At 41.2% G+C, this 72089-nt stretch overlaps 1 protein-coding gene across 1 annotated transcript; it reads right to left on the bottom strand.

Moving 5' to 3' along the window:
* Positions 11656–68116, bottom strand: NDC1 (NDC1 transmembrane nucleoporin). Its single transcript, XM_003356460.4, has 18 exons — positions 67781–68116; positions 66601–66721; positions 63288–63389; positions 59749–59923; positions 57912–58050; positions 55664–55772; positions 54009–54060; positions 51841–51976; positions 50249–50341; positions 48014–48095; positions 44008–44166; positions 41437–41682; positions 41226–41341; positions 37844–37894; positions 35344–35407; positions 34370–34470; positions 18920–19080; positions 11656–15120 (listed from the first exon to the last, which is right to left on the bottom strand). The coding sequence occupies exons 1-18, from the start codon at positions 67928–67930 to the stop codon at positions 15057–15059; spliced, it is 2121 nt and encodes a 706-aa protein (XP_003356508.3). The 5' UTR covers positions 67931–68116; the 3' UTR covers positions 11656–15056.

Here is a 72089-nt window from a genome sequence, read left to right as displayed (position 1 = left end):
TTAGAAGGGAACTTAGGAGTTCCCGTCGTGGCCCAGCAGAAATGAAATCGACTAGGAACGATGAGGTTGTGGGTTCGATCCCTGGCCTCGCTCATGGGTTAAGAATCCGGCATTGCCATGAGCTGTGGTGTAAGTAAAAGACGCAGCTCGGATCTGACATTGCTGTGGCTGTGTTCCCAGGCCAGCGGCTACAGCTCCGATTCTACTCCTAGCCAGGGAAACTTCATATGCCATGGGTGTGGCCCTGAAAAGCCAAAAAGAAAAAAAAAGAAAAAAAAGAAAGAAAGAGAAGGAAACTTAAAAATCATTCAGTCAGATTCTTTTATTTTTGCAGTTGAAATAGAAGTTGAGTGATGAAATCTTAGCTCAAAGTCACACAACTAGATGCCAGACTAGAACGCATTTCTTCCACAAACTCTGAACTCCGGAGGAGAGATTGCTGGCAGCCTATGTTAATATTAATTCGGAGCCCCAGTAACAGAACCCCAATTTTATTTACGGGTTACACACAACCTCTAAAAGATACTTCCCGGACTCCCTTGCCGCCAGATGTGGTCTTGTGACTATGCTTCAGCCAGTGAAATGCAAGGGTAAGTGTGTAGACTTTTAGGAAATCTCCTTAAAAGGCAGGGGATACACCATTCTCATTTCTCTTCTTCCTTCTTGTTGCCTGGAACACAGGCACAATGGCTGTAGTTCTAGCAGCCATGGGGGACCATGAGGACAGGGGGCATACCTTGGGGCTAGCTAAGCAGAGAGCTACAATGAGTCTGAATCCGGGATAACCTCAGAGGTCACCTCGAGACAGCCTATCTCTAGATCTGCTTTTATGCGGAAAAAAAAATAAACGGGTACATTTCTACATTATTTCAGAACCACTATTTTGTGTTTTTCAGTTATATGCAGCCAAACTTAACTAACACATCTAACTTGCCCCCCACCCCCCATAAACCCATTCCTCTCCCTTCTCAGGACATGGCAATTTCAATATACCAACTGCTTAGGCCAAAAGCCTTGGCGTCAGTACTAGTGACTTTGTTTCTTTCATACCCCACAACCATCCCACCAGCAAGTCTCATCAACTCTTTCTTTGTAATAGACTCGGACCTGTCCGATTCTCATTGCTCTCACTGCTATTCCTCTGGGCCGTCGCTACAGTTGACCCTTGACCAACACAGGGCTCAGGGGTGCCAACCTCTGCATGGCAGGGAAATCTGCATGAAACTTTACAGTCAGCCTCTGTATCCTCCGTTCCACGCCCACAGAATCAACCAACCACTGATTGTGCAGACCGAGTGAAAAAAATCTACGCAGAAGAGAAACCATGCAAGTTCAAACCCGTGATGTTCACGAGTTAACTCTATCCTCCACTGGTTTACAGCTGTGGCCTCCTAACTAGTCTCCCTGCTTTTATTCTTACCTGCCACCCCCTCGTCCCAGTCTGTTTTCCGCATAAGTGGGCTCCTGCTATTCCTTTGCTCAGAACTCGGCAACGGCTGCCCCTGACTCCAAGTGAGAGCAAAGGGCTCACTGTGGCCTCCCCTCCCCCGCTGCTGGCCTCAGCTACCATGCCTCCCCTCCCCCACTGGACCCGGCACCCTCTCTCCTGGCCACCCTTGAACTTATTGCTATCAGGTATGTCCCGGTCTCCAGGTGCACTGCTTTGAGGAACCCTTCCCCGGAGAGCCATGTATTATCGCTCTTACCTCCTTCAGGCCTCTTGCCAAACATCACTTCATCAGGAAGGTGGTCCCTGACCACCCCATCTAAAGTGGCACCCCACCCTGCTATCTACTTTCAACTCGTTCCCCAGCCAACTGGCCACCACATGACATTTGTTCATGTTCATTGTCTCTCTCTCCCCACTGGACCCTCAGTGTTGCCACACAGAGCAACTTGCTCTCCCCCTGAAAACGGATTAACTATTTGCTGACAACAAAAAGAAGCTGGCCTCACCCTATTAGCTAATGAAGAAGCTCTATAAGGGTAATATGATTTTCTGTTCTAATAAAAATATTCTTCTTATAGTTAACAGCAACCACAAAACATTCCAAAAAAAAAAAAAAAGGAGTAAGAATGATGGGCCAATTTGTAAGACAGGCTCCAGAACCAAATGTCCTTTCAAAGCAGCCCCAAAAGATACAAAGCCTTTTCTTACTGTTCTTGTATGACCTCTTTGGAGAGAACAGGGGGGTCGAACTGACCACTCATTATCTGGTGATGAACACAGCTGTCCTCACATAATTCTCCAGCTTGATGGAAAATCCTGATGATTTATTAATGTTTTTAAAAGCATGAAGAAATAAATGTCCACTAAAACAGATTTATCTTTTCATTTACAAACAGCTTATTCCTTGTCAAAGTTAGGAAGTTTTCCGTTGGACTTGCAACTTGAAATGAGAAATCTTCTTGGTAAACTACTCACTAAATAAACATTTTTGGAGACAATGTATCACTAATATTTGTTTTCCTGTGGAGAAGGAGCAATGCCTGACAAAACATCACAGTTCCATCTCCAAAGACCAAGAAGCCAAATCTAGTCTGTCTGTCTGTCTGTCTGTCTTTCTTTCTCTTTCCTTCCTTCCTTTCTTTTTTGCTTTTTAGGGCTGCACCCACAGCATATATGTAAGTTCCCAGGCTAGGGGCAGAAATGGAGCTGCAGCTGCCAGCCTACGCCACAGCCATGCTGGATCCTTAACCCACTGAGCAGAGCCAGGGCTCAAACCCACGTCCTCATGGATACTAATCGGGCTCTTTACCACTGAGCCACAACAGGAACTAGTTTCTTTAAGAACATTTGCAAGGAAGAACAGCAAGCTATTTCTGAGGTTTTGCTTCAAAAATACAAACTCTTCTCATACATTCTTGATGATTGATGCTTCCAGCTGCTAAAATATTCCTTCTTTGAAAATATTCCTTCTTTGGAAAAAAAAAGAATATAGCTCCCAAGAAAATTAAGAGCCTAGCTTTGAAGACAGAGCTCCCTGCATCTGAATTCCATCTCCGCTAGCTCTGTGTCATCAGAAAAATCATCTCACTTCTCGCCTCAGGCTCCCCTTCCAGAAAACCAAGGTGAGCTTCACAACCATCCTGGAAAATAGATGGCTATTAAAGATAAAAAAGTGTAGGGAGTTCTCTTCGTGGCTCAGGGGAAATAAACCCGACTAGTATCCATGAGGATGAGGGTTCAACCCCTGGCCTCGCTCAGTGGGTTAAGGATCCGGCATTGCAATGGGCTGTGGTGTAGATCGCAGTCGCAGCTCGGCTGCCGCGTTGTGGCGTCGGCCAGCAGCTACAGCTCTGATTCAACCCCTAGCTTGGGAACCTCCATATACCGGGGCAAAAGAAAAAGAAAAACGAAAAAAAAAAAGAAAACCCATCACCAGTACTACATGGATAAAAACCTCCCCCAAACAAAAGAGAAGCGGCTGGGGGCCGAGGATCTTTTTCCCTCTAACAACTTTGAAATAGTGACCTCTGCTGGCCAGTGGAAAACATGAGCTTTTCAACCACCAAGGGAGCAAGGATGGAGTCAGCCCGGCTTGGTCCCTGGCTCTGGAACAAAATCCAGGTGTTGCGCTACAAGGGACAGAAAATTGTCACAAGGGTTACCACGATGTAATTGGGATGTTAACAAAATTAAAGGCCGGCCTTTCCATTTGCTCATCTGCCCAGAAGATTTTTTTTTTCCCCAAATGCCGTGGTCTCCTATTTTTAAAATGTCATAATTGCATGCAAATGTTACAGCCGAAAAACAACGCAAGGGGCATTAAAAATCAATCTTCCATGTAAGCCTCAGATTTTCCAGCATGATGATCCCAAAGCAGAAGTGGTGACAAATGTGTAGAAAACAGAGTGAAAAAGTCAGAAGGCATCATTAAGAATACTCCAACAAAAGGAGGAAAAAAATCTTTGGGAACACATGTCTGATTCAGCTGGGGTAAACAGCCAACTACAAAGAAGGCTTTAAAAAAAAACAACCCTGCAGAACTCTTAGAGATACGACCCAGAAATCCAATTAGGGAGCAGTCATGGCCCTTTTCTTCAAGCAGAAATATGCTTGATGGAAGACGCTGCCCAAGAGTCTATTGGCTGGGATATTTTGACATGAAACACATTTCCAACCTCTTAAGGTATGAAATAAAACAGAAGCTGCAAACTAGCAGCCACAGAGCTGTGTGGTTTGATTTGGCACTTACTGTATCTTTCTTTAATTTCCAACACTTTAAAAGTGGAGTGTTCAGAGTTCCCACCCAGGCACAGTGGGTTAAGAATCCAACTGCAGTGGTCAGGGTCACTGTGGAGGTGCAGGTTTGATCCATAACCTGCTGCAGTGGGTTAAAAGATCCGGCGTTACTGCAGCTGTGACTTGGATTTGCCCGGGAACTTCCATATGCCACGGGTACAGTCACAAATTTAAAAATTTTAAAAAGGGGGAGAGATTTCACAGCAAAATCTGAATTTCTTCCTTCTTAAAAACTAATGGGGAGATCTAGACACACCAGGCAAGCATTCTCCCATAGCAACAACCAACCAGGGCCAAGCAGCAGTCGGCCCTTAAGATGGGGCATGTGGGCTCCCTTTGCTGTGTTCCTTAGCCTGACGGCTTAGTCATCACACCACCTTCTGGCATTTGTAAGCTCCAGTCTGAGACTCTGGGTTTTTGTTTGTTTGTTTTTTCTCTTTTGGCTGTTCCGTGACACATGGAGTTCCTGGGGCAGGGATCAGATGTGAGCTACAATTTTGACCTGCTCTACAAACTGGAGCAACGCAGGATCAAACCCACGTCCCAGCACTCCAGAGAAGCTGCAGATCCTGTTGCACCACAGTGGGAACTCGACTGTGGGTTTTTAACCACCCTGAGGCACTGATAAGGAACTGAATTCAGTTAAAACAATTATCAACCATGTGCAAGGTAATTCAATAGGCACCCTTGATATAAATGATGACATGATCCTTGAACCCAAAGAACTCATATAGCACCACTTCCAGTGAGACCACATAAACTGGTTAATTATAATAAGACATGTTCGGAGTTCCCACCGTGGCGCAGTGGTTGACAATTCTGCCTAGGAACCATGAGGTTGCAGGTTCAATCCCTGGCCTTGCTCAGTGGGTTAAGGATCCGCCGTTGCCATGACCTGTGGTGTAGGTTGCAGATGCGGCTCGGATCCCGCGTTGCTGTGGCTCTGGGTGGCTATAGCTCCAATTGTACCCCTAGCCTGGGAATCTCCATGTGCCTTGGGTGTGGCCCTAGAAAAGACAAAAAATAATAATAATAACAATAAGACAGGTTCATTGAAAAGACACAGAGGTGGTAAAGACAAAAGTAATTAAATTCAATTTCTAGCTATTTGAGATGCCACCTAGCCCACTGATGTTCAGCCTTTCTTCTTTCATAATAATATGCATTTAAGGGTATAAATTTCCCTTGAAGCATGGCATTAGCTATAGATCACAAGTTTCAACATGTATTATCATTCCTTTAAAATCATTTTTTAATTCCCACTTCTGTGATTTTCTGTGGGTGATTCTGACATGTATTTCTTCATTTCCAAATATATGGACTATTCTAAGTATCATTTTAAAATGATCTCTGCCTTAACTGCATCACGAATATACTCTAAATCATTTTAAACTTTTTTTTTTGGTCTTTTTTTGTCTTTTTGCCTTTTCTAGGGCTGCACCCGCGGCATATGGAGGTTCCTAGGCTAGGGGTCTAATTGGAGCTATAGCCGCCGGCCTACACCAGAGCCACAGCAACGCGGGATCCGAGCCGCATCTGCAACCTACACCACAGCTCACGGCAACGCCGGATCCTTAACCCACTGAGCAAGGGCAGGGATGGAACCCGCAACCTCATGGTTCCTAGTCAGATTCGTTAACCACTGAGACACGACGGGAACTCCAAAATCATTTTAAACCTTTGAAATTTGTTGAGACTTGCTTTACAGATCAGCGTATTGTCAGTATTTCAGTTTTTCAACGTATTTTCAGTTGTCAGGGGCAGGGTTGCATATACGTCCTTTCGGTCAAGCTTGCTCATTGTCATTCAAATATTCTGCACCCTTACTGACTGGTCCAATCCGCTTGTTCTATCATCTATGAGAGAGGTGTGTGAGACTCTTGTTAAAATTGTGGATATATCTACTTCTTGTAAGCGGTTGTTTTTGTTTTGTGTTTTTAAGTTATAACATACATAACGCACATCAATCTTCCGTATCCAGTTCACTGACCCTTCCTGTGAACACACCCACATAATCCAAAGCAAGATACAGAGCATTTCCAGCGCCTTGGGTTTCTCCAGGCCCTTCTACGTCAGTCTTGTGCTCCTCTCTCCAGCACTCCTCTGAGGGTGGTACCACGAAGGCAAACTGTTTTTGAAATGCACACACATGCAGTCACACAGTACGTATTCCTTTGTGTCTAGCTTCTTTTGCTCAGGTTTAGGAGTTTCATTCGTGTTGTAATTGCAGTAGTCCCTCCTTTAACCTCGGATGTAAAACTGCATTGTGAAATCGTAGCACATGTATTTATCCAGGCTACTACTGAGAGTCACTGGAATTGTCTCCAGTCTGGGGCGACTGTGAAAAATCCTTCCAGAAGATACACATGACTTTGGTGACCATGTGTCCTCAATTCTCTGGAGCATGTGCCAGTTATTGGAAAGGATATAGTCTAAGGTAGGCATGCTTGGCTTTAGTTGGATGGCACCCCAATACTGTCCCTATGTTGTAAACTTTACTTATCTTTAAAACCTCATCAGACACTACTGGTTTCTTAAGGCAATATCCATATTTACTTTTGTTTCTCATTATGGCTATTACAGGATATGGGATGCAGTTCCCTGTGTAAGACCTTGTTGTTGATTCATTTTTTGTTGCTGTTCTTAATTCCTACTTGCTTCTCTATGCTCTCTCCCTGAAGAAAAAAAAAAAAAAAAAAAGAAAACCTACCTTTATAAATTAAGTTCCTTTCAGTGTGACCTGGTGATGAGCTTTCTTAGCTTTTGTCTGGAGATGTGTTGAATTTCCCCCCTATTCTTGTAGATTTGATGCTGGATGTGGAATTTTAGGTTAGTAAATTTCTTCTCAGCACTTTAAAACTTCCATTCCATTCTCTTTGTTTTTGTTGAAATGTTAGCTGTCCAGTCATTGCTCATTTGAATGTGGTCTTTTTTTCACTTCCGGTTACCCTGAACCCCTTGGTTTTTAGCACTTTTACTATTATGTACTCAGGGTTCATTCTTTCCATTCATCTGTTTAGGGGTCATAGAGCTTCCTCAATCTGTGGCTGGACGTTTTATAAAGTTCTCTGCTGTAAGTCTTCAAAAGTGTTTCTGTTCCATCAGATCTCCATCTCCTGCCAGGATTCCAATTACATTCACAAACTTTCTCATTATACCATCTCTGCCCTAATCTGTGTTCTGTATTTTGATTTTCTTTTTACTTTCCATACTTTCTGAAATTCTTCCAACCTATCGTTTGAGTCAGTTTTTGTTTTTTCCAGCTATATCTATCTGCAGGTAAACCTATCTTTGACCTCTCAATTTTAGTTACTGTATTTTTCTGTTCTAGAATTTCTCTGTGGTGCTTTTTCAGATTATGTGTGTGTGCGTACGCGTACAGTTTCTACTACATATATATGTAGTCTCTAGTTCTCAAATGAATTAAAATTTCATTTTTTAATCTTCTGGAACACAGTAATCCTAATTTTAAAAATCTCAGATAACACTAGTATCTGGAGTCCCTAGGGGTTTATTCTACTATCGGTTGCTTTTGTTATTCTCATTCATGTTGTTTCTTCCTGTGCCTGGTTATTTTCAATTGTGTGCAGACACTGTATTGAAACTTGTTTGCAGAAATAATTGAGACCCAGGTTGTTGTTTTCCTCCAGAGAGGATTTATGATAGCTTCTCCCTGGAGCTAGAAACACTGGCAAACAGAGATTCCTGCAATTCAATTTAATGAGGACTCTAACTCCACTACAGTACAGGCAATTTATCCCTCTTCACCCTCCCTTCTAGACTGCAGTCCTTTGGGGGTTCCAACTCAAAGCAAAGAGGATTTACCAGGCCCTCTTTGTAGGTCCTGAACCCCAAATTCTGTCCCCTATGTTAGGAAGCTCTGGAAACTACCCCCACCTGCCATTCTATCCTGATCAAAAAGTAAGTTTTCAGAAGGCAAGACCTTGTCCCTGAAGCCTAATTAGACCCTTGGATACTTGGTCCATTTAGGCTAATTTCTTTCAAACAGGAATCTGATTTGCCTTCAGAAAGTTATCAGTCTGTGTCTCAGGAATGAGATGGCAGATGAGAATATTAAAAAGACACTAGGCAGGAAAAAAGAATAAACCTTTGATGCACAAAGAAGCAGAGAAGAGCCATTTAGAGATCCTGAGAGCTTCCCAGGTTCTTCAAGGGGCCCAGAAGCAAGGCCATACCTGTGCTCACCGAGGCTGTCCTGTACCCTCCGGGTCAACTCCCCTTCTTATGCTTAAGCTAAACTGAAGTGGGGACTGTGTCCTTGCAACAAAGAATCACAATATAGTTAGAGGGTCTTTTCAAGACTGTAGACCACTGTTACTGATGAGTTGGAAGGTAGGAGAATCAATCAATCGAGTCAATGTATCTTTAAAAGACTATCAAGTAAAAGGCCTGTGATTTAGGTCATCTTCCAATATTTCTCTGCCACAGACATCCCATAGGTCTTCCAGAACTACTTTACCATCAGGATCCCTTGCAAGGCATTTTCTACAATATCTGGTAAGGCTATATGTGTGCAGGGAGAACATGGACAATTAAAGAAAAGGCAGAGCCACAGAGCTCCTGGAAATTAATGCAAGTGACAATATGGGCTAGTACCAAGACACCTAAGGAGATGCTATTTTGGGTGGGTTAGGAACAGAACAGATGCTCAACCAGAGAGACAGCAAATAGCAAGACACATCAATTCTGTACATAAGAAAAAAGGTCTTTGCCAACAAAGGTTGCCTCTGTTTTTTTCTCCCAGACAGGGAGTGAGCTCTTTGAGAGCAAGGTCTATGATTTTGTAATATCAGTGCCTATCACAGGGCCTGGTATACAGCAGGCAGTTAGCAAATGCTGGATAAGTAAATGGGAGAATTATCAGCATTTTACAAAAACTGGCTTACAATTCCTTGTCTTAAACTCCTGAGGCCAGATGTTTGAGAATACATTTTTCAGATTTTATTAAAGTAATAATGATACATATTACATAACACCCCATGGGGTCTGGAACAGCATCTCATATAATAAAACATACTACAGTGAATGTAAACATAGCCCTATTACATGGAATAAATTAAGTCTACAAATAGTCTCACATCAGTTAAGGTCAGGTTTAACTGCCAAAGATATTCTGTCACCAAATTTACCAGTTAAAAAAGCATTCTGGGGAGCTCCCATCGTGGTGCAGCGGAAACAAATCCAACTAGGAACCATGAGGTTGTGGGTTCAATCCCTGGCCTCGATCAGTGGGTTAAGGATCTGGCAGCTCAGATCCCGAGTTGCTGTAGCTCTGGCGTAGGCCGGTGGCTACAGCTCCGATCAGACCCCTAGCCTGGCAACCTCCATATGTCGTGGGTATGGCCCTAAAAAGACCGAAAAAAAAAAAAAAAAAAAAAAGGACAAAGAAAAAAAAGCCTTCTGGATTTCAGAATTATAGATTAAGTTCTGCTAAAGATAAAAACTAGGGAGTTCCCATCGTGGCTCAGGGGAAATGAATCTGCCTAGTATCCATGAGTATTCAGGTTTAATCCCTGGTCTTGCTCATTGGGTTAAGGATCTGGCATTGCTGTGAGCTATGGTGTAGGTCACAGATGCGGCTCAGATCTGTGGCTGCTGTAGCGTAGGCTGGTGGCTGCAGCTCTGATTTGACCCCTAGCCTGGGACCTTCCATGTGCCTCGGGTGCCGCCCTAGAAAAGACCAAAAAAACACCCAAAACCTAAAAGTAATCATAAAAAAGACTACTTTTCATGTATGTATTGGGAAACTCATTAGTGTAATAGATAAGTTTACTGATTAGACACAGTTGAAGAAAATGACTTGTAAGACAGGTCAGAAAAAACTATCCAGAATAAAGCATGGAAAGACAACAATATTAAATGAAGACACAGGTGATACTCTGAGAACGTGTGACTGGAATCCTGGAAGGAGATGGAGCGCATCATCTGCCAGGGGAAGCAGATGTGTGGTCAGTTAGGTGACTTCAATGTCATGAGCTCCCAAAAAGCAAGAATGACAATGCCCTGAAAATACACACTGAAATCTGGAAGTATGTGGGAAGGCTAAACATGCTGTGAAAATGGGAGGAAAGTCTGCCAGGACAGAAATTCTGGCAAAGGGAACGCTATGGACATGAACACATAATGGTGTGAGAGTAACTCATGTCAGCGCGCCTGCTGCAACTTCAAGATCAGCATCCAGTTTCTCAGCACTCCTGCATTACCTATGGGATCTCGCCATACCCTTCAAGCTTTCCAACAAATGCACCAGATGGAAGAACTCTACCTTACAGCAAATCAGAGTTCATATGCTTCAGACACTCATCTGAGAGAACAGCACATACGTGAAAAATCACTAGGACAGTGATTCTCCAAGTGTGGTTTCCCGGCTGGCAGCACCCCAATCATCTGAACACTTGTTACAAATACAAATTCTTGGGCCCCACCCGACTTCCTGCATCTGAAATTCTGGAGTAGGGGCCCAGTAATCTGTGTTTAACAAGCTTTCCAAGTCATCCTGATGCATGCTAAAGTGTGCAACTCTTGATCTAAGATAAACCTTTCTCACAATATGATTCTCAGACCACTGCTCAGAATTGGTTGCAAACGACATCTCCTGAAGGGAAATGAATCTGCTCTGAGGTGGAGCCCAGACCCTGCCCCTCTAATAATCAGCACTCCTCGTGAGTCTGAAGGTTCCGATTCCAAGTTTTAAATGTCACTGCATTAGATTATAAACTCTTGGAGGGCAAGGACTGTCTTGTTCACAGATCAATTTGCTTCTAATAGCTGGGCCATAGCAGACACTTGGCGGGCATTTTTAGATGATTAGTTAGCGCCACATCAACATGCACATACATCACTACGGCAACTGCCGAGGCTGCTCAGGGCATGACTGAGAACTGTAAGACTTGAAGGGAGTATGTGCTTGTCTAGCCCCCTTCTTATCCCCCTCCAAACAACAATTTTGTTTTTTTGGTTTTCAGCCCACGCCAGGGATCAAATCAGAGCCACAGCTGTGACCCACACCACAACTGCAACACCACCAGATCCTTAACCTACTGCACCGGGCCAGGGATCAAACCTGCACCACCACAGAGATAACACTTGATCCTTAACCCATGGTGCCACAGTGGGAACATCCGGTTTTGCTTATTTTTTTCAATGGTGGTCAGCATCGTAAGGATAGCTGGATTATTACCTGATAAATTCAAGTCATCTTCGTTTTAAACTGGTCTTAAAGATGACTCTGGATTCAGAGAGCAAAGAGTAAGCTGAGTAAAGTACCTCAACTACCTTGAGGGGAAGTTCAGACTAAGACAAATCAGCAGACTGTTAGCCTGGAGGAGTATGATCTGATTTAGAAACATTCAGGCAAGAAAAGAAATGTCTATTAAGAAATGGCTTTCAGCAACTGCATCCTTTGTTTAATTTTACAAGAAAGGCAGCCAGGACAATGAAGAAACACTTTTAGAATTCAGGCTCCTTAGAGTTACCATTAAACACAGATGACCCACTAGATCAGTCCAGCTAGGGGCAAAAGCTGATTTCTCAACAAGTAAAACCTTTTCAGGTTTTATAAGCAATGACTCTGAGACTGCATTGAAATGGCTAAGGAAACACACATGCACCAGAAATTAAATAACTGACCTCAAAGATATACATAGTTCAATTAATAGTCCCATTTAAAAAAATGTAAATTTATTCTTCTGCCCAATATCAGTGATATACAAAAGGATATAAACAGATTACCATATTTACGGGAATATACACAAAATAATTACCAAGGAATAAATCCGGCAAAGTGACAAAGTGTTGCATATCCATGTCCACTCAACTATACAAGTTTTTTTTTTTTAATTCTAGGACAGTTTTCCATTTCTCTAGGAAGAGAAGTTCTGTAGATTTGTACATTCCATAAAGATCAAGAAAACATTACAAGTGAGTTCCACGGTGGCTCAGCGAGTTAAGGATCCAGTGTTGTTACTGCTGTGGCTCAGGTAGCTGCTATGACATGGGTTCAATCCCTGGGCCTGGAACTTCCACATGCTGCAGCCAAAAAAACCCAGAACACACACACACACACACACACACACCCCATTACAAGAACAGATACAATCATGTTTTGTACTGACAGGCAAAGAAAAGCTTTTAAAGAACACCCTCTAGGAGTTCCCACTGTGGCTCTGCTGGTTAAGGACCCAACGTAGTCTCCATGTGGATGTGGGTTCAATCCCTAGCCTCACTCAGTGGGCTAAGGATCCAGTGTAGGTAGCTGTGGTGCAGCTCGCAGACGTGGCTCAGGTCCCATGTTGCTGTGGCTGTGGTGTCGGCCTGCAGCTGCAACTCCTATTTGAACCCTAGCCTGGGAACTTCCATATGCTGCAGGTGTGGCTGTAAAAAGGAAAAAAAAAAGAGAGAGAAACCCCCCCTCATTTTCAGGCCAATGTTGTATCAGTGGGTTCACAGGTGGGCCGTGTCTTCACCCAGAGAAGCGCTCCTCTCCTCCTGCTGGTCTTCCTAAGGGCCCCCTCCCGGTACTCAGGGGGCGCTTTCTTTACTGGCAGGTGATTGAGCCATAACCTGCTCCAACAGACGGTGTGTGGACTATCAATACGCAGCGAGGAAAAGGAACTGACTGCTTTATCTACTAAATATAATCCAGATTTGGGGAGGCAGTTTCCAGATTTCCACCAGGCAGCCGTTATGTGAACTGCATCGGGTACACAAGCACATTCTCTTGAGCAAAAATAGGGATGAACACCTCAGAAAATTTCACATTGCTCAACAAAGAGACACCTTCCCAAAGTATGTGGGAAATGACAAAAACATACGCCTAGCCAGACGTTTTATCCAAGTCAGTCAAAGTTTAAAGAAATCACCCCACTGTCAGTCTCAGGAATCCAATGGGTTAAACGCCACACTTCTTCTTTAAAGGAACAGAAGGTAGAGCATCCTCTTCTCCCAGAGTGGCCCAGTCAGGCAGCACAGAGAATGGACTACAAAGAGCGGGAAGGCTTTAAAATATAGAATGCAACACTGCTCAGTCAACACAGCCACAGTTTTCTGGCCATCTGTAACTTTCACGTTCAAAAATCCAGCTTTTACATTAAAAAAAAAAAAAAATCAACTTCACTTCAGATGTAAAACAAACAAACAAACAAAAGGCAATGGCCTAAATACTCCAAACACTTGGACAATTGAGAAACTGTCTCATAAAGACACTTTAAGGCCAGCGGGATTCATTTTTAATTTGTCGTGTGCTGGCTGAAGGAGTAAAAAATAAATCAAGATATAATACATCAAGTAATCAGACAGTTGGTTGAAATATATACCACATTAAAGATTCATATATAGGAGTTCCCATCATGGCTCAGTGGTTAACAAATTCGACTAGGAACCATGAGGGTGCGGGTTCCATCCCTGGCCTCAGTGGGTCAAGGATCCGGCGTTGCCGTGAGCTGTGGTGTAGGTCGAAGACGCGGCTCGGATCCTGAGTTGCAGTGGCTGTGGTGTAGGCCTGCCGCTACAGCTCCGATTAGACCTCTAGCCCGGGAACCTCCATATGCCTTGAGTGCGGCCCTAAAAAGACAAAAAAAAAAAAAAAAAAAAAAAAAAAAAAGATTCATATATAGTATTGTGCTGACTTTGAGGAAAAAGATAATATGAAAAGAATTACAAGGGAGCATTTCAGTTCAAAGCTAGTCCAGGGAATATCTACCAGCAGAATTTTTAATCTTTCCTCTTCAAAGAAGTTGATCTAATAAATTATACGATTACCTTTTGGGACATACAACATACTCCTGAGGACAGTAACCCCTCTGACGTTTCGGTTTCACTTGCTATTTGATGGCTAAATTGCTTCTGGCTGTGAAGATTTTCCTCATATATCTCAGCTATCTAGTTTACACTGCAAAGGTTGCTGGCTTCTGTGAGATCAATTAAGCTTCAGAAAATAATTTGATATAATGAAGATGAGGGTAGGGGAAAAAAAGGGTGCTTACTGGTTTTCCTTGCAAAACTTTTTCTCTCACTTGAAAAACTTGGCAATTGCTTAATGTTTTGTTCCAGAAAAAGAAAGCAAAACTCGTTGAGAAAATACCCATACACTTATTATTTACTAGCAGGATATAAAATAAATTCATAGACATTAGTCAACTGTCTTTTGAAAACCAAATGCGAATGTTTAACCTTGTAACTTAAGAACCGAATTTTTCCACATTCCTTTATACAGAGTTAGCATCTGTAAATTGAGACCTTTTTGGACCATCATGCAAATTTAATTTGTCCCTGGAAACAAAAACACAACCTAACAGATTAACAAAATATGTCCTTTGGACAATACTTTCTGTGACTTTTCCTCCACTGTTACCTTTTTTATTCTTCAGTAAACAGAAACTACCCCCCAAAAGTTTACGTATTTCCAGGAAGGACTGGATCAAGTCAATCCATTTCACTTTCTGAACTGGCTTTACTGCTCTCCAACGTAAATCCTAAAAGTGTCCTAGTTATTATTACGAAGCTATATAAGCTACAAACATTTCTACTGCCATAGATGCTTCTGTAAAATTGAATAAAGATTTTATTATACCACACAGACAAAAAGCAATCGGTACAGAAAAGGCAGCTTTTGGTTATTCTGCTGAGAATTTCCATGATTTCTCCCATTAAAGTATAGTTTTCAAAGCAACCACCACGACAAAGGAAGCATCTAATTAGTCCATTTTCTTCTGATCCAAGAATGCTGAACATTTACTGTCCCATCTGTAGTTGTATCAGCAGTGTAATGAACACAGTTTATATTACTTAACTATTCTTTGAACTCCAAGAACTGTTGAAGTCTTTTCTGATGTTCTGCAGATGCTTGCACAGCACTAAATGAAACATAAATTCAAAGCATAAGCTTTATTTTACATTAAGCATATTAAGTGAACCACAGAACACAGAGTCAATATTTTTCAAAACAATTAAAAACGAATAGAAATCTTCACTTATTTAGTACTTCTGAAAAAGTTGGAAGAAAACCCTCCTTAATCTAATGAGGAGGAGGGTGTGCATTCAGTAACGGCATGCTTCTACCTTCTAAAAGAGCAAAGCAAATTAAGACTGACAAGTGAAGGCAACGATTTTAACCTGCTTTGCTGTGGAACCTGCTGTGCAGAGTTCCAGGCCTTGCAGTAGATTTTCTGGATTTTATTATTTTATTTAAACCAGATTCCAACATTATCTTTGAGTTGTGGAGTATTTCAATTGCCTTTAATATAAAAATCCTTTAAACTAAAATGTTTGCTTAAAATACAATAGACTCCACTAATCGTTTTCAAAGGTAACAGCTTGGTGGTTTAGATTTACTTTTCCCTTTGAACATAAGTTCTGTCTTGGATGGGGAAATTGAGTTCACTCCATACCCTCACCCCCACAAAAATACATTACCTTGAAAAAACTGGGGTAAATATATACTGAAACAAGTATAAATTAAACTTCTGAGCAGAAATTGAATACAATGAAAGATTTTGGTCTTCTAGCTGTTAAGAGTAATACATCACTCCTGTGATAAAATTCCAGGTAACTGAAGGCTACCACTTTAAAAAGTGTCAAAAGTCTTAATACAGTAATTTTGCTACAAGCCATCCTCAAATGCCTTATATTATACATATCTCTACTTTCTTAAACCATGTCGCTGCCATTTACTGAACCATCCCAAGTGTATTTTTCTGTTCAGACTCCCTCTAGGTGCCAGTGTGGCTGTCATCTCTAACTAAATGGCCCTGAACTTTATAAAACACAGAGCCTGAGACTGTTCTCATGACTCGTCTCTCTGGTAGCAGGCACTGTACTGTATCTTACTAATAGCAGTCTTCCCTTCAAATTTTAATGTTAGAGGCTAGAAAAAATCAAATTTGCCCAAATTAAAAGCAAACATGGGGTTAAGTATCCAGCGCTGCCGTGAGCTGTTGGTGTAAGTCAAAGACGCGGCTTGGATCCCACGTTGCTGTGGCTGTGGTGTAGGCTGGCGGCGACAGCTCCAATTGGACCCTTAGCCTGGGAACCTCCATATGCCACGGGTACGGCCCTAAAAAGACAAAAAAAAAAAAAAAAAGTAAACATGTCTCAAGAGTTGACTTCATTTACACCTCGTTCTCAGAGGAAGAGATCTGAGGAATGATAAACCAGGATATTAGTAATAGGTATTGTCCCAACAATATATAAAGTAGTGTGGGCTTTACAAAGGTATGATCCCATTTTATCTCTATTAACAGCAAACGGAACATAGTGGGATGGATAACATACCCCTGTCATGGGAGGGTAAGCAGTGTAAGAATGGTTCAGAGGTGAGGGGAGACAACAGTCTCCTGGTTAAGAGGACAGACAATTCAGATAGGCCCCCGGGATCAGAAATTTGAGTCTAAATTCTGGTTCTACAACGAGATGCTGCTGTGTGGCACTGGGAACTATGTCTAGTCACTGATGATGGGGCATGATAATGTGCAAAAACAGAAGGTGTACATGTATGTGTAACTGGGTCACCATGCTGTACAGCAGGAAAAAAAACTGTATTGGGGAAATAACTATTTAAAAAAAAAAGTAAAAATAAATAAATAAATAAATAAATTCTGGTTCTAAAATTTACTACCTACGTAATCTCAGGCAAGTTACTTAAATCATGAGGTAACTTGCCCACAAACTGCAGAGTCAATGGTGTAACCAGACATAATACATCCAAATGTCTTAATTTCAAACCTAATATTTCCACGGTACTATTCTGTTCTATATTTGTACAAAACAGTCTCCAGTGACCTCATCAATTTTGGTACATATATAAAATATGGCTCTTCTCAGAGAAAAGAAACTAAGGCAGAGTTTCATTCGCAAAATTTTTTTAACAGTCACCTATCTCCCTTTCTCATCTAAGAAATTAATTTTCCCCTTTTCTTCCTGTTTTGCTTTATCATCAATATACATCACATCTATTTCATTAGCTAAATTCATTGAGTGTTTTTTGAGAGTACCTGACATGGCAGTTTACATCTTAGAAGTACCCTAGCGTTACACAGGGTAAGAAGGTGGAATTTTAAGAGCAAGAAAGACCTGATTTCAGGTTCATGTTCTAACAATGACTAGACTGTGAGGAGTTCCTGTCGTGGCTCAGTGGTTAATGAATCCAACTAGAAACCATGAGGTCGCGGGTTCGATCCCTGGCCTTGCTCAGTGGGTAGGGATCTGGTGTTGCCATGAGCTGTGGTGTAGGTTGCAGACGCAGCTCCGATCCTGTGTTGCTGTGCCTCTGGTGTAGGCCAGTGGCTACAGCTCCGATTGGACCCCTAGCCTGGGAACTTCCATATGCCGCAGGAGCGGCCGAAGAAATGGCAAAAAGACAAAACAAAACAAAAAAAAACAAAAAAAAAAACAATGACTAGACTGTGCTATGAGCAAGTTTTTAACCTCTTTGAGTCTTAAGTTTCCATATCTGTACAATTATGATAATCTCTATACCTCACAGGCTCTTTGAGAAGAGTAAATTTAAAAAAACATATATAGTGGATAAGTATATTGTCTAGAACAGCACTGCCCAATAGAACTTTCTGTAATGATGGAAATGTTTTATTTTTGTTTTATTTTAATGAATGATGGAAATGTTTTCGACTTAAGCTGTCCAATATAGAAGCCACTAGCCATATATAGTACTGAGGACATGAAATGTGGCTGCTGTAACAGACAAACTGGATTTTTAATTTTATTTAACTTTAATTAATTTAAATAGCAACACAGGGCTATACGTATTTGGAGTGCAGATCTAGAGGGCGCTCAATAAACTGATTTTTTGGTTTGGTTTAAACATGTGAATAAGTGTCTTGAGGACAGAGGATCATCTATAGCTCTTGTTCCCCACACAGAACCGAAGCATTCCAGAAACCTTGCTGCTGCCTCCTTACAGGAGAATGCCTCGTACAACTGACCATGGACGTAAAAGGAAATACACTGTCATTTCTGAAAACACATTGGAAGAAGCCCTAAACTACATACAGAAGAAGCAGAGCAATCCCTTGTATCTTGTAATGTTCATTTATAATTACAATAAACATAATTTAGTCAATAACCTAAGTATCCCTTACCCTGCCTAGCTAGATTAGGGTAGGCAAGCAGTAAACATCAATGAAACTAAATATACACAGGTGTGGCATTTGCGGTTTTCTTTCTGGTTCCATTTCTGAAGGTGTTGTGATCCGTCATTGTTTTTCTAGCATGATTCACAAAGCGCCAAGGACTCATTTATGGAATAGTCTGCTCACCCCAAGTCTTAGCTTGTTGACCAAGGGATAATACTTGAATTATTTTTAATATGCTTTTCTGGAGAGGTATTCATTTTGCCTTTTTTTCTCCCTTAAGTATGTTTTAGTAATCTAAAAACACGATACATAATTATATTCGCTGCTTTCATAACCTTCTATCCTCTTTTTTATTTTATCCATGTGAATGAAGGCCCCAAAGCTTACAGGCCAACATTTTAAAATGTACATATTAAATCTAAATCTAAACTGTTCATTCCCAACAGAAATCATGAAGGTCCCAAAAGAATGCTTTCAACTTGTGAGCCTTTATAATTCTTCTACCTGTTTCTCTTACTAATTTCCCAAAAGTAAATTATCATGGAACAAAAACAGGTAAACTTACTTTAGATGTTCACCGAATGTCGTAGTTATTCGATAGATAGCAGTTTTTAGTGATGCTCTAAAGGCAAACCTTAATGTTTTATAGGAAGTGTCCACCAGGCTTCCTGAAATCCGCGGTGGTTTACTGGAAGCATGAGGAAGCTTGAAGTACTTGTCAACTGCCTAAATCAAGAAGGAAAGAAAAGAAATTATTAGTTCAGACTATCAGAAAAGTCAACTTACACCAGAGTATTAAGGAGATCTCATTTCAGACAGACAGATACAGAGGCACACACACACACAAACATGTAATAAAATATTTATTTTGGGTCACAGTCCACTGCAGTGCAGTAGAAAAACAGTGCAGTAGAGGTCCAGTCACTTCAGCAGTTACCAGAAAAACATCCAGACTTGTCCTCTAAAAAGAAGTTAGAAAAACGTCCAGACTTGTCCTCTAAAACAGCCTTTTGAAAATGCAAAATGGAGACGTGAAACACAGATGCCCTACTGCTTATGTTGTATGACAGATTTATTATAAATCTCAGCTCCCAAAAGACCAAAACTTTATGCTTTACATAAATAAGCTTATTTACTAAACTAGTTTATCTTCCTTTTCGATTCTAGATGATAAAGCATCTATGAGCAAGAACAGGCAGGCGAGAGAGAATTCACAAGTGAAAAATTTATTTACACCTGAAAATATTAAGAGACTTAAGGTTAACTTTTAAAGGCCAAAGATAAATATTATATTTTTAAATGATATAACTATATTAAGAGGAGGGAGAAGAAAAGTGAGAAGTGTGTTAATCTACCCCAGCAAGGCTAATGTCTAAAATGCAAAGAAGTAAGCCTATTATTTGTAGCTACGGATGTAACTACCAAAAGTACTTAAAACTGAAGTTAAAATTTTAAAAAAGTTAGAATCATTTCTGCTATCATGTTTTTAATTTCAAGAGCTCTTTAATGTCATTTGAGTGATCCTTTTTACTTTATTTTTTTTTTGGGGGGGGGGTCTCTTTTTATTGTCCTTTTTTAGGGTCATAGTTGTGGCACATGGAGGTTCCCAGGCCAGGGGTCTAATGCGAGCTGTAGCTGCCGGCCTGCTCCACAGCCACAGCAACGCCAGATCTGAGCAGCGTCCTCGACCTACTCCACAGCTCACGGCAACGTGGGATCCTTAACACACTGAGCGAGACCCCGGATCAAACCCGCAACCTCATGGTTCCTAGTCAGGTTAGTTTCTGCTGTGCCACAACGGGAACTCCCCCTTTTTACTTTTTATTTCAGCATCCTATTTTTGTTTCAAGAATGTAATACCCTCTTTCTTCTCAGGATTTTGATGATTTCTGCTGTTTTGCAATTTTTGTTTGTTTTATAGTTTCTTCTGAGCTACTACTTCTCCCCACTTTGGTTCTTTGGTCTCTATCTTCTGTACTGGAGACTTTTCTCAAAAATCTAGTGATTCCCTGGCTCCTTACTAAGAGTGGACCTCCTAAAGAGCTCCGTGTACACAACTGGAGGTAACTGACAACGGCTCTGGGGACGTGACTGGAGATGACCGACAACAGGATTCACGATAGGTGATCTGCGTGGACCTTCCTGGGTGAGCACTGAACTCGGTAACTTTAGGTCTTTCTTCTTGATCTGATCAGAGTCATTCAAGAAGATTCTTCCAGTAGCCTCTCTGCAGGGCCTGGTCCCCAGTGCTCCGGGGAGCCAAGTGGGGAACAGATCTATCAAGCACATCACTATGCTTTTAGCAGAGCACCCAAAACTGTCAGCCTCCCTGTCCAAGGACCCCACGTTCTACTCACTCTAGAAGATAAAGCTCGACTTCTGCTGGAATGAGGGAGAAGCACCACCTCGAAGAATCTAGGGATCTAATTGGTTTTCAAACAACTCTCACACAAATCTTGTTTTGACACCTGTCCCTGCACCTTTGGTCCTAGAGTCATTGGTGCTTGCCCCTTACCAACTTCAGACTGGCCTCTGGAATCTGCCTCGTTATCTCAACCATCTGCTCTCCAGCTCTGAACACTTTGTTGCTGTTGTCTCCTTTCCTACTTATGGATTTATGTCTTTTTAAAAGTCCTTTTACTGTAGTTTAGCAGAGTTTAGGGGAAGGAACAAGACATGATACATGCGTTCAGTGTGCCATCCTAACTGCAAGTCCAATCATTTCTTCTTTCAACAAGTAACTTGTAAGCGTGTTTACCAGGACTGAGATATACTTGAGAAAATTTCAGGCAGTATGGGAGATGGAATTTAGTGACATACTTAAGCAATATTAAATAACACTGAATCATAACAGAAAAGTTTCTTCTTTTTCAATTTTCTTGCAAACCTTCTAATAAACCCTCAGTATATCAGGAAAAATCGCCATCATCATTTACACCTGGGTCCAATGGACCCTTTTTCTATAGTTCAGTCTTTTTACAAAAAATTTACAGAAGAATGACATAATAATGTAAAATAACTGTATAGAAATTTTAAAAAGATTATAAGCATATTTTCCAGATTCTGAAATACGTCTTTTGACTGCAACTAGCTGCTTGTCAGTTATCATGAATAAATCTGGAACATATCCATCTTACAGTTTTGATTTCATATTGAAAATACATCTCCAACAGGTTCTAGCTTATCATTACTTCTGGTTCCTTCTCATACATCTGTGCCATCAAAAATACATTTTTTAAAACTTTTGACAGTTCTTAATTTTGTTGAAGAGTTCAGCCATTTTCTTTGGACCCCAACTGTGCAAAACATTTTCATTCTTAGGTTTATAAAGATGAAGTGAAATGATCAAATACAGCAACTTTTTATTGTATGTGACTTTTTTCGTTTCAACATCATTTCCTTCCACTCGCCTTTGAATACTCATTTGTACGCCATCAGCACGTGTCCACTTACGAACCATATAAAGTCAACTTCGGTGTACAAATAGCATAGAAGGTGAAAGAATATTGTTATGTGTACTGTTAGCAAAATGGGATGATTTAGTTTCTTAGTATACAATATTGTGGGACAGAGCCCTTCCTGTTGAATGACTTAGTAGATGAGAATATCTCATACATTGCCTTTTTCTCCTTAAAAATTCATTGTTCTGTCAATTCTTGCATCTGAGAGAGTATATCTAGAATACTGTTATCTGAAGAATCACAGTCTGAAATTCCTCTCATATGACCAATTTCACCATCATCATTAAAGTCTAGAGCTGTGGTGCAGTGTACAATACGGTATAAGACATATGTAGCCATTGGCAGTTGAAATGTTGCACATCTGAACTGAGATATATACTGTACGTGAAAAATACACAGCAGATTTTGAAGACTTAGTATAAAAAATATAAAATATATCATTAATAATTTTATCAATTAAATACATGATAAAACCATACTACTTTAGATATACTGAGTTAAAATAAAAACTATCTTTAAAATTTACCTGACTTGGTTGGTTGCTTGGTTTTGTTTTGTTTTTCTTTTTAGGGCTGCACTCCCGGCATATGGAAGTTCCCAGGCTAGGGGCTGAGTCAGAGCTGCAGCAGTTGGGACTCAGCAACATGGGATTCAAGCCACGTCTGCGACCTACACCACAGCTCACAGCAGTGCCGGATCCTTAAGACAGATCCTTAACCTACGGAGTGAGACCAGGGATAGAACCCGCATCCTCATGGATACTAGCCAGGTTTGTCACCGCTGAGCCACAATGGGAACTCCACTTGGTTTGTTTTTCTAATGTAACTACTAGAAAATGTAAAATCACACATGTGGATGGTATTATTTTCCCACAGAACAGGGCTGGTCTAGAGTCCTGCCTCTTTGCATTTATCTTCTGATTTATCTAATATAATTATTTAACATATTGGCAATTTTCTTCCTTTCACAATCATGGGGTGGACATTTTTTAATATATGAATTAACAACTGCATTTAAGGAAAGCTTTATAAAATTATAAAAGCTGGGCATTCCCGTTGTGGTGCAGCAGAAATGAATCCGACTAGTATCCCTGAGGATGCGGGTTTGATCCCTGGCCTCATTCAGTGGGTCAGGATCCATCTTTGCTGTGAGCTGTGGTGTAGATCACAGACACAGCTCAGATCCCACGTTGGTGTGGCTGTGGCCTAGGCCAATAGCTGTGGCTCCAATTTGAGCCCTAGCCTGGGAGCTTTTATATGCCGTGAGTATGGCCCTAAAAACCAAATAATGTGTGTTCAGACTACTTACATACCTTTTCTTGAAAGATAATGTAATACTATATGATTTCATCATTCTTCTATTTTCTTATTGGTCTTTTACCACAACTGGAATAACTGATGTTATTATAGCTGAAATAATTCCTAGGACGATCAAATAGCAAATTGTTTCAAGATACTAGAAATGTAAAATCACGACTCCATAATACATCTTGGATTTTAGTCTCTTTTTTTAGGGCTGCACTCGAGGCATATGGAGTTTCCCAGGCTAGGGGTCCAATTGAAGCTACAGCCACTGGCCTGTACTGCAGCCACAGCAAAGCCAGATCCGAGCCGCATCTGCGATCTACACCACAGCTCACTGCAATACCAGATGCTTAACCCACTGAGCAAGGCCAGGAATTGAACCTGAATCCTCATGGCTGATAGTCGGGTTCGATAACCGCTGAGCCACGACGGGAATTCCAACATCTTGGATTTTAAAACAGTCTAAAAGTTAATTGCAAAATAATGAATTTTTGGGGGGGAGGCGGTGAGCAGTCACGGCATACAGAAGTTCCCGGGCCAGGAACTTCTGACTCAAGCCACAGCAGTGACAATGCCAGATATGCACTAGGTCACCAGGGAACTCCTAAAAGAATGAATTTTGTTTGACCATTTTCTCTTCATTCTTTGAAAGACCTCTAAGAAAGAATAAAAGCCATAAAATATTTATCCTTACAAACAACTGGAATAGCTCAAAAAACAAATGCAAAAATTAAATTGGACCCAAAAGACTCTAATGGCATAAAAACTACACTGGGGAAAAAAAAATCTCAGTTTGGAGCTAATGTGTCCTTAACATATCTCTAATCCTCTCTAACCTCCTTTCATAACAACTGTAAGCAGACTTGAGGTTCAGGGACTTCAACAAACAATGCACAGCTAGAGTGTAACCCTATTGTCTTTTCTAATTTTCACTGTCTTATTCTCAGTACTGAAATCCAAAAAGCCCTGATCTGGCGGTAAAACTTGACCTGGGCTAACATAGGCTATTTATAATCTTTATCCCACTTAATAAGAATATTTATATATTTCATTGGAGAAAAGTATTAATATATCTGATTAAGGAGATGCCACCTTGAATAGCAATAGGAATATTACATAATGTGTGATATGAATACCACATTACATTTTGAAAAATCCAAAAAACCCAAAGTTTTGAAATATATCCTAGGGTTTGAGATAAGGGGCCTATATTCTACTTCTAGCAAATCAAACTAGTTTTCCTTTTATAATAGTGACACAGTTTCCTTTTAAATAAATTTAACTTAAAACACAAAGTTTCCTTTTAAATAAATATTAACTTAAAACACTAAGTAAATAATGGTTCATTTAGATGGCATATAAATACCACTAAAATTATAACAAGCGTATGATAATGAACAGTTATGCAAAAACTAGGAGGGTAGTATATGATAACTGAAATCGAGGAAATACTGGTTTACAACATTTAATGATGTGCCCCCTGGTTAGGAGAACTAAGTATGTACTTAATCAGCTGTGAGATTAAACCCGTATCTATTGAGCACTCATTTTACGTGCTACCCAGGGTTCCTGCCCAGCCCTGAAGACTCAGATCATACAACTGGGATCTTGCCTATCTCGTTAAGAGTCATCCCAGACAATGAAAAGAGCAGGAGTGAGTACTACACACCACTGAACAACACTCTTCAGGGAAAATAAAAAATTCCATGAAGGCCTCACCTTGGCCCTAACAGAAGACCAAACCGAAGCTGTACCAAAGACTGGGCGCTTTTTGCCCATTTATATTTATAAGCAGTAGTATATGCACAAAAGCCATAGAAAGAGAAAATGTCAGGTGCTTTTCCCCTAATATTTACCTAAAGGTCCACTGTGCAGAGCTTTGAGAATCCCTGGTCTCAGGGATCCTACTTATAACCTAGTTTAAAAAAGAAAAAAGGTTTACTCCACTAAAGCCAGAATCGCAAACAAATGCTAAGGCTAAGAGCAGATTTTGTTACGGAAATCATGATGACTATAGAGCGGTTTTCCAATCTGAGTGCCACTGTCACTCCAGACTGGAGAGCTAAATTTACTGACTTCAGTTACTGCGTGCCAATAACTCAGTTAACCGGGTTACAGATATCATCATCTCATTTAAATAATAAACTAATTCACCTACCAAGCCATACATGATAACCACTTGTTTCATTTCGTTTAACTAAAAGTTTTAATAATAACAGCACCTGCTATTTACTGCACCTCTAACACCTGTCATTTAAGATTCGACAGATGTCATCTCTAACCCTCATACTATCACTTTAAAGATAGTAATTCCACTTTAAAGATGAAAACACTGATCTCAGAAGACTTTAATAAACTGCCCTCAGTTCCTCAGAATGTAGCGGAGCCTGGGCATCTGTCTGATAGTCACCTAGACTACTTGCTTACTATTGACAGCAATACTCTTTTTTTAATCTTTAAAGCTCTTTTCTCCTGAACAATGTAGTAATTCTGTCATACAACATGGTAATACTGACAACAAAGTAATAAGAGCTAACATTTGCCGAGCACTTAACATGGGCTTGGCGCCCCAAGTGCTTTACAGAGATGATCTCATTCATTCTTCACCACCCTATGAGGTAAGTACTATTATCATTACCCCCATTTTCCATTTACAGAAACTGTTTAGAGATTACCATATTTACTGGTTATATATGGCACTCCCCCGCCCCCATTTCATAATTCCTGCAGTGGAGATGTATCTTCTAATTGACAGCATCTTAAATTCAATGAAATATGGTAAATTTCTCTCCCAAAGCTGCACAGCTAAGAAGTAATAAGAGCTGGGACTTCGACACAGGTAGACCTGGCTCTAGATCTCACACTGCGGCCCTTCTGACATGCTGCCGTTCTACATGGAGGAGGATAAGAAATGCATGCCCCTGCCAAGCCCTCACAGAGGTAATCTGATGTGGTGGAAAGCAAAGGACTTGAAGTCTGAAAACCTGGTTTTCAAATTCACTCAACCATTTATAGGGCATAATCTTTTCCTTTTTTTTTTTTTTTTTTCTTTTTAGGGCCACACTTGCAGCAGATAGAAGTTCCCAGACTAGAGGGAGAACTGGAGGTGCAGCTGCCGGCCTACACCACAGCCACAGCAATGTGGGATCCAAACTGCATTTGCAACCTACACCACAGCTCATGGCAACACTGGATCCTTAACCCACTGAGCGAGGCCATGGACTGCACCCACATCCTCATAGATACCAGTCGGATTCATTACCACTGAGCCACCGCAGGAAATCCCATATGGCATAATCTTAAATAAGTCATACCTATAGATATAGCATGTCTTTTCGAGAAAGACTCAATTATGAAAAATAAACCTTATTCTAACTTTATAAGATTGCTACAAAATTAAACAAAGAGTTTATCTTTTGGAGAACTCCTCTCTTCCTTCTGACTTCATTACTTCCTCAGGGAAGTCTAGAGCCTTCACACCCTTCCTTTCAATCACCTATTCACAAGACCAGCTTAGATTCACCCATTTTATCTTCTCCGATCATACTGCACTTTTGTACACTATGGCATTTATGACAATTGTAGTTTCTTATTTGTGTGATTTTGTTTTATCGTCTGTAAGCTCCTGGAGGACAGGAATCATGTCTGTCTTTTCTCTGTATCTTAGCACATGGTTAACAGTTTGATAATTAACCTCTACTGGATGAATCAACTGTGAATGGCATAAAGGTCAACTTCGATATTCCAGGTATATCAACATTTCACCTTCAGGTGATAAGGCAGAAAATATAATAGAGTTGATACCGTGCATCAAGGCGACACTGACTTTTCAAGGACCAGAAGGCTTTCTGAGAATTTTAAAACATATTTTTAAAAATGAAAATGTTCTGGAGGAGTTCCCATTGTGGCTCAGTGGTTAACGAATCTGACTAGCATCCGTGAGGATGCAGGTTCAATCCCTGGCATTGCCGTGAGCTGTGGTATAGGTCACAGAGGCAGCTCGGATCCTGCATTGCTGTGGCTGTGGTGCAGGCCGGCAGCCACAGCTCTGATTCAACCCTTAGCCTGTGAACCTCCATATGCCGCAGGGGCGGCCCTAAAGAGAAAAAAAAAAGAGAGAAAAGAAAATGTTCTGGAGCTGGATGGCGGTTGGTGGTTATAGAACCACTGTGCCTGTACTTGATGACGCAGAACTGTACACTGAAAGACGGCTAAAATGGTAACTTTTATGTTATGTATATTTTGCCACAATTAAAAACATTTTTTTGATTTAAAAAAAAAAAATCACTCTACCATTTTAGTCCCCATCCTCTGGCACTTTAAGGACCCTTTTAAAGACCTACACACACACACACACACACTCACATCCCAAAGGATAGCTGGCACGTAAGGACCCTTTTAAAGACCTACACACACACACACACACTCACATCCCAAAGGATAGCTGGCACGTAAGGACCCTTTTAAAGACCTCCCCCGCCTCCCCCAAAGGATAGTAGTTGTTCTCCATCCACTAATGGAGAAGTAATCACCACGAATTCAGTCACGTTTCAAATGAACCTATATTTTAATGAACCAAATTAGCATGCAGAAATCTTTGAAAAGTAGCTACAAATGTCAAACATTCACTATTCGGATGACAGCAGTGTACGTGCGGACCAGTGAAGTGGCTGCACTCGCTGCGCTGGCTTGGGGCTCCTGAGAACATCCACGCTCCGCTCCTCGCCCCTTGAGGAATTTGGAGAGAGAAGGACTCCCCCCCTTTCCTTTCATACTTTGTCTTTAATGATTCACAGTGAAATGGCTGATGTTACTGACTGAAAAGTAAAACAAAAGAATGGAACCGTTCCATACGATTGTTCCTCAGTAACATCCAAAAGCCTGTATTTTATAACTTGCCTTAAATTACGGAGATACTCAGAACTCACTCTCCTCATTAAGAGAGCAAGTGTCCCTCCGACATCAAAGAACGTAAAACCAAAAACACACTCCAGGGCTCCTATGAGTCACCTCACGTCCCACCTCTCAAAATGAAAAGCTTTGGGCCTATTATAATTAATCCATTACATCAAAATTGTCACTCAATTTAGGCCTCGGAACAGAATCCTTCATGCACTAAACCAATCAAGAAGCAATCTAGGAGTTCCCGTCGTGGCGCAGTGGTTAACGAATCCGACTAGGAACCATGAGGTTGCGGGTTCGGTCCCTGCCCTTGCTCAGTGGGTTAACGATCCGGCGTTGCCATGAGCTGTGGTGTAGGTTGCAGACGCAGCTCGGCTCGGATCCCGCGTTGCTGTGGCTCTGGCATAGGCCGGTGGCTACAGCTCCGATTTGACCCCTGGCCTGGGAAGCGTTGCTGTGGCTCTGGCGTAGGCCGGTGGCTACAGCTCCGATTCGACCCCTGGCCTGGGAACCTCCATATGCCGCGGGAGCGGCCCAAGAAATAGCAACAACAACAACAACAACAAAAAAGACAAAAAGACAAAAAGACAAAAAAAAAAAAAAAAAAAAAAGAAGCAATCTAGCAGTCATCCAATAAGCACTTAATAAGTGCCTGTCATCTGCCAGGGAGCATATCAGATGCTGGGAATATGGAGATGAGACACAGTCCTTGCCTCTAATAGGGACAACAAAAGTAAGCAATTACAACGCAGTGTAATAAAGTGATGAAATGGGGATGACAAGGCCGAGGAGAGAAAAGGTGAAAAATGCGTTCTAGGCAAAGAAGGAAAGAAGAGGCACCACGGACACAGAGTTAGGTTAAGAAAATAAAATATATTTGAAGGGAAAAGGGAAGAGTCCACGGTGATTATTAGCGTAGAGGGCTCATGGAAACAACAGGAGAGTGGCAGAAGTCAGAAAGAAGGAGCCCCGTTAAGAGTTAGCAGGGGCAGGAGTTCCTGTGGTGGCAGAGCGGAAACCAATCTGACTAGGAACCATGAGGGTGCGGGTTCGATCCCTGGCCTCGCTCAGTGGGTTGAGGATCCGGCGCTGCCGTGAGCTGTGGTGTAGGTGTAGGTCACAGACGTGGCTCGGATCTGGTGTTGCTGTGGCTCTGGCATAGGCTGGCAGCTACAGCTCCAATTAGACCCCTAGCCTGGGAACCTCCATATGGCACAGAAGAGAAAAGACAAAAAAAAGAGTCAGCAGGGGCAGAAGGCCACACAGTAGTAATTCAAGTCAAGAATGTCAAGGGCCTGAAGTAAGGCTGAAGCAGGAGGGATGGATGGGTTGTTGATAAGGGATTGACCCCTTAGAGTTTTGCCACATAGGTGCAAGTGAGGATGGGGTGAAAAGGCGTGGAAGGAATTATTGCTAAGATGGTTGAGCTGACTGATGATGAGAAGGTCTAAGCCAGACCGGGAAAGACACGTATGTAGCTGGGAGGGAGGTGAAAGACAAAGGAAGTCAAAATATTGGCAAGGACAGAAAGTGCACAGAGGAACCAAGAGCCCAAGAGGCTGTGTCTGGAGGGGTCTTTAATGGGCCTTCAGATGTACCAGAGGAATTCAGAGAGCAGGAACTTTGGAATAAAAATTACATGTTTATCTTCACTACGCTGTAATTAAAATTTAGCATTTCTTTAAAATACAAGGCAGTAAATCACAACAGCATTAGCAGTTTCCATGACTTTGTCAGCAACGGGAACCGCCAGTATTTTCTTATCACATTACTAGTGCAGTTAACTTAAAACACCATTTATCTTATCACTTTAAAATCAGGCGTTATTAAACTCCCCGATAAATCCTGTTATATTTTCCCCTCACCCAGAGGTTTCTCACATCCTCTGTCTACATCTTGTTATTTAACGCATTAATTTAAAAGCACATATTACTCATGATATTACTTATATGTGGAATCTAATAAAAAGTGAAACACTTATTTATAAAACAGAAACAAGCTCACAGATTTTGAAATCACACTTACCAAAGAGGAAACTGTGGGGGGGTGGGAATAAATCAGGAAAATGAGATTAACACAAACACATTACTATTTATGAAATAGAAAACTAACAAGGACCTACGGTATAGACAGGGAGGGCTACTCAATCATCTGTAAAATCCTCTATGGGAAAAAGGAATGATATACGTATCTATATAACTGATTGCTTTTGCTGTATACCTGAAACTAATACAATAATGTAAATCAACTACAGTCCGATAAAATTAAAAAGCAAATAAAACACACATATTACTATGCCACAAATTCAATACTTTCATAATTATATTCTAACCTGATTTCCTCTCTAATCCTAAGGACTTTATGTTAACATATTGAGAACATTATTCTGGGAAAAAGTCCATGAGCTTCATCAAACTGCCAAAGGAATCTTTGGTACATGAACATTTAAGGTCCAGCTTAGGTGGCAGAACCCTGGAGTTTTAAAGGTGGGCATTCATGGGATGGTGAGGCCTGGATGACAGTCACAGGTTGAGACCGAGGGGTATGCAAAAGAGGAGCAGAGAGGAGGAAGCCAAAGAACTGTGCAGCCAAGGTGTGGGACAAATATTCACGTGGACACTGGGTCACTCATCACAACCAACCTCTGGTTATGGGGTGGGGAAGACCACCAGGCAGTTTGCAAAATCTGACGACTGCAGAGAGTGACCGAAAGGCCGACTGTGATGTAGCCTAGGAGAACAGATGCCACAAGTCTCACACAAGAAGGGATTTTCATACTCGGAAGCTAAGCAACAAGTCACTGGTCTTGTTATCTGTTGTTCCATTTACCTCTTCCCAACTCTCAAAAATACGCCTCTGCCTCTTCGGTACTCTGCCTCCCAGTACTCTCCAACTAACTCCTCAGTTTCAAAATAAATTATAATTCTTACCTCCCTCATCAAAGGTAGGAATGACACTAAGCAAATAAACAGATTGCTTTCTTTCTCAAACCTACTCATAATCAACTATGAAGGATTAGGAATTTTGATGATGGAAAGGTCAAAAGAAAGTAATTTGGGTACAGAATACCTGTAGACCAGTGTTATCTTTATGAAATCATCAATTCAGTTTCAGCCAACAATTTGAGAAAATGAAACATAATGAAAAAACATTAGACTGCATAGCAATAATAAAAGGTAAGCACTGTTCTATCATTTTTCTAAGTTCTGCCTATGGGAAAGGGGTGAACCAGCAGCAGGGAAAAGAATAGGAGCTGGACCTATCTGCAAATACCTTATTTTGCAGGTTTTCCCTTAGAAGGATGTAAATATTTTGCATTTTTATAAAACAAAATAAAATATTAAGAAGCAAACCCTAAAAATCATGATAAAAGAAGTCAATCTCACTGTATACGGAGTTAACAAAACTGTATCAAGAGGACTCCTTTCACACGACTCTGGAACACAACCAGCTTGACTTTACATTCTAATGGGATGTTTTCAAGGGAATAAAACAGTCCAAAAAAATCTTGAACTGTTTTCAGTAAACAAAATACTGATGGTGGTGTTAGTAATACAATCACTGAGGCTATCACGTATCTTGCAGAATTAAAGACAGTAACACCCGAGATGTCTATCTGCAGAGGACTGGATAAAGAAGATGTCACACATATATACCACAGATTATTATTCAGCCATTAAAAAGAACAAAATAACGCCATCTGCAGTAACCTGGATGGAACCAGAGACTCTCACATTAAGTGAAGAAAGCCAAAGACAAATATATTATATCACTTGTATGTGGAATCCAATAAAAATTATTCAAAAGAACGTATTTATAAAACAGAAAAAAACTCACAAGACTTCAAAATCAAACTTAGGGTTACCAAAGGGGAAACTGGTTGAGGAGGAACAAATGGGAGGATGGGATTAACACACACACACACTGCTGTGTATCCAACAGAGAACAAGCACCTACTTTAGTGCACAGGGAACATGACTCAATTTCTGTAATAACCTATATGGGAAAAAATAACTCATGTTCCTAAATGTACAAATTATTCACTTTGCTGTTAACCCGAAGCTAATACAACATTTATTGTAAATCAACTCTACTCCACTAAAACACAATTTTAAAAAATTTTAAAAGAAAGGCATAAGCTGTTGTAAGACTCTTTCGGTTCTGTACACACACACACACATCTCTATATTCCAAGTCTAATGTAAATGTACTTACTACAGGTCATGGTCTAAAAAGTCTGAAAGCCATAGCACTAAGGGTAGAGACATTCTCTCTGTAGAGAACCTTATGTCAAAATTAAAACCCAGGGAGGGTGGCTCCGTGGGTTAAGGATCCAGAACTGTCACTGCAGCAACTCAGGTGGATGCTGTGGCAAAGATTCGATCCCCGGCCCAGGAACTTCCACATGCCACAGGTGTGGCCAAAAAACAAACAAACAAACCAACCCAGTAGGAGATGGTAGATAAACAGAAGAAATAAGAGATGTGGATCTGCAGCTTTCCCTGGGGTCTACTACAATCAGCTCAGGTTCAAGTTCCAACTCCGCTACTTACAGACTTCTATGTGAAACCTGAAGTAAATCACTGTCCCACCAAGCCTCTGGCACAGGTGAGACAGGACCAACACACTTCCATCTTATTTCACAAGATAGTTCTGAGGTTCAAAAATAATGATATGAAATCGCTCTGTAGACTATGGAGCATCGTACTATTGTTTTCTTTCAAACCACACAGCCAGAGTGGTGAAAAACAAACTATGCTATGAGTACCAAAGATACGCCCCAATCATGGTTACCCTATTGTGCAGTTAGACAAGTCAAATATAAGAAGTTTGTGGGGAAAGAGTAGGAAATTATTTTTTTCTTTTTTCTTCTCTTTTTTTTTTTTTTTTGCTCTTTAGGGCTGCACCCGTGGCTTATGGAGGCTCCCAGGCTAGGGGCTAATCTGAGATACAGCTGCTGGCCTATGCCACAGCAACACAGGACCCAAGCTACATCTGCGACCTACACCACAGCTCACGGCAACGCTGGATCCTTAACCCACTGAGCGAGACCAGGGATTGAACCGCAAGCTCATGGTTCCTAGTCGGATTCATTTCCGCTAAGCCTCAATGGGAATTCTGGAAATTATTTCTTTAGAAAAAGGTAGCCGGAACACAAATAATTAAACTATCCAAGTGCATATACACATCTTAAATAATAGACATGAGAAAGTGAGCACAAAGAGGTCTCAAAGTGGGGAAAAAAAAAATCCCTGCTTTTGATGGGTAAGGCTTTCTAAGAGCTAAAATGAACTGGGATTTGAAGAAAGTAAGCATGAAGCCTATTCGCTGCTTATCTTAAATTGCTTCCTAAGACCAAAAGATGTATCAATTGCTATCCTTCAAGCCTAGTTCAATAACTTTTTTCCTCCAGAAAACCTACTCTACACCCAAGCCCCCACCTCTAAATGCTTCTAGCCCTCAGTGTTTATACTCCTCATCTGACACACAACGATTACAAGGTAGCATAAAATATATCACCCAACATGAAGTTGGAAAAGGCAGCCTATCGGAAAACAAGAAGCATATGTTTTATTTTTCTTCAAGTCTAGAACTAAAAACACCTGTTAGCTTAAAACTAGGCACCTAGTCTGGCAGCAGGAATCCACTGGCCCCAGCTCTATCTTCTTAAGCCTCTGGCCAATAGGTAATTTCTTATCTGCATGGGTAATTTAATTATAGGTCATTTTCTGTAGGTACAGGCTGTGTAAGGATGCAAACTTACACCACCGAACAGAATTCAACTATCCAAAATAATCTAATTAACATCAGAGGTACATTCTACAGGTTTAAATATCCTTTCTTTTTATTATTATTATTTTTTTTTTTTTTTTTTTGTCTTTTTGCCTTTTCTAGGGCCACTCCTGCGGCATATGGAGGTTCCCAGGTAGGGGTCTAATCGGAGCTGTAGCTGCCAGGCCTACGCCAGAGCCACAGCAACATGGGATCTAAGCTGCGTCTGCAACCTACACCACCGCTCACAGTAACGCCAGACCCTTAACCCACTGAGCAAGGCCAGAGATTGAACCTGAAACCTCATGGTTCCTAGTCGGATTCGTTAACCACTGAGCCACAACGGGAACTCCTATCCTTCCTTTTTATTACAATAAAAATATTATTTATAAATGAACTAAAAGTTTATCATCCTAGTCTCTCTTACATGACATTTTCCAAGAGTGAGAACAGCACCATTATTTTGACTTCCACATAGGTTTTGTTATTCAGTGTGACATAGGAGAAATACACAGAAAGGCTGAGGAGGGGGAGGGGACACGACCTCCACCTCCACCCAACCCACACGTTGCCTACCTCTTGCAGCGTCAACAAAGTATTGAGAATGGCTGGTAGTGTCGTCTGGACAACTCCAAATCTATCTTCTGTAAATGATGCTGCTACTAAGTGAGACAGACCTCAAAGGGAAAAGAAGAAAAAAGTTAAAAGTCAATCAAAATTAGGAAAATCTACTGGCAATACATCCATCTGAAAAAGGATTAATATTCTGAATATGTTAAAAAAGCTTAGAAATAAAAGCGGGAATGATACAATAGAAAAATAGGCAAAAGACTGGAAGTGGCGTTGAAAAGGTGCTCAACTACAGAGGTCTTAAATAAGACGACGGCCTCTGCCTTGTGTTCTAGTAGGAAAAAGAATTTTCAAATATTATTGTTTGATGGCGTTCTCTTGTGGTGCAGTGGGTTAAGGATCTGGCATGGTCACTCCAACAACTTTGATTGCTGCTGTGGCATGGGTTCGATCCCTGGCCCAGTAACTTCCACATGCCGCTAGCTCAGCCAAAAAAACAACTGTGTTTGGTAGTGGTAAGTGCTAAGAAAACAAAGCCTGACAAGGCGACAGAAGGACAGGTGTGAGGATACTTTTCACAGAGTGGTCAGCCAAGGCCTCTATGAGGAAGTTACATTTGAGCCTTGAGAAGGCAGTATCTGTAAGATGAAAAAATATGGTTCTTTAACAACTAGGTTTTCATATTTAAGCTAAACTAAATATATTTAAATATATTCAATATGACATGGCAACATAAAATGATAGTTAAAAAACAACCTATTAATTGGAGGTTTTTTTGAAAGATATGCAAGAATCCCAGGCTCAGTTTTTCCACTTATATTACCACAAGGAAAACTTCGGCCCAAATTAAAATATACCTAAGTACCTAAGAAAAAGGACCTACACAAAACAAAGAAATAAAAATGCATCTGAAAATTCAAGGATTAAGATCAAAGTTCAGGACTGATAAATCACAGTTGCAGTTCATTGAGACTGCTTACCTTCTAATGCCCAAATGTGCATTTGGGCATCTGAAAAAACAGCCTGAATGGAGGCTTCCGGGTGCTACAAATACAACAAAAAAAGATTTAAATAAGTTCTCCTGAAATGATAATTTCGTCTAATCAATTATGTAAACTAAAACAACAAAAAATTCACAGCTGCCTCTCAAGAATTAAAACCTGGAGTTTAATTCTTTAACTCACTCCTGGCACAGCGAGTTAAAGATCTGGTGGTGTTGCTGCAATGGCTTGAGTTACTGCTACTGTGCAGGTTTGATCCTTGGCCACGGAACTTCCACAAGCCACAGACATGGCAAAACAAACAAAAAAAAGAATCAAAACTTGAAGTTCTGGAGTTCCCCTCGTGGCTCAGTAATTAACGAATACACCCAGGTTGCAAATTCGATCCCTGGCCTTGCTCAGTGGGTTGAGGATCTGGAGTTGCCATGAGCTGTGGTGTAGGTCGCAGATGCGGCTTGGATCCCACATTGCTGTGGCTGTGGCGTAGGCCAGCGGCTATAGCTCCGATTAGACCCCCAGCCTGGGAACCTCCATATGCCTCAGATGCGGCCCTAGAAAAGACAAAACAAACAAACAAACAAAAACAAACCTGAAATTCTTATATAATATGACTTAACTGCAATAAACCATTCTGCTACCAACTTACTGAGTGACCCCTGCCAAGTCTCTAACTCTCTGTGTGCCTCAGTTTCTCATGTAAATTAAGAGTTATATATGTTCAACCCACCTCAGAGGATTAGTATAGATATCACTGAAGAGAATGGTTACAAATGCTTTTTTTTAAAAAAAACAAAAGAACTGCCTAAGAATATGTATTATCTCTCTTAAACTATCTACCCTCAACCATACTGCAAAGAAAACACACCCAAAGTTCTTTAACACAGCAAGTGAGTGTGGCGTGGAGCAGTAATGGGCCCATGTAAGGCCAGGTTTGATAATGCACCCAATGAAGCCTAGAAGTACAACATGTGACATTTCCCAACATTAAACAGCAGGGTCTACAACTCCTTATCACCCAACAGATCCACTTGCAAAATCAGAATCAAAAGTAGGGGTTCACTTCCAAGGAAAAGGGAGGTCTTGTTCAGTGTCTGCTCCGCTGCCTACCGGCTACGTGCCCTTAGGCTAGCTACCTGCCGCCTCTGAGACTCAGGTGTCCTTACCTGCAAAATGAGGACAAAAAGAAAACTCACAGGAATGCTTTCAAAATTAAATGAGGGAACTTAAGTGAAAAGAGCATTGCATACATAAGACAAAAGGATGAGTTTTCTTCCTATCCTTCCGAAACACAGCTCTGAAACAAAACTTCAGACAATTCCTCTTCCTCTCTGAGGAAGACGAGACACTTTCCTTAAGGATCTGATCGTTGTGCCAGAGCTCTAATGGACAGCTTTGGGTAAATTTTTTTTCCTTAGATGGATCTTCCTTGCCACCACAGTGAAAAGAACAATTTCAAGAACTTGAAAGGATTCTTTGTTACATGTATCTACATTCTATCAGTTACTCAGATCCTTCCTCCCACCGGCGTCTGACTCCCAGAGAATACAACGAGGGATGTAGGCCAACGCACTTTCACTTGAAGGCACTGAGTGCTCTATTAGTTGATACTGCAATATCTGCAGCAGAGAAGATAAATTAAAATAATTAGGACAAAAAATTTTTCCCCCTACCCAGGGGCAAAGGTTTTCCTTATGAAGGGATTAACACACGACAGCTGTAGTAGAGAAAACGGGAATGAATCTTCCGCTTCTACCACTGAGATTTACTCTCCTACAGCAGCTGGAGCAGCAGATCGACAAGTTGGAAAGTCACTCGGTGTATGGACTGAATTACAACTTGTATCTGACACAAGTTTCGCAACTATAATTTAACCCAATCATCTCTCTTCAGAACACCAAACTGGCAACAAAGATGTTAGCAAGACAATGAGTCGTGAAGGATCACCATGGATTTGTTCATTTTGCAGCAAAAGGCTGCATATCAGCACAAAGTTGCCTGCAACCAAGAGACTCTGGAGGCTAAGTGCAAGAAGGCAGTGAGGTAAGATGTGTGTCTAGGGCAGCTGTTGTTAAAATGCATATTCAGGAGTTCCCACTGCAGCTCAGCAGGTTACGAATTTGACTAGTATCCATGAGGATGCAGGTTTGATCCTTAGCCTCACACAGTGGGTTAAGGATCTGGGGCTGCCATGAGCTGTGATGTAGGTTGCAGACGTGACTCAGATCCCAAGTTGCTGTGCCTGTGGCATAGGCTGGCAGCTACAGCTCCAATTCAACCCTTAGCCTGGGAATTCCATAAACTGCAGGTTCAACCCTAAAAAACAAACAAACAAAAAGACATTCAGTGAAGCATGATGCAAAGCTGTTTGGCTTGCCAGGATCAAACTAAATATTTAGAAGTTAAATCCTATCTGCTATTTCATTTCTTATTTTGTTTCCTCTCTCCCCCCATTTCCAATGCTCTAATTACATATCCTTACCTTACTGAAAAAATACATGATCAGCACCCGTTTTGATAAGAAATTCTTGATCTGAGTTGGAAAAAAAAAAAAGGAAGAATTAACACTTGCACAGTTTTCAATTCTACTCAAATATAATATTACATATTTCCAGGTTCTTCCTGACATTACCTTAAACGAATTTCACACAGAAGGAACAGTATTTATAGTACACCACGTAATAATACACTGGATAACCAAGACAGGTCATCTAAGCTACATGTCTAACCTTCAAATTAAGAGTTCTGTCATAATAAAAAAGGAACTCTTAGTAGTTCTGGCGATATTTTCTAAGACCGTACTCTTTCTCAATTCTCTACAACTGTTTGACCTTTTAACTTCTTGCTACCAAAAAGCATGTTTCCCCCACCTGCCAAGAAAGATCTTAAGACATGAAGTGGTCTACCACTAGTTGACATTTATAGTGAAAATTATTTTCTTTTTCTTTTTTTCTTTTATTTATCTTTTCAGGGCTGCACCCGAGGCATATGGAGGTTGCCAGGCTCGGGGTCAAATCCAACCTGTAGCCATCAGCCTACATCACAGCCACAGCCATGCTGGATCCTTAACCCACTCAGTGAGGCCAGGGATCAAACCTGCATCCTCGTGGATACTAGTCAGATTCATTTCTGATGAGCCATGATGGGAACTCCCTGATTCTCTTAATACTAAGCCAAAAGCTACATATTCCCAATTGACTTGAAAGTAAATTCATGATATAGCAGTACTTACTGGAATATAGAGCCATATGGGACCCGGAAGTTCTGTAAAATGTCTTCAGTTCTTTCCTCTCTTACTAACTGATCATTCTCTCAACAAACATGTTACTATTTCTCCCACCTTAAAAAATAAACCTTTCCTTAACCCCTCAATTCCCCCTACCTATTACCCCATTTCTCTGTTCCCTTTATAGCAAAACTCCTGGAAAGAAGAGCCAGCTTTTCTTGTGGCTTCCAATCCCTCTCCTGATCTCTCCTAAACCCATGCCAGTCAGAGGTTCATCCCCAACACTCCACCCAACAGCTCCCGTCAAGGACTCAATGACCTCCTCAGGGCATTCTGAGCTTGAATCTCATGCCAACTACCAACAGCATCTGACACTCCTTCTCTCTGAAACACTCTTTCCTTGGTTCTTTCTCAACAGTAACCTGGGCTCCTATGCTATTTCTCCTCATCTCTCAGACCTTTAGTCATTAAAGGGTCCCAGGTTTTGCATCTCTTTTCTTCTATACCCCCCAAGAGTTTTCATGAAGTCTCACGGCTTTAAATACTTGCCTCTACTTTAATGAGTGCCAAAATTCCATTTCTAGGATCTTTCCCCTAGACTCCCAGCATATGTCTAATTACTTATTCACTATTTTCACTTGGTTGTCTAGTAGGCATCTCAAAATTGACATGTTTAAAATCAAACTCATGATTTCCAAACCTCACCTCTATCAAATCCCCTCTTCCAGAATCATCAGTAAGCTGCAACCCAATAAACTGCAACTACATTATTTCAGTTCCTTGGGCCAAAAATTTTTAGAATCAACATGGACTCTTTCACACCACAGTCAAACCAAAGGCAAATCCTAATACATCTAACTTCAAAAGACACCCAGACCTTGATCACAGTTTGGTCTCCGCACAACCACTCTGATCACAGATTCCATCATCGCTCACTCGATTACTTCCATAGCTTGTTTACTGTCCCTCTCCCTCCACTCCTGTCCTCTGAGGATCTAGTCTCAATTCTGCAGCACTTTTAAAATGTAAGTTTGCCTCATGTCATTCTGGTGGGTGAGACTGTGCAACAGCTACACACCTGCATCCAGAGAAAACGTCGGTCTTTACAACGGCTGATGGGCCTGATATGCTCTGGGTGCCACTACCTCTCCATCTCACCATCCACCTATCCCTGTCCCTTGGCTCTGTCCTGCCACACTAGTGCCTGTGCTGTTTCCCACAAGCCAAGCATACTCCCACCTGAAAGCCTTTGCACTTTGCTATTCCCTGCCCTCCCTCCAGGTCTCTGATCAAGGATCACCCTGTGTGAGAATTTCTGTTGTGGTGCAGCAGAAACGAATCTGACGAATATCCATGAGAACTCGGGTTTCATCTCTGGCCTCACTCAGTGGGTTGGGGATCCGGCATTGCCTTGAGCTGTGGTGTAGGCCGCAGACACGGCTTGGATCTGGCTTGGCTGTGGCTGTGATGTAGGCCGGCATCTATAGTTCTGATTCGACCCCTAGCCTGGGTACTTCAATACGCACTGGGTGTGGCACTAAAAAGCAAAAAAAAAGAATCACCCTGTCAACAAAACTTCCTCTGATCACCCCACGTAAAGCAGTATTTTCTTCCCCAAGGTACTGATTCTTTTACCTGCTCTATGTTTCTATAGAGCACTGAAGATATCAAATTTCTTCCAAGACATATTTTGAACATAGCATGTGCATCTTATAGTCAATAGCATGTCATGGTTTAAATGGTAATTTTTTTTTCTTAATAGTACATAAAATAAGACTTAACAGGAGTTCCCGTCGTGGCGCAGTGGTTAACGAATCCGACTAGGAACCATGAGGTTGCGGGTTCGGTCCCTGCCCTTGCTCAGTGGGTTAACCATCCGGCGTTGCCATGAGCTGTGGTGTAGGTTGCAGACGCGGCTCGGATCCCAAGTTGCTGTGGCTCTGGCGTAGGCTGGTGGCTGCAGCTCCGATTCAACTCCTAGCCTGTGGAACCTCCATATGCCGCGGGAGCGGCCCAAGAAATAGCTAAAAAAAGACAAAAAAAAAAAAAAAAAAAAGACTTAACAATTAATAGTACAGTTAACCCTTGGAAAAACTCAGGGGTTAGGGACAGTGACCCCCCTGAAGCTGAAATTTCATCTCTGAATCCATGGCTCCACATCAGTGGATCCAACCAACTGTGATCCTTGTAGCACTGGAGTGTTTACTACTTAATGGAACCTGTGAATAAGTGGATAAATAATCCAAACCCATGCTGTTTGACGACCAAGTGTATTCTTTATATTCAAAGGGATGTTTGCTCATCTGTTTTCCTTCACTAGAATGCAAACATAAGGTCAGAGGCTTTTGTTTGCTGTTTTTTGAGTACCTAAAACCACACCCTATATATGTAAAAAACTCAATAAATATCTCTTTGGTGAAAGAATTCACAGATCAAAGGCACTCTATTAGATTAAGCCATATGAAATTGCAATTTTTTGTAACTCAAAACCAGTTAAATACTGGCAATTTCATACAGATCAACTTAATACATGAATCATCCAAAAAAAGTCCCACTTATTCCCGATGGCTTACTTAGTGAAATCCTTGATGCTCTCAATGTCATATGTAAATAAAATCCTATACCCACATCATCCTACCTGTTCACGTTTATTCTGAATCCATGAATAAATCACACTGGGCTGTCTCACTGTTTTACCCTCAGCACTAACAGAGGTAGATGGAGAAGGATTAGAAAATTCAGTCATTTGCTGATCTGCAAACAAACAAAAACCAAGAAGGTGAAACCTTCGGCCATCTGATTCTCTGCAACTATGGCATTTCAAATTCTAGAAAGTAAACAGTCCTTACCAGCAGCCGAAGTCCATAATCTCGGCCCTCTTCTTGTAAGCTGAGGACTTTGAGGTGACCCATAGCAGGTGTTTACATCAAAAATTCCAGCCATCCGATTCACTACACTAGAGCCAAACGGGGTTGCCAGGGGACTTGCAACATCAGGTGTAGATAATTTTGAGGAAAACAGTGATGTCTTAATTAACGATGGCACCGAAGGCCGAGGCACCTGGCTAGGTTTGGGGGTCTGAAAAGTAGTTTCTTCTGCAAAAGAACAGATCCAGTGCTAAAAAGGCAACGTGATCCAAGCAGGCCAGCATGGAGGTTCTCAAGTTTTGCACATCTCAATTCTTTGTTTAACTGATTTAACCCAGTACACTGTTTCCATTCAGGTTGATATTCTCAAGATTCAGATTTTACTACTGCAATTTGGTGACCACTCAAGGAGCTTTATACATCTTTGTCAGATTGGTACAGGCTCTCTTGTTTCTTTTCCCTAAACAGATATCTTGAGCTTCAAGGTCAGCTTCTCTAAGTTGCTTTGAAGGAACTTATCAATTTATACTTTATTTTTAAATGGCAACAACTTTACTGCATTAGGATATGCCCAAGGTTACGGCATGTTCTTACTATAACTACTCAGCTAAATCAAATCTATAGTGTGAAAATGTATAGAAAGAGAGAGTGCTAACCTTATCTCATTTTTGCCAGAGTTCTTTCAAGTTAACAGAAGCCACACCAGTGGCTAATTTGCCCAGGTTATCTACAAACCTGATCTGTAAACAGCTTCTTCAAAAATTATCTTATAGGAGTTCCCGTCGTGGCTCAGTGGTTAATGAACCTGACCAGTGTCCATGAAGATGTGGGTTCGACCCCTGGCATTGTTCGGTGGGTTAAGGATCCAGAGTTGCTGTGAACTGTGGTGTAGGTCGCAGATGCAGTTCTGATCTGGCGTTGCTGTGGCTGTGGCATAGGCCGGTGGCTACAGCTCTGATTAGACCCCTAGCCTGGGAACATCCATATACTGTAGGTGCGGCCCTAAAAAGACAAAAGACAAAACAAACAAACAAACAAAAAAATCTTATAACTGTACCAAACATTTAAAGCACCAGATTTTCATTACATGACTTTTTAAGGGTTAATGGCAATAAGAAATATTTGGAGAATCCATTTAAAAATTAAGATTGGGGTTAAGTTCTGCAATTACTCCTCAAAATTAGAGGCAAATTTTGCTGAGTGATGAGATATAACAAAACTTAAACTAATGAACAACCCCTATTTGTTCAGACACAGGATCTTTCCCAACTCAGGAGTACAATGACTTTGCTAACATGCTAATGCTATATGCTAACATGTAACCATATCTATTCAAAATTTTCTAGGGGCTCCGTATCCCTACAGGATAAAATTCAAATTCCTATTCATATCATACAAGACCTCCTTTCATTATCAAACATCATCCTACCCATTCAAACTCCTTTTTGACAGATTTCCTTCCAGGAGTTACACTCCCTTGTCATTGTTTGCATACCTCCCACTAAAAGGTCAGTTCCAAGAGTGTTTTTTCATCTTTGATTCTTTGGCTTCTAGCACAGTGCTTGGTATGCAATGAGCATTCAATAAACACTTGTTGAATACATTTCAGATGGTGAAAACATATGAAACACTCCAGCATCTTTTAAAATCTGACATTCATGAACTTATCTAAATCACTTTTCTTTTATCTCTTTGGTTTTGGTCTATGACCCCACCAGAGTAATGAAGTCAAAAGACAGAGATGTGTTTGCTTTGGCCCACACAGTGAGTTTTTTTTTTTTTTTTTTAATATCAAGATGAGTTGCCAATATTTAAAAAGTGGAAGATTTTCCCCAAAATTTCTTTAGGATTTGCTTTTAAAGAGGAAAAAGACCAGAAGTTCAGATACTGGGTCCCATTCCCCCATGGGAACAGTGGACTGAAGCTCACTCATAGCATCGCATTTCAGAAGCCTGTGCTCTCAAGTTACCACAGGCCCACCCAGCCACTCTTGCCCATTTCCACTGAATGCCTGGCTCTAAAAGGCATCAAACTTGTCATCAGTCTTACATTCCTAGGTTCCTCCTACTTAAGGGTTTGGTGAAACAGCACAGGTTCCTCCACCTGTACTTGTTCCTCTCAGCATTCATCTTTCAAACTATCTCAAAACAATGAATGTAATACCCCCACCCGAAATCACTGAGTCATTTCAGCTGCTCCCGTCCGGCACTGTCCAGCAACTGTCGCCCTCTGGGATACGGCAACCAGAACAGCACCCCGTATCACCTGTGGCTCACAGGGCTCTACTAGAGTGAGCTGAGGTTCTCTATGTGATGACCAACATCTTTTGTTGGCCTTTTTAACACGACTGACGTACTGGACTTCCCTTTTTCAAACTACGGTGTTACTGAGGACTCTGATTTGGTTCAGTACAATATCCCAAACACCGGATCAATTTTCCCTAAAAATACACACTTGGCACTTACATACATCTCCTTAGGTGAACTACTGTCTCCTCTGCAGGAAATAAAACGTAAGCACTTCCCCTCTCTCAGTAGTCGTACAAGGAGGTACCTGGAGAATCCAATTGCTTCGGTTCCCCCGCGTAGGATGAAGACATCACTCTCCCATTCGTGGCAGCAGCTTCTTGGTAGAGTACAAGCTTCTGCGTCATATCATTTAAAAGATTCAAACACTCCCTTGAGATGGCTGTCCAATTGTGCGGATGGCCACCTAAGAGGTACAAATACCAACTTTTAAAATGGAGATAATCTTGTAAAATTCTCTCAAAATGGTCAGAAAAAAATCTACAAGAAATACTATATTAACCTTTGTCTCAGGGCCTGATTTTCTCAGTTCAGCTACTATTTATGCCCATGCCATCTAATACACAGCAGGAATTCAATAAACAGTTGGATAAAATAATTTTCCTAAAGGTCTACAAGCAAACATTTGCTATTTTACCATTTAAAAAAAAAAAAAAAAAAAAGCAAAAAAACCCCACTCTCAAACTGGTTGCTAAATTAAAGCCAAACAGAAGCTCCTTTTGCGGCTCAGTGAGTTAAGGATCTGATGTTGCTGCAAGCTGCAGTGTAGGTTATAGATCCGACTTGGATCTGGCATTGCTATGAGTGTGGTGTAGGCTGGCAGCTGCAGATCCAGTTCAACCCCTAGCCTGGGAAACTTCCATATGCCGCAGGTGTGGCCCTTAAAACAAAATTACCTAATTAATTTAAGCCAAACAGTGGAGCATACTTTGAGTGAAAAAGACCACCGTTACTTTGTTAGTAGTGCTGCACAGACTGAAGACTAAGACAATGAAGGTGTCTAATGAGATGCACCCCAGAGCCTCCAGGGACCTGTCACTGTGCTTCCTTTCATTTTTATTTGCAGGAGCCCCTGTTTGCTATTACATCTATGGAAGCAACATGTTATTTGACAGTAACCATACTTTATACTTGGGAGCTTATGTATCTCCTGTTTTATTATTTAACTTAAACTACTGTGATCCACACTCTTAATAAGTCTCTTAATTCTTTTAATTTCAATAGCTTTCAATTTTCTAGGACCCTTATCTTCTATGGCTGTCATGTAAAAATCAACTGTGCTTCAAGAGGTGTCCACTTAAAACTTGTTTCTCCAGCCTGGGTGCCAAATAATCATTCTCTCCTCATGTAGGTCCCTTCTTACGTATTTTCCCCCATTTACAACTCAGGAAGTATACCACTTAGGAGTTCCCTTGTGGCACAGAAGGTTAAGGATCTGCCACTGTCACAGCAGCTTGGGTCCCTACTGTGGTGTGGGTTTCGTCCCCTGGCCCAGGAACTTCTACGTGCCATGGGCCTGGCCAAAAGCACTCCGTCAGTAGGCCCCTGGATGTTTTATACCGCTCTAACTCAGGACCACGAAGAACTGTGTAATGGTCCAGCTCCATTTTTTGCCTTCCAGTTTTGAAATATAATTGACATAAAGCATTATGGAAGTTTAAGGTGCGTAGCATAATGATTTGACTTACATCATGAAACGGTTATCACAATAAGTTCCGTGAACATCCATCATCTCTTATAAATACAAAATTAAATAGAGGAAAAAATCTTTTCCTCGTGATGTGAACTCAGGATTTACTCCAACAATTTTCATATATAACATACAACATGTGTGAATTACATTTATCATGTTGTACTTTACGTCCTCAGTATTTATATTTTAACTGGGAGTTTGTACCTTCGACGGCCTTCATCTAATTCTGTGTCCCACCCCCAACCCCCACCCCCGCCTGTGGTAACCACATATCTGATCTCTTTTTCTATGACCAGTTATATTTTGATAATATGTTCTCTGGCAGAGAACATGCCACCCTGTTACATTACTTGACCACCTGGTAAAAAGTGTACAGAGAATTCCTAAGTGAACCTAAGTCTGCTAGAAAAGTACTGCCATGGTTAATTTCACACAGCAGCAGGATTATGCTATTGAAGGAGAAAGGCTCCCATCATTTTTTTTCTTCTTTTTCTTTTTTGGCTTCCCCTTGGCACATGGAGTTCCTGGGCCAGGGATCAGATCCGAGCCACAGTTGCGCCCGACGCCACAGTTGCGGCAATACCAGATCCTTAACCCACTGCACTGGGCCAGGTACTGAACCTGCGTCCCAGTGCACCAGATGCTGTCCATCCTGTTGTGCCGCAGTAGGAACTCTGCCAATCAATTATGTTTTCACATAACTGGCTTTCACTTCCCTGTAACGTGTAACTATAGGTTTATTTTATAATGTGGGAATCAGCAAGTCTGGCAGAACAATGAAAAGCTGACTAGAGATGTAAAGCTACCCAGGTTCTGTCCCCACTGGCGGCTGACGGTCACCAGATGCCTTTCCCTCTCGGGACAACGGGGAGCACACCGGCACAGGTGCAGTCTGGAGGAGCTTGACAAGTAACAACAGAGAAGTGTTTCAGAATTGTCAAGGGCGGAGTTCCCGTCGTGGCGCAGTGGTTAACGAATCCGACCAGGAACCATGAGGTCGCGGGTTCGATCCCTGGCCTTGCTCAGTGGGTTAACGATCCGGCGTTGCCCTGAGCTGTGGTGTAGGTTGCAGACGCGGCTCGGATCCCGCGTTGCTGTGGCTCTGGCGTAGGCCGGTGGCTACAGCTCCGATTCAACCCCTAGCGTGGGAACCTCCATATGCCGCGGGAGCGGCCCAAGAAATAGCAACAACAACAACAACAACAACAACAAAAAAAAGAATTGTCAAGGGCAATCCTTGGGTTACCACTGTCAAATCTAGTTCCTTTGCACTTTTTTTTCTTCTTCAGTAAGGCAAAGTAGCAAGGCAGGAGGAGGAAGCTCAGCACTTAACAGACAAATCACAGCATTTCTTATTCCAGCTCTGACGTTAACTTTACCAAGCCTCTTAATCTCTCCAAGACTTAGGTCCTTCATCTAAAGATTAGACCACTTGATTTCTACGACCATTTCTAGCATTACAATTTCTGTGATTTGGTACTTTTCTACTCTAAAGCTGCCAACCTACCCCATAATTTCTTCAGGTAAAGGAAATAAGGGGGCCAAAAGAAATAATATTACGGGTTAAAAATACCTTTCCCCAGAGTTCCCGTCGTGGCTCAGTGGTTAACGAATCCGACTAGAAACCATGAGGCTGTGGGTTCGATCCCTGGCCTCGATCAGTGGGTTAAGGATCCAGCAGCTCGGATCCCGTGCTGCTGTGGCTGTGGTGTAGGCCGGCAGCTACAGCTCCGATTTGACCCCTAGCCTGGGAACCTCCATATGCTGCAGAAGAGGCCCTAGGAAAGGCAAAAAGACAAAAAAAAAATATATAATAATAAATAAATAATACTTTCCCTGGAAATATAATTTCTAACCACAGCAATGCAAACACTTAGTTCTACAAGACTGAAATCAATACTTCATTTAATGGACTCACTGATGTGTGATTTTTTTTTTTTTCTTTTTAGGGCCACACATGAGGCATATAGAAGTTCCCAGGCTAGGGGTCAAATCGGAGCTATAGCTGCCGGCCTACACCACAGCCACAGTAACTTGGGATCCGAGCAGTGTCTGTAACCTACACCATAGCCACGGCAACGCCATTAGGCGAGGCCAGGGATCGAACCCGTATCCTCATGGATCCTAGTCGAGATTGTTAACCTCTGAGCCATGAAGGGAACTTCCATGATGTGTGATATTTTAATAAATTCGCCTCATCAAAAATTTTAAGTGGGAGTTCCCACTGTGGCTCAGTAGGTTAAGAACCTGACACAGAGTGTGAGGATGTGGGTTTGATCCCTGGCCTCACTCACTGGGCTGAGGATCTGGCATAGCCACAAGCTGTGGTGTAGGTCACTGAGGGGTGCTCAGATCCCGTGTTGCTGTGGCGGTGGTGCAGGCCGGCAGCTGCAGCTCTGATTCGACCCCTAGCCTGGGAACTCCCATATGCCTCAGGTGTGGCCCTAAAAGGGAAAAAAAAAAAAAAAAAAGAGAGAGAAAAAGAAAGAAAAACCTTAAGTGAAACACTTTCTGCACAAATATACCCAGTTACTATTAGGTCTATTACTTTTATCAGTACCTGGTTGGCTAAGGCTGAAAACTTCTTGTCTTCGTGAAGGAGAATATTGAGAAAGCAACATCAGGTCCTGCAAGGCCAAATACTAAAAGAGGAAAAAAACAAAAAACATACTATTTAATTTTTTTGAACCTCTATATAAAATCTTACTTATGAATTGGGCTCAAGACTACATAACTAAGGGGAAATTGATCAAAATTTTTCATGAAGGATATACTTTTCAGAACCATAACTTTCCTTTCTAGACTTCCAGAACTTTCTTGCCTTTACCCTCTGCAGGCTATTCTAGCTACTGTGGGCTCCGGCGACCAGGATCTAGGGAACGCTTTGTGTTCCCTCCCACCTTGTGGTGGAAAACTTAAAGCACCACTTCCTCCTGGAACCTCCCTGGCAGAAATACATATCCACACAGCTCTGGACCGTGGTACTTAATATAATTAATTGTAACTGCCTGCTTACTTGTCTCATCTGGTTCCACCCACTGAACGGTGAGGCAGAGACATCTTGCTCACTGCTGTGTCCAAAAGGAGTATCTAGCACACAGCAGATACACAACTTATGCTGTACTTTTTAAGTGACAATTTTCATTTTGTTTCCTAGCAAACCAGTCATCATTCAAGGCATCATCCCTTTCGTGACGGTCTCTTGTTTTGGTGCCAAGCAGAGTAAGTGGACCTCACTGCACTTGCCAGCACTCTATGTATCGGCCTTTTCCATTAAGCTGTGCTACATCTTATTCATCATTTCACACTAAGCCACTAGCAGTGACGACATCTGCCCAGTAAATAAGGATTTGTTAAATAACCAAAAGAGTAACTGGTATTTTTGTTTATCTAATATATTAGCCATAATTGATATTTAAAGGTAAGCAAAACTTCAGATCATTTTCTTCTACTGAAAAGTTTCTAACTTTTCTAGAGTGTAATCCAAATTCTAAGTTCTATTTCCTTTCAATTCTTTTTTTAAGTACTATGATCTCTTAACAAGATCATATATATTGTATTTTTTTTTTTTTGTCTTTTTTTTTTTTGCCATTTCTTGGGCCGCTCCCACGGCATATGGAGGTTGCCCGGCTGGGACTCGAATCGGAGCTGTAGCCGCCGGCCTACGCCAGAGCCACAGCAACACCAGATCCTTAACCCACTGAGCAAGGCCAGGGATCAAACCCGCAACCTCATGGTTCCTAGTCGGATTTGTTAACCACTGAGCCACCACAGGAACTCCTGCAGTTCTACTTTAAAATTTCAAAACGCAGAATTTTTTTGGCTACACGCACAGCATATCAAAACTCCTGGGCCAGGGAGCAAACCCACACCACAGCAGTGACCTGAGCTGTTACAGTAACAACACTGAATCCTTAGCCTGCTGCACCACAAGAGAAATCCTTCAAAATGAAATTTAAATCAAAACAATTTATTCTCACTTAGGTTGGTTTATAAACTTATTCCAACTTCTTTACTCTTCTGATTAAGATCTGTATGAGGACCACGATCATTATTCAAATTTTAAGGGAGTTCACTGAATATGTATATACTGTCAAGTATTCCTTTGATCATAACAGCCATCAACACTACATGAATGACACTATCTTGATCCAGGGAGTACCTGTCGTGGCTCAGCAGTAACAAACCCAACTAGTATCCATAAGGACTCGGGTTCAACCCCTGGCCTTGCTCAGTGGGTTAAGGATTGGCACTGCCGTCACCTGTGGTATAGGTCAAAGACGTGGCTATGGCTGTGGTGTAGGCCGGCAGCTGCAGCTCCGATTTGATCTCTAGCCTGGGAACCTCCACAGGCCTCAGGTGCAGCCCTAAAAAGACGAAAAACGAAAAGATTAAAAACAAAATCTTGATCAAATGATTAAAAAAACAAAAACATAGTGTGTTTTGTTTTGCTACCATGAGGAGTGTGTGAAGAGCTAAAGTTATATAGTTGTATATCATTATATTCTATGCTTGAAATATTTTTATATCTATATTGAATATAGAATTAGCCTAGATTATACGCATACATTGCAATGTCTACTTGCATTTTAGCCACTTGTAATGAATACTCAAAAGGTAAATAGCACTCATTGTAGCATGTAGGTGGATTTTTATAACACTTTTTTAGAGTATTGGAATATTCTAGGCTCTCAAAAAATATATCTAAATGCTTAAATATGCTAAGTATCAAGCCTACGCCATAAGATAAGTGAACCATGACTATGTAAAGACACAAAATGCACAGTTCTGGTACCTTTATGATGAGGGGAGGACTGCTGTTTAAAACTTTTGGGAGGCATTCATCTGACTCTTCTGAAAATGGTGGCTGAACAGGAAACAGATGGGCCTATCAAATATAAACAAATATACAGGCTATGAAATGATTATTTCCATGACTTAATTACATTCAGTAAATTAGCACTATTTGAAATTTATTATAAAGGAGACAATACAATCAAATTAATGTCTTTAGTGTTCCTTGTAAAACTGGTTGCATTAAAATTATATATATCTAAATACACCACCTTCTAAAATGTTAACTTTCCCAATTATGCTAGATCTCTGGCTTCTAATTACAGAAGCGAATTTAAGAAACAAAATGTCTCTGAAGGCACTGAAGGATACAAACCTACAGAAACACTCATTTTCTAAGACAAACATTTGGATGAAAAAGAAAATGCAATTCCCACTCATTTAAAATCATTTCTTCAGGAGTTCCCGTCATGGCACAGTGGTTAACGAATCCGACTAGGAACCATGAGGTTGCGTGTTCAGTCCCTGCCCTTGCTCAGTGGGTTAAGGATCCGGCATTGCCATGAGCTGTTGTGTAGGTTGCAGACGCGGCTCGGATCCTTCATTGCTGTGGCTCTGGCATAGGCCAGTGGCTACAGCCCCGATTCGACCCCTAGCCTGGGAACCTCCATATGTCATGGGAGCGGCCCAAAGAAATAGCAAAAACACACAAAAAATAAATAAATAAATAAATAATAAAATAAAATCATTTCTTCAACATAAATTTTAAAATTTGGAGTTCCCATCATGGCGCAGTGGAAACGAATCCGACTAGGAACCATGAGGTTGTGGGTTTGATCCCTGGCCTTGCTCAGTGGGTTGAGGATCCAGCGTTGCCGTGAGCTGTGGTGTAGGTCCCAGACTTGGGCTCGGATCTGGTGTTGCTGTGGCTGTGGTATAGGCCAGCAGCTACAGCTCTGATTAGACCCCTAGCCTGGGAACCTCCATATGCCTTGGGTGCAGCCCTAAAAAGACATGAAATAAAAATAAAAATAAAAAATAAAGTAAAATCTGCCCTCAGGAGTTCCCGTTGTGGTGCAGCGGAAACAAAATCTGACAAGGAACCATGAGGTTTCAGGTATGATCCCTGGCCTCGATCTGTGGGTTAAGAATCTGGCGTTGCCGTGAGTTATGGTGTAGGTCACAGACATGGCACGGATCCTGTGCTCCAATTCGACCCCAAGCCTAGAAACTTCCATGTGCCACAGGTTCAGCCCTAAAAGACAAAAAAAAAAAATAGTCAGGCTGATCTAGCATATGCTTGGTAGAGAAATGGAAACCTTCAGAAGAGAATTCTCACAATATCGATAAAGCATAATAAGTACCACTAGGAGTTCATTCAGTTTAGTTTCCAAACATTAAGAACACTAACCCTGTTCCCCAGAAAAAAAAATACAAATAAATGATAGTTGTAAATGATACATCTCTTATGAAGTCTCAGAAGTAAGACCAAAATCCAACTCCTCAAAATGGGGTTGGGCACAACGTTCTCTTCGAAAAATACGCCTGTGCACTCCAAGACCGATACGCATTGACGAAAAACTCAATACTAACCTCTGTGGCATAGATTTTGAAGAGTATCCATGAGATGTACCAAGTCATCAGCAGAAAGACACCACACAGCCAGACATGATAGAGTAATGAGAGATTCAAGAGGCCACTCACAGTGTCAAGAGGCCTATGAAACTGCCTATGAAAGCAAAAATTACTATTTAATCCTGTGAGGAAAATACACTCTAGGCATTTAACAGACCTGGGGCCCCATACTGAGAAACAAATAAATCCTATTTCTAAATAATAACAGCAATAGGTTCCTCTCCTTTGTACCCTACAGAGTTCTTTCATGAATACCTTTTCATAAAGCACACAAGGGAGCCTTAAGGGAAGAGGAGGCCTAAACCAGCTCAGTTCCTCGAATTCACCATCATTCTCTATAGAGAAAGAAGCCTTCCCCAGAGGCTGGGTAAAATTTTATCACAGTTGTTTTGTAGCTTGATACTTAAAACCACTCAACATAACTAGTAGATCTCCTGGACCAGATTTCAACTCTTATCTGTATACCCTCTAAACAGTTGCATCGGAGTGGCAAGCACAAAGTACTGTCTAAAAATAACAAACTTTACCTTCAAAATGATTTCTAGAACTCTGTTAGAATGCTAAAGGGAATACATGCAATCTTACCAAAACCTTGGATAGATCAATTTGCAAAATCATCATAATCCTACAATCACATGCTTAGCAACTGAAAAAACAGGATTAGAACTTCTGATTCTGCTATTTGTAAATATTGGGATTTTGTTAATCACTTGACTTAATCTACTCTCAGTTTCCTCATCCATATAATGGTGGCATAATCTCTCCATTCCACCTTTTAGGGTTTTTATGAGATTTAAAAGAGTTTGTGTTAGGAGTGCCCAGCCTAGTACTTGACTTTGGGGTGGGGGTGTGTGTGTGCCTTTGTGTGCACACCAGCGCAATGGGTGCATGTATGTAAAGATAAAGGGTTTAGTTTTTTTTTTTTTCAGCTTTTAAGTAAACATTACTGAGGGCCTGGCATGTATTCAGGCCAGAACATCAGGCACTGCCATACAAACAAAACATCTTTTAAGTGAAAGGAGGAAAAACCGTTATGTTAAATTTCTATCAAGTATCATTATTTTCCTCTTTACAGTTGATCCAGTTTAAGACCTAGGCTAACATAATAAATGACTCATTTATTTGGGTTCATATCTAATGATCAAGGAGAAGACAAAACTAAATCTTACCTAGAACCTTTTAAAAGGTAGGAACTGAAAGCTACACTATATAAACCGTAGTATCTCAAACATACCTAAGTGTTAATATTTCCACTCCTCAAAAGTGGTTGTAGGGGAGTTCCCATCATGGCACAGCGGAAATGAACCCGACTAGGAACCATGAGGTTGCAGGTTCGATCCCTGGCCTCGCTCATGGGTTAAGGATCTGGCGTTGCCATGAGCTTCGGTGTAGGTCACAGACGCGGCTCGGATCTGGCGTTGTCGTGGCTCTGATGTAGACCAATAGCTGTAGCTCTGATTCAACCTCTAGTCTGGGAACTTCCACATACTGCCAAGTGCGGCCCTAAAAAGAAAAAAAAAAGTGTAGGTACGATCAATGATACTAAAAGTCTCACAGTGGTATAATAATTAAAAGAACAAATAGAGAGGTTTATATTTATTCTTTATTCACATAAACATTAAAGCTTTACCTATGTGCTACTTCCGCGAGAATAAACCCCAGTGCTGCCACTCCATTGCTACCTAAGACCTTCAACTGGTCAGGAGACCCAATTCAAATCGAGTTTCCTCAGGCAAAATTAGAGGAAAACCAAGGTTTGGTGCTTATCTACCACAACACAGCATAGAATGACGACTAAGGAGAAAAACGGAAGAGTGACACGCAACTCAAGAAGTCTGCTTATATAAAAGCTGTATCTGACAAAAAATGAATTATCGTTGCTTATTTCTATCTAGGGAAAGGAACTAGGTAACTAGAGACAGGAGCCAACAGGTTCACAACATACTCTTTTATGTACTATTGGAATTTTAAATTATGTAAACTATGTCTACACAAAAATGAATACAACTTTTTTTATAATTTAAAGGTTAAATCTAAATAAAATATCTGGAAAGTACGAAACATCCAAAAGAATGGAATGGAGACAGTTAAAAGTGTTAAAATTAGATTTTTCTTGTATCACTTACTCATCTAACTGAAGGTCCATAGCAGTGCTAATCCAAGCTTTGGGAATATGGCCTGAAAGGAAAAAAGTACCAAACTATGATCATAAAAAGTTAACAAATCCTTTTTTTTTTTTTTGCTTTTTCAGAGCCGCACCTGTGGCATATGGAAGTTCCCAGGCTAGGGGTCAAATCGAAGCTGCAGCTGCCAGCTTACACCACAGCCACAGCAACACAGGATCCGAGCCAAGTCTGTGACCTACACCACAGCTCACAGCAGTGCTGGATCCTTAACCCACTGAGCGATGCTAGGGATCGAACCCACATCCTCATGAATCCTAGTCGGGTTCTGTTAAGTGCTGAGTCACGAGAGGAACTCCCCAAAAGAAACCTTTAATCATGCTTTGGAATATGAGGCTGATGAGAAGACCAAACAGACAGCAAGACCTCAGTCAGTATGCTAGACTATTTGATTAGGAATGGCAGGAAAAGAGAATAACTTTTTCACTTTTGGCCACACCGCGGCATGTGCAAGTTCTGCGGCCAGGGATGCAAGCCAAACCATGGCCAGCTGGAGCCATAGCAATGACAAAACTGGATCCTTAACCAGCCATGCCACCAGGGAACTCCAAGAGTAACTTCTTTTTTTTTTTTTTTTTTTTTTGTCTTTTCTAGGGCCACACCAGCGGCATATGGAGGTTCCCAGGCTAGGGGTCTAATCAGAGCCGTAGCCACCGGCCTACGCCAGAGCCACAGCAATGCAGGATCTGAGCCACATCTGCGACCTACACCACAGCTCATGGCAACGCTGGATCCCTAATCCACTGAGCAAGGCCAGGGATTGAGCCCGCAACCTCACAGCTCCTAGTTGGATTCGTTAACCACTGAGCCATGACGGGAACTCCAGAAAAAAAAAAAAAATACATTTTTAACACGGTAAAAAAACAAATCATAAAAATTACCATCTTAACAATTTTTAAGTGTACATACACTATATGGCACCTCCTTATACAACAGATCTCCAGAACTTTTTCATCTTGCAAACTCCATTGAACTGAAACTCCACTGAACAACTCCCCTTTCTCCCCTCCCCACAAGCCCCTGGCAATCACTACTCTCCTTTCTGTTTCTAAGAACTGAATTATTTTAGATGCCTTGTATGAGTGGAACCTGTACTGTCATTTTGTGCCTGGCTTATTAGCATAATGTTCTTAAGGTTCATCAGTGTTTTAGCATGTGACAGGATTTCCTTGTTTTTTAAGTTTGGATATTATTTCGTTATTTTATGTAATTGTCTCTTAACTAAAAACAGCAAAAAAAGAATGACTCTGTAACTGATGTTTTTTAAGCTGTGAGCCAATACATAGGTAGTATCAAAAAGTAGAAATTCTTGGAGTTCCCATCATGGCTCAGTGGTTAATGAATCTGACTAGGAACCATGAGGTTGCAGGTTCAATCCCTGGCCTTGCTCAGTGGGTTAAGGATCTGGCGTTGCCGTGAGCTGTGGTGTAGGTCTCAGACGCGACTCGGATCTGGCGTTGCCGTGGCTCTGGTATAAGCTGGTGGCTATAGCTCCGATTAGACCCCTAGACTGGGAACCTCCATATACCGCAGGTATGGCCCTAGAAAAGACAGAAAGACAAAATAAAAAAAAAAAAAAAAAAAAAAGAAGTTCTTACCAAGAAAATAATACACAATGCAGAAATTTCTAAGCAGGAACAATGATTCCACACAACTATGCTTAACTAGCAAGAGCAGAGACCTCCTGAAGCGCAAGAATTTGTATTGCTATGGAAAAAAGAAAACCAGAATCAAATGACACATTCAAATAGAGGTTCCACCAAAGCAAGCACATTAACTATAACAGTCCACATATAAAACATAATCATCGTATAAAAAGACAAAGTTTATTCCAAAATCAACTCTTTCTGCTGTTAAAGTATCTAATATTTATTTACATTATACATCTCATTGATGTGAAATCAGGAATGAAAAAATTAATATCAATCTATACTTATTGTAAGGATTACAGAGATGGAATAAGTACAGAAAACATAACAATAATTATAACAGCAGCTAACAGTCTTTGGATGATTACCACATACCAGGTTCTGTTCTAAGTACTTTACTCTTATTGGTCCATTTAAACCTAACAACCCCATGAAAGAGGTCATATTATCCCCATCTAACAGATGAGAAAACCAAGGCACAGAGAGGTTAAGTAACTTAACCAAAGTCACCAACTAGCAAAAGAAAACAAAAAAAAATCTGTGATTTTAATGCAGACAGGCTGGCTTCATAGCCTGCAATCTTAAAGATAATGTATTGTTTCATACTGTTACATGAAAAAGTAGTTACTGAATAATATGTACAATATAAGACTGTGAAAACCCTACCCCACAAAATATATTATGTTATAGCTACTATATACAGTAAAGGGTCTGGACAAATATAAAATAATTTAAAATTTTATCAAAAGAAATTGCAAAAGACGTAGTAGTCAAACTTTACAAATGTGACATTACATGGTAGAAATAATAATTTATCAGCACTGTCATTTACTGGACTCTCCTATGTTCGCTCTCCTGCATATCTGTGAAAATAAACAGGTGGTCACTTTCTAATGAGGTTCATGGAGGCGCAAGGTATTTGGGGGTATCTCATTTTTCTCTAATATTTTCTTAATTCTCCATATTTTTCATTATGTTTGGGTCAAAGATGATTCACTATGGATATTTCTGTACAGGATTTGGGTTTTCTTCTCCTTGTGAAATTTTGAAGTGGCAAAAATGATACTCTGCTCATTCGTTATTATTATTATTTTGGCCATGCTGTAGCCTGTGCCAGGGATTGAACCCAAGCCCCAACAGTGCCAACACCAGATCCTTAACCACTAGGCCACCAGAGTATAGTTTAAATTATCTTTCACTTAGGTTTTTAAAAATGCCAACACTCTGCTTTTATTTCATCTTCATGAGACGTGAAGAATTTGTAAAGAGGACTCTGTCCATACACTTACAGACGGCAGGGAGGTAAAGGCCAGACCCTTTTCTGTGAGCAGTATCTCCCTGTGGTAGATAAGTATTCTCATCAAATTGTTCTCAAGGTTCCAACAAGCGTGTGAATACTTTTACTTAAACCAGGAGAACCTGTCACACTCTCATGATACATCACTTATTTACACACCCGTCCTTCCCTACCAGACTGGGTCCTACCTAGTGGGAAGGAGCTGGTTCTAATACTTTTGCTCCAAAGCCCAGTTCCCTGCACATCAGAGCGGGAATGAAGCAAATAAGAGCACAGGCAAGAACACTGGCATCAGGCTGGGGAGAACCCTGGGGCCACTGGAGCAACTGCAGCCTGTCTTTCTCCCTCCTGCCAGAGAAGGTGGTTCTAAGTTCCAGAGACAGTTCCTACCAAATTGGGAGATTTTTAAACACCTGCGTGAAAGATAATTTAAACGATCCCACTCAAAAGCTCAATTTACTTATGCACATCATGCCTTGTTCTGAAAAGAATGTGCTACAGTAACTGACACAGTCTATAATTACTTGCACATCCTCAAGCTCATGAGAGTCTTAGTTTCAAAAAGAAGCTGGCAGCTGCCCAAGGGTACTTTGCGTGAATGTCATGATCATCCTCTCCCAGCCCCGCTAGGTCACGGCAACTGCCACTTCCTAGCAGGGAGGGAAAGAGTGGAGCAAAGCGGTATTCTGAAAGTGGCAGCAGGAGGGGCAACTACAGACACACACTGAAGCCTCATGGAGACAAAGATCTCCTCTCCACATGGCGTTCTGAGCATCTCAGTCCTAGGTTTTGCTGATCAAATCTTGAATTAATCAGATGAGGCCAGTTATATATACACATACCAAGGCAATTTTAACGCTGCCCAAGTCTCACTAAGACAGCCCTCAAATGACAGCTTACCTGTATGATGGGAAATGGAAGATAGTTCATGTTGTTTATAAAATACAGGAGGCTATAGCTATAGCCCATAAATGCTCCAGCCAGGAGGAAAAAAAGGTGATATTCATTTAAACAGGTTTGTGCAGCAGGGCCATCTAAGCTGAAGGGAGAAAGGTTATTAATTCAACAGCCAGGGACACATATCACTATTTTAGGCTTAATATTTACTGAAGGCAAATCTTTGACTTAATTACCTAAGAAATGCCCCAGATCCTAACAAATGGTTCATTTTAGGTTAAATGTGGGCAAAAGACTAACGAAACCCTTTTCCCTGATGCATGAGAATGTGACTTTTACTTAAGCCTCTAGCTTTGTTCCTCTGGAATCCGACAAGGGTAAGAATTTGTCTCCTGTGACCTTAAGCAATGGTGCTCACGAAGCCGGTAAACTGAATAAAGGCTCTCCACTGATAAAGATGCCATAGCCGTGGGCTTCTGTGCTGCCTCTTATAACGGGGCAATCCCTCACGGGGACCTCTTTCACCAAAGAAAACGTATCACGTTAGGGAAAAAACCCTGCTGTATATATTGTTAGCTGGGGGACAAAAGGAAATCAAGTATTTAGTAGTAGTCATGAAGCCTGTCTTAAAGTCACTGAACAAGAGTGAACTTAAGATTACTCCAGTAATCCTTTTTGATTTTTTTATTTTCATTTATTTATTTATTTATTTATTTTTGGTCTTTTTTGTCTTTTTAGGGCAATACCTGCGGCACATGGAGGTTCCCAGGCTAGGGGGTTGAATTAGAGCTACGTCTGTGGCCTACACCACAGCTCACGGCAATGCAGGATCCTCAACCCACTGATCGAGGCCAGGGATCGAACCCAGGGATCGAACCTGAAACCTCGTGGTTCCTAGTCAAATTTGTTTTCAAGGTGCCACGATGGGAACTCGCTTTTTTGATTTTTAAAGTCAGAATATCAGCTTAAAATTTATATCAATACCATTTGTTCAAGAACTGTGTTAGGAGTTCCCATCATGGCACAGTGGTTAATGAATTCGACTAGGAACCATGAGATTGTGGGTTTGATCCGTGGCCTTGCTCAGTGGGTCGAGGATCCAGCGTTGCCGTGAGCTGTGGTGTAGGTTGCAGACGCAGCTCAGATCCCGCATTGCTGTGGCTCTGGCCTAGGCTAGTGACTACGGCTCCGATTAGACCCCTAGCATGGGAATCTCCATATGCCGCAAGAACGGCCCTAGAAAAGGCAAAGAGACAAAAAGACAAAAAAAAAAAAAAAAACAACAACAAAAAAACAGTGTTAAGGTTCAAAATTATAAAAGGACTCCACTGAAGCAGACAATTTTAACTATTGACAATTTTTTTTTTCATTCTTCTCACATTATCCTTGCTTCAAACCCCAACCTAAATGCTACCTCCTCTGAGAAGCCATGTGAATCCCTCCTCCCAGGCTTCTGAACTCCCACAGATTTTATATGGACATCTCACTCTCCTCCTATGACATCCTATTTCTCATGCATTCCTATTTCTTTCCTATTACATCCGTTTGTGTCCATGTCTTAATTCCCCTACTGTTCTCGACTCTGAACGAGCTTATAGTCCCTGTGTGAATCATTCTAATAAATCCAACAGCATCTAGCAAAGCACCTTGCACAGAATAAAGTTTAAAAAACTGTTGAAGTCAACAAACATAAAACATCTAAAACATTCGGTGTATGAAAAAAAGTACTTTTTACAGAAGCCTAGAAAGTAAAGAATGTCTATAAACTACTAATCTATACAGGTCACCTTTGGCTTTGTAACTAAACAAGGAACCTTAGAAAAAATGCACGGAATATTACCTCTCAGTACCAGTGCAGGGAACCACAAGAAAGCTGTACGGACCCTTGGTTATCACCGCAGCACACCAAGCCATCATCATTCCCATCGCAGCATGAACAAATGAGTGCATGAGCTGCTGAGGATGAATGATCTTCCCTATCAGGGCCAGTCTTGAGCAGGGAATGGAAGGCACGACTGCAAATGAAACACATGACTGTGGCTTTATCATGTGAAGCACATAAAGTTAGAGGCCCTACCCTGCTCCCTCTCATCCTGGCACAAACACTCTACAGGGCATTAAGAAACTGAGAGTCAACGTAAAACACGGTATGGAAAAACCGGAAGTTAAAATTCTTAATTAAAATAATTTGAGGAGTTCCCGTCATGGCTCAGTGGTTAACGAATCCGACTAGGAACCATGAGGTTGCAGGTTCAATCCCTGGCCTTGCTCAGTGGGTTAAGGATCCGGGGTTGCCGTGAGCTGTGGCGTAGGTTGCAGACACGGCTCGGATCCCGAGTTGCTGTGGCTGTGGTGTAGGCTGGCAGCTACAGATCCGATCAGGCCCCCCCAGGCTGGGAACCTCCATATGCCCTAGGTGCGGCCCTAGAAAATACAAAAAATAAATAAATAAAATAATTTGAAAAAAGATCAAATACTAATAGATACACACAGAAAAAGAAAAGCCAGAGTCCAAGAGATGAAACCTAAGCACAGTATGATGAACATTTTTTCAGTTTTTTTCAATTAAAATATCCTGCCAGCTCAAGTAGTACCCACCCTGGCACTCTCTTAACTGCCATAAAACGATAAATAACAATAATTTTAGGACAGTGCTTGCCCTCCAGCAAGCTATCTTTATTTCAGCATTTTAAATTATTAATACATAGTTCATCTGTGAAAAATAAATCACAAACTAGGTAAATAATGACAACACTAAACACCAAAATAAATGTTTACAGGGCAATTTCTAATACCCCTTTTTTCTTCACTTTTTAAAAAATTTTTTATTTTAAGGGAGAATTGCTTTTTAGGGCCACACCCACAGCATATGGAGGTTCCCAGGCTAGGGATCCAATTGGAGCTATAGCTGCTGGCCAATGCTACAGCCACAGCAACGCAGGATCTGAGCTGTGTCTTCGACCTACACCACAGCTCACAGCAACACCAGACCCTTAACCCACTGAGCAAGGCCAGGGATCGAACCTGAAACCTGATGGTTCCTAGTTGGATTCGTTTCTGCTGCGCCACAACGGGAACCCCACTAATACCCCTTTGATAATCTGAAAAGGATTTCTGGAAGTGAAACCAGAAAGCACGTGTGGGCTTAGTTGCTTTACAATGTGGGGAAGAGACTCCTATCAACTTTCCTTCCCCCCCCAGAAATGCCTTCTGACCATGCAACTGACTTCTAATACTCTGAACATGCTGTTAAGCCTTTTGTTATGCTAGACCTTTCCCCACAAACATAATCTTCCTTCTTTGTCTACTTAACACAACTCATCCTTTGAGGTTTGGTTTAGGCATTATCTCCTCCAGGAAGCTCCCCATGCTGGGTAAATGGTGCTCCTCCATATTCCCCAAATATCCAAAGTATTACTATTAATTATGATTAATTATGGTTCTCTGAGGAAAACTAAGACTATAACATCTCTTAATCCCACACAATGCATAAAAGTATGCACACAGTGATGCATAAAAATGTTTGTTGAAGGAATAAGCCAGAGTAACTAGTCAGGCTTTAACAATGACTAGCAGAAGTAACCCGTATGGCTCAGCAGGTTAAGGATCCCTCATTGTCACTGCTGTGGCTTGGGTGGCTGCTGCGGCACTGGTTTGATTCTTGGCCTGGGTACTTCAACATGCTATGGGTATGGCCAAAAAATAAGCAAATTTTTTTTTTTTTAATTTAAAAAAAAAGAATGACTAGTGCAGATCTAAAACTGGTCTGGCATCTAAAACTAAATCACCCAAGAGTTCCCTGGTGGCCTAACAGTTAAGGATTTGGTAAGGATTTGGGATAGCCACTCTTGCGGCTCAGATTCAATCCCTGGCCTGAGAACGTCTGTGTGCCTCGGTGGCAGCCAATAAATACGTACACACATGGAAACAAACTAGATGACCCAGGTACACAGGACAGTGTGAAGGAACATATGCTACAAGCCTAGGAGTTCTATTGACAGCTTGAATAGAAAGAGACCCATCAGCCAGTAGTGAGGGATTAGGAAAGCAAAGAAAAAGGGTGTATTATAAAATCTATAGAATGATTTGAAAATTTAAACCATATCTAACAAAGAACTACTAAAGAGCTAAAAGGAGGAATGATGTTATGGTGAAAAAAGGAAACACCAGAAACAGCTTCTTGGAGTTCCCATTGTGGCTCAGCAGGTTAAGAACTCAACATAGTATCCATGAGGATGCGGGTTCAATCCCTGGCTTCACTCAGTGGGTTAAGGATTCAGAGTTGCCACAAGCTGTGGTACAGGTCCCATATGCAGCTCAGATCCCACACTGCTGTGGCTGTGGTGTAGGTGGGCAGCTGCAGCTCCAATTCGACCCTTAGCCTGGGAACTTCCATATGCAGCAGGTGCGGTCTTAAAAAAGTAAAAGAAAAAACTTATTATACCTTAAGGACAGACTCAAGGAATCTGAAAATGCAGGAAAAGGAAGGAGAGAAAGGGAGAAAAACACAAAAAGCTCTGAAATCTAACAGGTGATTCTCCCGAGGCAAAATGTAATATTTTTAATTCTGTTGGAAAATCACAGAACTACAGACTTTAATATTTGAAAAAGACCTTAGAAATTATTTTCATAATGTATCTGCTGAAGCACAACTTTAACACCAGCTGTTCTCCATTAAAAAGCTTATATCGTCTTGTGTGTGATAAAAAATGTATTAAAATTTTTGTACCATTTAACCATTTTTAAGTGTGTAGTGTGCGCAGTAAGTACACGCAGTTGTGCAACCATCACTGCCATCCATCTCCAAATTCTTCCATCTTCCCTGTACTCATTATCACTATACCCATGAAATAACTCTCCATTCCCTCCTTCCTCCAGCCCAGTGACCACCAGTCTACTTTGTGTCTCTATGAATTAGACTACTCTAGATACCTCACATATACATAAGCAGAGTCATACAATATTTATCCTAAGAGTTCTGATTTTTTCTTTTTTTTTTTAGGGCTGCATGTACAGCAAGCATATGAAAGTTGCTAGGCTAGGGGTTCAATTGGAGCTGTAGCTGCCAGCCTGCACCACAGCCACAGCAATGCCAGATCCTTAACCCACTAAGCAAGGCCAGGGACTGAACCTACATCCTCATGGATCCTAGTCGGGTTCGTTACCACTGAGCCACGATGGGAACGTCCTAATTATTTTTTAAAAACAGAGAAAGTATCAATCAAATAAATTTTCAGGTAAGACATATATTTCTATATATATTTTTAAAACCCTGACACAAAGCACAGCCTCTGATATACACACTGACATACAAAAGGCATGGGGTCTGCCTGTAATAAATTCAGATATTTTAAACATGGTTAATATTTGAAAACTCACCTGTATAGAACTCCACATTGAAAATACTTATTATTACTATTACCACTGATAGCAGCAGAAGGTAAAATATAATATAGGAACTATACAGACCACTGAAAGAATCTAAAACACAAGAGAGATAAATTAGTAAGTTTACTCAGTCACACAGTCATGTTTAGTATACTGCAGCAGAAAAAGGCTTGAACCACAACTACATTTTAATTTTAAAAGTTAACTCTTAAGAATTTACTCATATACTGCTGACATATCCCATAGGACATCAACTCAAGAACTACAGTGTGAGATATTTGGACCAAGCTCCAGGTCTTTTAAAATTATACTAGAATTTCTTTTAGATAACCCAGATGTTAACATCAGACAAAATAATACCATATGCAAACATATTTCATCATGGGAAACAGAGAAGTACCACATTTAGTAACATACCAACGAAGTTTCTTTTTAAAATGTAAATATTTTTCAGATCTCTTCTTAAAAAATGCAATTACTCCCTAGAGCTTAAAAAAAATTTCAAGAAATAGCATAATTTATTTATCATTCAAATGAGCTGAATTACAAAACAAAAAACCCATGATATTCCTGCGAAATACTAATAATACATTCACATTTTAGAGGGGTTCAACAATCAGTATTCCACTTAAAAACTGTGGCAAAGTTCTTAATAAAAAATTTATACATATATAGTGCCTAAAAACATGAGTAAGAGAAATAAAACTAATAAGGATGTATGTTTGTTCAAATAGGCTAAGACTTAATAATGAAACAGGGGAGTTTCCTGGTGGCCTAGTGGTCAAGGATTCAGTATTGTCACTGCTATGGCTATGGTTCCATCCCAGCCTCAGAACTTCTGCAAGCTGTGGGTGCCACCAAAAAGAAAGAAAGAAAAAAAAGGAACTGATTATTTTTAAAATTTGTATTCATTGACTAAAATTATTGAAAAATATTTATTAGGCATCCACAATTAACCTCGAACACTATACTGAGCTAAAGGAAAGAACTGGTTTATGGGACTGGAATTAAGCAAGGAAAGACTACAATTCCTTTTTTTTTTTTTTTTTTTTTTTGTCTTTTTGCTATTTCTTGGGCCGCTCTTGCAGCATATGGAGATTCCCAGGCTAGGGGTCCAATCAGAGCTGTAGCCACCGGCCTACACCAGAGCCACAGCAATGCAAGACCCGAGCCGCGTCTGCAACCTACACCACAGCTCACGGCAACGCCAGATCGTTAACCCACTGAGCAAGGGCAGGGACCGAACCTGCCACCTCACGGTTCCTAGTCGGATTCGTTAACCACTGCGCCACGATGGGAACTCCAAGACTACAATTTCTCTGTGAAGACTTTATGAAGCAAAAGTTGGAGAGAACAAGTAATATTTGATGAGAAAATGGCATACATCAAAGGCAATCTGGAGAAAAAGTGGTACTAGGATTAAAGAACCCTTGGCCATGAAACGGCAGCAAGTTTTTTTCTCAGATGCCCATTCTGAACAATTAGTAATGGCTCTAGATTGCAATATTGACGATTCTGAGGTTGCAACTAGACAGCCAAGTTCGTAAGTGTGATGCAGAAGCAAGCAAGGTGGTTCCGGAAACACTTGTCATCCTTGTGCGGGCTTATGGCTTTACTTCATCTGACTCCTGGGACCCACCCAAGAAGTGATTGATACTTTTCAACAAAAAAAAACTTAAAATGATTTTAATTCTTTAGCAGCAATATCTCTTCAATGGCCCCAAGATAAAGCCTCTAACTCCTTGAAAACTGGTATTTTCTTCACAAAAATTAAATTGACAACATACTTCCCACTTTCCAGAGCACAAGAAATTTATTGTTACTGTTGCTACAAATGGCAAAAAAAGAATTTCAAGAGTATTTGTGTTCCTTAGCCTTAGGCAAGAATTTAAAGACTTCAAAACCTACTCTGGGAACATTTCTCTCTTTTTTTTAATTCGAGGGAGGCATAATGGAAAAACATAGGCTTTGAACACACAGACCTAGTTCATATCCTAGTTCAGTGACTTAGCAGCTGTTTTTCTGCACAAACTTATAACCTAGTCTCAGTTCCTCATTTAAGTAGAGATACTACTTCATTATCATATACAATTTGGAAAGAGTAAGTACTATACCTAAGATGCTTAGCACAGTGCCTGGCACACAGTAAGTAGCAATAATTGGTAGCTATTATTAACATAAAATATAGTTTAATGAATTTATTAGTTTTATTTATCTCCAAGGATTCTGAGAAACATTAGCCTGCTCCAATCTTTTCTTCTTCATCAATCTTTGAGTTTAACTCTATGTTCCTTACTTAGTCTTTCCCTCTCTTCTCTTTTCTCATCTTTCTTATCAGCTACAACATAGAAATGAAGTATTCTTGGAGTTTCTGTCGTGGTGCAGTAGAGATGAATCTGACTAGGAACCATAAGGATGCAGGTTTGATCCTGGCCTCGCTCAGTGGGTTAAGGATCTGGCATTGCCATGAGCTGTGATGTAGGTCGCAGAAGCAGCTTGGATCTGGCATGGCTGTGGCTGTGGTGTAGGCCAGTGTCTACAGCTCCAATTAGACCCCCAGCCTGGGAGCCTCCATATGCCGCAGGTGTGGCCCTAAAAAGACAAAAAAAAAAAAAAAAAAAAAAAGTATTCTTAATTTAGACAGGTTTTTTTAAAAGCTATGTCATATTTTCTATCTATGATTTTTTAATAGCTAAAAGGAACATTTCTTTTCCTTAAAATACAATCTCAATAAAGCTGCCAAACAGAAAAGACAAACAAAATTAAATTTGCATTTACGTGATCTTGAAATGAGCTTTCTGGTTGTGTGATAATACAGTCTCTGATGGGTTTACTAACCTTACTGTATAGTGAAAAGGTATATATTAGGAAAGGAATGCCTCAAGATTACCTCAAAATGAATGATTTGCCATTGTCAATACAGTAATTAAAATAAATTATTTAAAACATAATGCAATTTTTTTCAGAGTTCCCATCGTGGCTCAGTGGTTAATGAATCCAATTAGGAACCATGAGGTTACGGGTTCGATCCCTGGCCTTGCTCAGTGGGTTAAGGATCCGGCATTGCCGTGAGTTGTGGTGTAGGTCGCAGACGCTGCTCAGATCCAGCGTTGCTGTGGCTCTGGTATAGGCTGGCAGCTACAGCTCCGATTAGACCCCTAGCCTGGGAACCTCCATATGCTGCGGGAGCAGCCCTAGAAAAGGCAAAGAGACAAAAAACAAACAAACAATAAAACATAATGCGATTTTTATGTTGAGAAGTGGGTCCAATAAAATTGTTTTCCCCAAACTGAATATCACTTACCAGACAGCCACTGTATAGGATGAAATAAATCAATGCTGCTGACGAGTACATATACTGTGGTACAGATGGGCAGAAGCAGCACTGACCAGACAATACTTGTAACTATCCTCCAGCCCAAAACCTATAGTTAAACAAAAAAGCCCCTCAATCATGAAGTCACTTAAACTACTTCAGCTATGCAAATCCTATGTTTTCATACAAGATGCTAACCACTAGTATTTATACCCAGGTGACAGTCCCTGCAGCTATATATAAGCCCCACTGGTTACTACTATGAATAACATTACGTACCACTGCAAAATCTTGTAATATCAGTGAGTTGGTGCATTCATTAGTCAGAGTCAGGTGTCACACTAAATATCACACTTGGGGGGTAAGGGAGATCTTATTTAGTTTTACAAGTGTATTTTACAGCAACTTATACTTGTCTCTCTAGGTTTAATTGATATATAAATAAATAAATATCTGAAAGTGTATACATTTCATGGGAACCACCTATATATTATAATTTTGTTTACAATGATTAGATATGCTCTCCTTATTGGACACCTACTGCATTGTTTTCACATCTTAATCACCAGTGCCTATCATATCACTCTTTGCCCTCCCCAGAACGGATGCAGAACTGTCGACTGAATTTCAACCAGAAGTACCTCCTCATCTCAGGCCCACAGTGCACGCATTCCCCTAACTTGATAAAATACCCGTCTTCCTTAACTACCTAATCCCCAAGTCCAGCCTCTGTAAATGCATGCCACAGACTTTCCGATTATGGGCATTCTTTCCCTGCTTCTTAACCCAAGTAATCAACAAGTTACTGATTTGCACCTAGTTAAGTACACCACCCTTGCATACAACTCTTCCCCATTCCCTGCGCCAATTCCCATACTTCCCACTTTACAAGGCATAACAAGTCTGCTCTGAAGACGTCCCGCACGCACACTCTGTAATCAGCTTTCCCTAGCACGCCCCTCCCCCTGTAACCAGCTTCCACCCAACACACCTCCGGACAAGCCAGAAATCAGTCGCTCAGCTCTCCCCTTCCCCACGCGATGCCCACGCTGATACTCTAGGCGGCCCCTCCCTCGCCCAGCGCGCACGGGCTACTAGCGCTCGCCTGCCCAACCCAGCCCGAGCCCCGCAGCAGCAGAGCGACTGCCACCGTGCGCGCAGCACTCACGCGCCAAAGGATGTCCCGCGACCCGCCGGCGCAGGGCCGACTCGCAGCCGTGGCCATGGTGATGGCGGCCCCTACCCTGAGGAGTACAGAATACAGTGAGCCCGCCCGCCACCGCAGTTCAAAGGCCTGAAGGCCCCCAGAGGACCCCATTGGGGCTGCCTCAAACACTGCCTGAGAAAAGCCCGCCTCAGGCCCCAACCCATCCTTTCGAAGGTTCGTCTTTACAGGCTCAGTGGGCCAGAAATGCCCCGGAGGCAAATCCCCCAAAGGGAGCTGGGACTCCCTGGTCTGTCCTCGGAAACCCAAAAGGTCTCTCCGAGGCAGGGACCAGCGAGGCGCTAGAAATTGGGGGCGGCGCTGCATGCTGGGAACTGTAGTCTCGACGCCTCTCTCTTCCCCCTCCCCCCAGCAGGGAGGAGCGTTGCATTCTGGGACTCAGAGTTCCAAAGTAGGGCATGCTGGGAGTCGAAGTCTTCCAGTAGGTACCTTGTGGCCTGCTGGGAATCGTAGTCTTACATAAAGACGCACCTAGGCACAGTGTTGATTGATTAGAATTCTGCAATTAGAAAGACCTGGCAAAAGGATTTGCCTTCATTTCTACCTGTCTTACTTTATCGACCACCTGAAAGTGAAATCAAAGGATCTCGTGGCCACCTCCACAAAGACACTCAGTTTTACTGAAATGAAAATCTCCCTTTCGGGAAAAGATCTGGTTTCTAGTTCTAGCTCTGCCACTTGCCAGTTGGAGTATCTTGACCCACCTTGAGCCTCCTTTCTTCATCTATAAGGGTAAAAGTGGCATCTGATGATGTGAAGATGTAATAAAATGCTATACAAATATTGATTGTCATTCATTTCCTGCCAGTGAGGAAAAGGGTTTTTCACCAAGCTAAGTCCCAGTTAATGAATCCTCTGATTTCATCAGGCCTCAGTGAGAGTCCTCAGAGACCTACCACTAACACCTTCTAACAACTGGTTGTTACATACCACAGTTAACATTCAGTACTCTAGCAAGACAGATTCAGTGTTTTACTGACTTTGAAGAAATTGAGTCTAGTCGGAGAACTTGAGATCACATGTACAGCTCTGCAATGTCTGCTAAAAATGGTTTCCTGGGTTGCTTTAAGGTTATAACATATTCATTTCCAAAAACAAGTCAATATCAATCAAGTCTGAAGTACTGCAGGATAAACTGGGAATACAAAGGTTAAATCAGGAGTTCCTGCTGTGGAGCAGTGGGTTAATGATCCAGCTTGGCTCTGTGGAGGCGCTGGTTTAATCCCCAGTCCGGTGCAATGGGTTAAGCATCTGGCATTGCTGCAGCTGTGGCGTAGGTTGCAGCTCCAGCTCCAATGGATACCAGCTTCATGAGGGCAGAGACTTTGTCTATCTTGTTAATCACTGTTTCCAAAATACCCATAACTTAGTAGGTAATCAATAAATGTTTTGTTAAATGAATAAAAGAATGAATGAGGGAATGGAAGCAAGTAACTGCATTAGATAGTGTCTGATTCAGGACAACAGATTTTGTTATTTAAATCAAAGAGATTTCATTCACAGTATTGATAACAAAAGTACTGGAAGGGCTATAAGAGCACAGAGGAAGAACAAAAGGAAGTAGAACAGGAAGAGTAGCAAACAGAATAAATTATTACCCAAACATCAGAAAGATGCTACCACCTCAGCCTTAGAGCTCATCAGCCCATAGGCTTTGCTGAGTTGCCGAGGATAGTGGCTGCTGCTTTTAAAACCACACCAGGGCTGTTGCGCAGGAACTAAGGAGCTAGTACCCTATAACTGTTGAAACAACCACAACTGCCCACAACCACCTGCAGCTGCTCTCCAAGCCTTGGTTTCTTCATCAATAATAAGAAGATGTTGCAAGATGCTGTATTAAATGAGATTTTGTTTGTAAATTGTCTGCCGCACAGTAGACTTTCAATAGTAAATAACATTAGTTAAAAGATTACAGGCTTTGAAGTTAGATAAACATGGGTGCGAATACCTGCTCTGCTACTTAGTTGTTTTTAGATCCTGGGAAAGTCACTTTATCCTTCTTAACTTATGTAAAAAGAAGATTAAAAAGTATCCCTATAGTCAATGAAAGCAGGCCAAAAAGACACATACACTAAACAGATGAAACTGTAATCTAATCCCCCAAAATGGAATAAAATTAATTAAGAAAATGATACAAAATATGAAAGAATGATATTAATTAGTACTAGAAAAACTCAGGATTAGAATATACCACACCAGGTAGAAATAGAAATAAAGGAAAAACTACTATAGAAATGAAGGCTGAGTAGAAGGAACTCAACAGCAAAGAAACACAAGTTTAACATCATAACAAAGGACAGACATTTTTTCAATCAAAAATAAAGAAACAAAAAGGATTTTTTAAAAGCAATAAGTAGAGTAGATAGGCAAAGAAGATCTAACATATGAATAATGGGAGCATCTGAAGAATCTGGACTCTCATTTTTAAACACCCCTCTCTCCCAACAAGGTACAGGGATATGGGAATTATTTTTGTTCTCAAATTGTCCTAATATTTTTAAATGAGCCACGGTTTTCTTAAAGTTTTCATTTTGAAAACTTCACATTGTATACTCCTGAGCATCTCACAGCCGGATAAATGTTAGGAGATGGTGGTGGCCAATAACTCTTCTTTCTCTCCATCCGTAAACTCTTTAGTGTCAAACTCAATCCTTTGAAGAGAGAAGGCTGCTGACTCTTGATAAAATGTGGTTAGCTGTTTCCAAAGGCAAAATAAAAGACATTTATTTTAAAAGACAGCTCTTTGGACATCCAAAGTCTCTTGTGCAACAGTATTTTGATTAGTCAAGCAAAAAATAAATTCAAAACACATGGATAATATTTCCTAAGGGGGCATGAAAAACACATAGTCCCCAGGATAAACACAAGTCTTTTTTTTTTTTTTTTTAACCGAACTCAAGACCTGGGGAAGAATGTGAAAGTTTCAGCAAATTGAAAATGAGGCTCAGGCCCCTCCTCCTTCCTTTGATGCCCCCTCTCAGGAGCCAAGCTGCACCTCTACATGGCTGTTTGGTGCATCAGATTACAAAGGAACCGCAATGAGGAGAGAGAGAGAGATCCTTGAGGGAAAATCCACGCAGGACAAACAGAGTATGTAACCAGGCTTCAGGAATGGCTTTTTCTTCCTTTTACACTGGCTGGGGTTGTTTGCAAAATCTGATTTACCTTCTGCCAAGGACACAGAGACCGTAAAATGAAATCTATGGGAAAGTGAGGCTCCTTGGTGTCTCATCTCGACTTCAAGGCAAAATCAAAGGCAGGATGAGTTCCTGGCAAGCAGTGGGTTAAAGGCTTTAGAATCAGACAGATGTAGAATTGAATCCTCACTCCTCAACCTCTTAGTGCGCAAGTTTCCTCAACTGTAAAAAACAGGGATAACAATGTCCACTCTTCCATCTGCCCATCTAAATGGAGCTCCATTACCCACCTTCAGATAATGTGATGGTCATTAAGATTGTTCACCAAGCACGTTGGCTCTCCTGCTTTCTAGGCACACAAGAGGATGGCACTTTACGGCCTTCTTTGAAATTAGGTAAGGTCACGTGACAGTTCTGGACAATGAATTGTGAGCAGAGGTGACACGTGTCACCTACAGGTAGAAGATTTAATTGCCATTGTGAGACCATCCAGGGCTCTCTTTTCCTCTGGCACAGTGACCGACGACATATGACACAGCACTCCCTCCATCAGCCCAAGGGGCTGAGTGACTACGGTGAACAGTTTCCCTGACAATCTGTAATGAACTTGTAACATGAGCAAGAAATAAAACTGTCATGGGAGTTCCTGTTGTGGCTCAGTGGTTAACGAATCCGACTAGGAACCATGTGGTTGCAGGTTCAATCTCTGGCCTCACTCAGTGGGTTAAGGATCCAGTGTTGCCATGGCCGTGGTGTAGGCCGGTGGATACAGCAACAATTAGACCCCTAGCCTGGGAACCTCCATATGCCACAGGTGGGGCCCTAGAAAAGACAAATAAGTAAATAAATAAAACTCTGTTGTTTTAAGCTGCTGGCATTTTGGAGCTATTTGTTGCTGTAGAATAATAATAATTTATTCTATCCCAAATGATACACATAGTGAGTCTATAAATGCAGTTACCTGCAGAGGGTTTGAAAACTCCTTGAAAAACTTGGTTTATGTTTTATGTATTACCTTATTAATTCACCTCACCAGCATTTACTTAGCAATGAGTATGAGCCAGGCATTGCACTGGGCAGGGAACTATACATTGGAGTAGAGCCTCTGCTATCAG

This window comes from Sus scrofa, chromosome 6, assembly GCF_000003025.6.
Source record: "Sus scrofa isolate TJ Tabasco breed Duroc chromosome 6, Sscrofa11.1, whole genome shotgun sequence".
NCBI lineage: Eukaryota > Metazoa > Chordata > Mammalia > Artiodactyla > Suidae > Sus > Sus scrofa.
This window is presented reverse-complemented; position numbering and strand designations above follow the sequence as displayed.

Coding starts and splice junctions, on each gene's coding strand:
- NDC1 (XM_003356460.4), bottom strand. CDS start 67,930: ATGGGGTCCTCTGGGGGCCTTCAGGCCTTTGAACTGCGGTGGCGGGCG. Junction 50,342..51,840: donor TCAAAATCTATGCCACAGAG/GTTAGTATTGAG, acceptor TATATTTGATAG/GCCCATCTGTTTCCTGTTCA. Junction 37,895..41,225: donor TTCAGAATAAACGTGAACAG/GTAGGATGATGT, acceptor TTTCCAACTCAG/ATCAAGAATTTCTTATCAAA.